Source organism: Podarcis raffonei, chromosome 9, assembly GCF_027172205.1.
Source record: "Podarcis raffonei isolate rPodRaf1 chromosome 9, rPodRaf1.pri, whole genome shotgun sequence".
NCBI classification, from domain to species: Eukaryota; Metazoa; Chordata; class Lepidosauria; order Squamata; family Lacertidae; genus Podarcis; species Podarcis raffonei.
This window is the reverse complement of record NC_070610.1, coordinates 6,002,574-6,072,377: the sequence shown is the minus strand read 5'-3', so window position 1 is coordinate 6,072,377 and position 69,804 is coordinate 6,002,574. Positions and strand designations below refer to the sequence as shown.

Below are 69,804 nucleotides of genomic sequence, written 5' to 3'. Positions count from 1 at the left end.
AGGAAACAAACTTGCAAGACGTTTCCATCTTGCGAAGCAAGCCCATAGGGAAAATTGTCTTGCGAAGCAGCTCAAAAAACCCTTTCGTCTAGCAAGTTTTTTGTCTTGCGAGGCATTCATCTTGCGAGGTACCACTGTAAATGCCTCCAAGTTAGCAAGTCAGACACACTTACTAGGGAAGGGCTTCTTCTTTGCCGGCAAGGATCCTCAGTTGTTGAAGCCCCCAAGTAGGAAGGGCTGGGCCGCTGGGATGAAGCAGTTGTTGCAATTGTGTCAGGTGGCACTGCTGCAAAACAACCTTGTCTTGAATAAGCTGGTTTTATAGCCAGTGTGGCAAACCTGTGGTTCTCCAAGTGTTCTGGACTCCCAAGTCCCACCAGTCACAGCCAGCATGGCCAAACAGTCAGGGATGATGGGAGTTGCAATCTAGCATGCTTGGACATCTGCAGGTTCCCCATTCCTGCTCAAGTGATGCATTCTCCCCCAGCACTACAGTGTTTTTTCTTTTTCCTTGTTGAAACTTTGGGATCAGAGGTAAATATATGAAACTCATGGGCACTGCTCTCTTTTCAGCTTTCAGGGGAATGAATCTCCCTAGGAGCTTTTCTGTTCCCAGAGTGTCACTCATATTTTACTAAACAACATTGGCAGTGCTGGCCATCTCTGAATCATGCCTTTGTTTATCAAAGGAGTTGGCAGATGGCTCCCGATCCAGCGTTTTAATCTTGGAGACCTGGGTGTGGGTGTGCAGAGCAGTGTGCAGATCAAGCTATTCAGGTAGCTGCAGTTCTGAACTCCCATGTGGGAACCAAGCTTGCTTTGTGGCAATCAGCTGTTGAAGCCTTCAAGTTTAAAGGGCCGGCAAACTGCAGCAAAGCTAACAATAGCATAGAGACCTTTCCTGTTGTTCTAGTTACTAAAAGGTGTTTTTCAACATTCTTTTCCTTGGACTGTGTATGGTATTGAGCCTTTTATACGTAAGTTGTGTATGTGCTTTCTAAGGCTGTAATTTTTAATTGATTAAAACCTTTTAAATTTAGTAAAAAGACAATTGATCAACATATTTTCAATAAACGTATTTAGTACTGTACTTTTGTTTAAAGTAAAAACCACAGATAGGAGGCAGTGTTTTGGAAGAGGCACTTCCCACTTCAGTGCCTCTTCTAGGATGGTGCCTGCATTCACCACAGAAAACAAAGACTGTATGTGTTTTAACTCTTCAAAATGTAATAGGGACACTTGCACAGATTTTATCCAATTAAATTGCATAGATACTGAGCTAGCACTGATCTAATAAAACATGTTTATTTGCCTTTCTCTCCTTCGATCAATACTCCCCCCCCATCAAGTCCCCCCTTTTTTCTTCTGTTGTTGTATCTATTTTCATTATAAATACTTGCCATTTTAAAAAAAGAGGGGAAAAATGAATGTTGATCATCACCATGTGACAACCCTGGGGTCTTTTCTTTTTCTTCATTTACACATAAATCTGAAAACAAATGAAAATTATGGGGAAAAAATAAGATGGTGGGGCGAGGGAATAAAATGATAGAAATAAAAGAGCAGGGATGGTTTTTCCATAGTACCACCTATGATCTGAGCAGCCTGGAGGTGGTGAGTGATGCCCCGGTTTAACTGTGTGTCTCTGTGAAGGTGGACCAGGTGTCGTGGTCCGGGTGCTGGTGTTTTACATAGCACTACTTTGTGTGTGAAAACAGCTGATAGGCTTTTCTACCCAGGAGTCATCCATGGTACTGCACTTCCTTTTGATTCTACTTCTTGAGAACAAGTCATTCTGCCATGGGGGCAACTCACAAGAAGCATTCAAGGGACAGCATCTGCCTTCCCATAGTGGTGCTTAAGGAGATTTTCCCAGCCCTAAATTGCCAGAAAGGGGTCACCTCTAGAAAGCTTCCTTTCGCTGTGTTTGTTGGTATTTCATTGGATCAGCTCTTCTTCCCTTCCTGTAATTGCTTCAATGAAGAATAAATCTGAACTCAAATGAAACCCATGTTTTCATGTTATCTTGGAATTAGATCCTTTTTAAAGTCTAGCAGTGAGTCTTGCACAGGCTTCCTCAAGCTTGGCCCTCCAGATGTTTTTGGCCTACAACTCCCATGATCCCTAGCTAGCAGGACCAGTGGTCAGGGATGCTGGGAGTTGTAGTCTCAAAATATCTGGAGGGCTGAGGTTGAGGAAGCCTGGTCTTGCATAATTACCGTATTTTTTGCACCATAACACTCACTTTTTTCCTCCTAGAGAGTAAGGGGAAATGTCTGTGCGTGTTATGGAGCGAATGCCTACGGATGGCGGGGGGATCTGCTGCAGTCGTGAGCAGAGGATCCATGGTTCCCCTTCCTTCCCTCCTCCATGGCTTGCTTTGAAATAGCAAAGCGGGAGAAGACCCGCTGAGTGGGGAGGAGAGAGGGACAGAGAGCCTGCTTGCTTTAAAGGAGCAAAGCGGGAGAGGAGAGGAGCCTTCTCCTCTTATACCCCTCTTCTGCATTATTAACAGCATCCTTCTCCACCCACCCCACGCGTGTTCCTTGTCCCTTGAGTGCTTTTCCTTCCCTCCCCACTTAAAACATGGTTACAAAGCACGGATCCACATGGATCCTCAGGATTTTTGCACTGGGTCACCCCAAATTCACCATCAGATCACATAGCATGTCCATGGCTACAGCTTGCACCAAAAAAATCACGCACCCACTGTTGCCTGGGGCCGCAGTGGTGCAAAAACGTGGTTACAAAGCATGGATCCACATGGATCCTCAGGATTTTTGCATTGGGCTACCCCAAACTCACCGTCAGATCACATGTCTGTGGCCACAGCATGAACCCCAAAAATCATACATCCGCTGTATTTTTTTCTTGTTTTCCTCCTCAAAAACTATGTGCGTGTTATGGTCGGGTGCGTGCTATAGAGCGAAAAATACGGTAAATTGGAAGCTTCTGTAGTAACCCACTTACTGCTTTTAACAGAAGCATTGTTGCCTCACTTTCCTGAAGGTGGTTATGTTAGCCTCTTGCAGGGAAGACAGCAAAAGGTCTTGTGGTGCCTTAAATACTCTACAATGTTCCAGGGACATTGATTACCCTTTGCTTCTGCCATTGTTTTTCTCCCCCTCCAAAAAGCAAATCATTTGTCATTTAGCTTAGAGAAACATAATCAAAAGAATTTTTTAAACAAAAACCTGTTTTTGAATACTCTCTGGTAGCTAATTGACTGAATTGGCCTTAAATCGAGCTGTTTACTCCCCATCTTCCCCCCCCCTCCCGTAGACTAGCCATCTGGCATCAACTTTTTGAGCCCTGAGGATTCATCTCTTTCTAGCCAGCCTGCCTCTGTCTCCTATTCTTGCATGTTAGCATCTAAGAGACTCCTATCACATTAAGCTAAAACCTGCTATGGCTTATCAGCTGTGATTTTTGGCTTCCCTACCTTGATTGTGATAGACCATGTGCAAATCATTTTACTGAGCAGAAGGCACTGTAGTCTTTTCCTGATTTTGTTTCTGCAATGGGGGGGGAATACAGGTGTACAGTTTGCTTAAGGGTGAGCTAGATCAGTGTCTGAGCATGTCTACCTTCTTAAATTAAACTTGCCTTCTCACATCTCTTGTACTTCCTGCAAATTCTAAAGAATAATTTATATCTAGCGTGAAAACCACTTCTATGATCCCTGCTCCTGATTTCCAGATATGTCTCTGCTCTGTGTCTATAATCTTTAGACTGGCATAACTTCGCAGGGAGATCTTGTGACTTTTAAATGGATACTTCCTTGTATTTTGCTTCACTTTTAAGAGCTAAAAGTCTAGATTAAGACAAGCAGTGTGCTCACAACAGCTTCACAAGAACACAGTTATCCAGAGGGAAGATATCACTAGACGTAGGAAGAATTGGGGTGGGGAGATTTCTAAATGCAAGCAAGAGGTCGTATTTTAGTGGTTATGTGCATTATATATGGAATATCCAGGTTAAATTCACTTGGTGTGGGTGCGCAAGTCCTCAGTCTGAGGCCTTCAGTGGCCCCTGCAAGTCAGGTTGGAGAAGACTGAGTTGGGGGCACAAGTGGCCTGAGTCTGAAAAAAGCAGCTTCTTATGTTCCACGCTAGGCAAGATTTGGAAAGCTAAACTGCTGGTGACCCCAGTGACACTGCAACTTGCTTCCAGAAGTTTTGCAATAGGAAATACAACCATCCATTTTGCATCACAGCCAGAGCTTTGAACGTCTGTCTTCGTCTTCTTTCCATCAAGCCAAAGTCTCCCCTCTGCCTGGTGTTGTGCTCTGGCATTGGTGCAGCTTGATCACTCAGAAATATTTGTAATGTCTGCAGTCTGCCTTACTGCTCTCTCAGCTCCCATCAGTTCAATGCTCTGGTCAGCAGTTGAAACTAACCAGTTGTCAGTCTTTTTTGGGGGGGGGGGCGGACTCAGGAGTGCCACCTAGCAAGCAAGTTGAGCTTTCCAATCAAGTGGTTTGCAAATGATATCTCAGCAGGAGAGCTGAGGGCAACTTCTGTTCCCTTTCAGGAAGGCTTTTGATGTGCTGAGAAGAGGAAACCTTTCCATTGTTGTACAGTTGTCATAAGTAAGCAAACTGGGAAGAAGCTCTTTCACACAGTTGCAGGGGAGGGGAGATCTGGTTGATTTTATTCCCCCCTCCTTCAGTCATTTGCTAAGACGTGCTGTGGTTTGCAAACAAGCAAGCAAGCTGCAAATACTTAATGGATTGTTTCTCTCTTTTGAAGGTGGGGGAAGCAGGAGGGCTGGCTGATTAAGGGATCTCTCTTGGTGATCTTGCTTCTCAAAAGTGAAATGGTTCTAGCAGTAAAACAGTGCTTCCTTTCTTGTTTGCCTTTCATTTCTTCTCCTAATAATATTTTTGCTGGCTGGCTTGGAAGAATAAAGGTTTACCCCCTTTATTTGGATTCTACTGCATTATTATTTTTTAGGAATGCAGGTTGAGCGTGGGGGTGGAGAGAGCATGCTGCAAATTATGACAAAAAGCAGTATTTTTTGGGGGGTGGGGTGTCTGTTCCTGTGTACCTGGCCACTCTGAAGTTTGCTTTTGTGCATCTGATGGCGTGTTTGGTATGGAGGGAGGAGTGTAAGTAGAATAGATATTCTTATATCTTGAAATATATAAGAAAACCATTCTGATCTAGTCCTTGGTTCCAGTCCTGCATATTTGTGACTGCCAGTGAGATTTACTGGATGTGTGTTGTCTGCTTTTTGAACCTGTCTGCAGCAGGAGACAGAGCATCTTTCTAGCTCTTCCTGGAGTTGAGTTAGCAAAGATGACTGATGACACCAAGTTGTTCAGCGTAGTTTTCAACTACAAGAGGATGTGAGGCACTCCAAAAGGATCTCTTTGAACTGGGTGAATGAGCATTAAAATGATAAATCTGATTCAGTGTGAGCAAGTTTTAAGTGATGCATGCTGGGGCAAAATATCCTAGCATTGCATATATGCTATTGAGGTCTGAGGTGGTAGGACTGAACAAGAACCGAGATCTTAGGGTCATAGTGGATAACTCAATTAAGATGTTGACCCAGGTTGTGGCAGTGATAAAAAGAGGTTAACTATATTTTAGAGATCATTAGGAAAAGGCTTGAAAGTAGAGCTGGAAATATAATGGCCTTATACAAGTCTATGGTGCAGCTGCACTTGGATGCTGTGTACAATTCTGCTCACCACATCTCTTAAAGGATTTTATCATGCTGGAAATATTGTTTTTAGAAATGGTGGAGTATCACCTAACTGTAAAGGAAGTGCTTTCCTTTACATAAATTAGAACTTTGAAAATAATCGCGTTATGTGGGCCGGATGGAGAACTCCACCCATCACAGAAGCTGTGACTTTGCAAACTGAAAGAAAAAGACTCCACCCAGTGAGAGCCAGTGCGGTCTAGTGGATAGAGTGTCAGTAGGACTAGGACCTGGGAGACCAGGGTTCAAATCCCCACTCAGCCATGAAGTTCACTAGGTGTTACTGTCCTATACATGCCTAAATTTAAGTCCTGCTGTGCTCTCTGTATGACCTGTTTTGCTATAGCTGGTTACAATCCTCCAAATACAGTACCACAAATCGCAAAAAGAACCAAATAAATTCTCTATGAAAAAGTAAATGGAAAGTGCTGCTGCATTTCTGCAACTAGCCACTTGGTTTTTGTGCCCTTAACCCAGGTTCCAGGAGCCATGTGGCAAATAGCTTTTCTATTCCAGTTTCTAACACTGGCTCTGTTTCATCATTTTTCTGATGTGATGGCTACCTCCTTAAGTAAGTGCAAAAACCTTACAGGGTTCCTTAGTTTTTCCCTCTTGAGTCTGCACCTATTAGAGTGCAAGGCAAAGGAATGTGCAACCCAGCCCTGTGGATGTTTACTTAGGAGTAGAGGGAGCCTCTTTATACCATTGGTCCATCTAGCTCTTTACTGCCTGCACTGACTGGCAGCATCTTGTCAGTGTTTCAGGCAAGGGACATTCCCAGTCCTACCTGGAGATGTGGGGGATTGAACCTGGCATATTCTGCTTGCAAAACAGATGCTCTGCTATGTGTAGGTCCCTCTGGCCAACAGGAGCATCCTCCCTGGTACACTTGTATCAGACCACAGCCTTCGTCACTGGTTGGCTTCCACCTGTTTCTTCTTCCTGGTGTGATTCATGAGGTTGTGCAACAACATGCTTATGCAAGGAGTGTCAGGGCTCAGGCTGTTTGCCTGCAGTTATTCATTAAACGAGAGCTTGCAGCGTGCAGATGAAAGCTGGGATGAGACTAGATTTTTGCCCAGCACCACAGGCCTCCTCTCTCTGGACTGATTTGCAGCACACGCTCTCCTCTCCCCGTTGTTGCTTACAGTCTGATTCTCACTGCTTGGTCATGTGTGAGCAGTTTAATCTGATTCATTATTTGTTTGGAGGCAAGGCCAGCCACTTCCATTTTTGCATGTTTGGATTTATATGGCTATTTCTAAAATAGGCTGTACAGCTGTAAATAAAGCAGTTAGGAGTGAACTTTCCCCTGGGCACTCAAGGGATGCTTCATCTAGGCATTTGTGTGGAACTTTGTCACTCAGTCTGCCCAGCCCACAAGGTGGGAAAAGTTGTTGTGATCCCATGGCAAAAGGGGTCCTGCACCACTAAATGGAAAGGGACACCACTTTCTTTATCTTAGTTCTCTTTAGGCAAAAACTCTGCTCCAGGAATCCTGCATTTCTTCTCTCTCCAGATCCCTTCATTGGCTTTCCATTCTCTCCTGTATCCAGCATAAACCACTTTCAGAGTGAGTCAGAGGGTTCCTGCAACTTATCATTTGACTGTTGTTTCTTGTTCTGTTCCCATTTGTGACCTCTGCCCCTCTAATACAGTCACCCTCACTTGATCATCTCCTGCTTCCTGAAACAATGCTTTACAGCTACAACCCCATGTCAGTTTCCTCCTCGAAACCTTGGTTTACTTTAAACTTCATTCTCTGCCCAGTTAAGCTTTAAATTAGTGTAATGACAGTCAGCCACATTCTCCTCTTTCTATTCCTTACTATCTCTATTCTGGACAGTAAGCTCTTTGGGAGCAGTGGCCTGTCTGTTCCTTGTATAACTCTTGTAAAATCCTATGCATTTAAAATTAATAATAATGAAGTACGGTCAAGAGGGCGTGTGGATTTTGTGTTTTTCTTTCACATTAAGCGCCAGTGAAGCCATTCTAGCTGGCTGAGGAGGAGGGCAAATCCCACTGTGTTTGGGATAGGAGCGAGCAAAGAGAAAGGAAGTTCACAGGCAATTTTTACACATAAAGTGCAGCATGCATGCATGCCCTGTCTACCGGTGTGAACACCCAACTGCACATACTTATCAGGAGTTGCCATGTGTTAAATAGCATTTCCCCCTCTTCTCTTCCAGGATCCTTCAGTCACGCAACTGGCGCATGCTAACCAGGGTGGCCTGGATGAATTCAACCCCTTCTCTGAGAGCTCCCGGCTGGTAAGTGCAGCATGGGGTCAGGCCCTGGGCCAGCTAGCAAGGCTGCCTTCATGGAGGGATCTATTTGAAACTCCCAAGGATCAGCATGCTTCACTTTCTGGGCCTACAAAGCACCTCTCCCTTTCACAACTCCCTCCTTTCAGTGCCTCTTGGTACAGGGAGAGGCTCAGTTCAGCATTTGTTTTATTATTTCACATTGACCGCGTGCTGTCACAGAAATGCAGAAAATACAACTCAGAGTATATTTGGAATTTTGTATGAATTGGTTTCTAATAGTAAGTTAACCAATGTTTGTTGTCATCACAGTGGTCTTGGGGACAGTTCACAAAGATTTCATACAAGTAGCACAAAACGGAGATAATGTTAAGGTGTAAGTTGCAGGCTTGAGTCATAATCCTTGGCTTCAGTTTGCCAGTAAGTCAGTCTTGCTAATAAAAGTTCGCCTAAATTGACAGTAGCTTGGAAAAAGATTTGTTTCTAACTGATTCTCTTTGAAAAGGTAATACATAACACCCCTGGATTCTCCTGGGCCACGGAAACATAGATGGGCGTCATATGGAAGTCAGACAAATCTCCTTTCCAAAACAGCCGTTGGCATCAGATTAAACCCAGCTTTCATTCAACAGCAGTGCACCTGGTAGCCCCCTTCAGGCTACCACATCCCCACATGCAGAGGGGAGGTGGATTGCCCCGTTCTTCCTCCATGGCCTGCATGGAAACTAAGCAGGTTGGCAGAAGAGAGACAGGACACACTTCCCCTCCTCCAGCAGTACATTTGACAGAAGACACTTCTTTAGCTTGTGTTTCATGGCTGGCAGCAGAGCCAAGAGCTTCCCAGGCAGCATGACTAGCAGGCTAGTAAAACAACAACAACAATATGTTCATGGTAGTATCTTTTGTGGTCATGGTAATAAGGTTGGACTGAACTTTGGAGTAAGTGCCTTTCTGGGGCACATTTGAACTATACAAGCAGTATCATACTACTTTAAACGATCATGGCATCTCTCAAGTCATCCTGGGGTGCTGAGATTTGTTAGGGGACCCCCACATTCCCTGGGAAGAGGGGTGGGCTGTCTGCCCAGTGCTTCCACAACAGTAAAGCCAGAAGCCCTTCCAGCTCGTCCCTCACAGCCTTCTGATGTTTTCCTTTCTCTTGACTCAGACGAATGTGGCTCAGACAGTTCCAGCTGCTCAGCCCACTGGGCCTTCGCAACCTGCTGTGCTGCAGCCTTCGGTGGAACCCAGCCCACAGGTAAAGACCTCCCACCACACCTGGGTGGTGCCCTGAGGGCTGGTTGATCACTAGGAAATGTATTGCTTAAGCTCTCCTCTTATTGGGGTGCACCCATCTCCCTCTTGGCAAGGACTGGGGTGGAGTGTGCTTTACAAACATGTTCCCTGTGACCCAAGATCCAAATTCAAGACTTCTAAATTCCTATCATCCTGTGACACCCCCTTGACTAGAATGGCCCAGACTTTAAAGCTGCCCTGCTGCCCCATGCTTTTCTGCTAGTGGCACACTGATCAGGGTTTATGTAGTCCAGATGAGCACTAGGAGAGCCACAGGGTCACTAACCCTGGCCCTTGTGACTCTTTGTGTGTGTCTTTGTGCATGTGTGAGAGAGCGCACACATGGCGGCTCTCCTTCTGCCCCCATCCCACCTGTCCTTCCATTTTTGTGTGTCTCATAATCTAACTTGTTCAAGAGCCTTAGTGCCTTAGTTCCAGTGAGTGATCAGGCCAGACCCACCCAGTGAGTTTAGACCCAGCCTAGTTGTGTGTTGCAGCTGCTGCTTAGACAGGCCAGCAAGTACCTGACTCCTAAGTTCATCTCGGCAAGCTCAGAAGGCTCAGAGAGGCAGAGGTTGCTTGGAGAAGACGGCAGCTCTCAGGGTAAACATCAGGTAAAAAGGGAGGGCAGGGAAACCCACAGGAAGGTGAGATGTCTCCCCAATATATCAATCCTTTTCTGATCACAGAGTCCACATCCACACATTTAAAGCACTTTAAAAGTCATGGGTTTTTCCTAAAGAATCCTAGGAACTAGTATTCTCTGGGTGAAGCCGTGTGCTTTACATGTGCACAGTGAGTGTGGCCAAAATCATACAGAGTTGGAAGAGACCTCAGGTGTCATCTAGTCCATCCCTCTGTGGAAGAAGGGAATGGAAGCTGGAACTGCTCCGCACCTACTTACTTGCCTCTGACTTCACCCACAAGGAAAGCAGTGCCCAACCTGGTGATAACAGAATAAATGATGCAAGGAGGGAGCTGCAGCCCAGCATAGAAAGAGAGGTAGTAAGGGAACACCCAGCTACTTTAAATGAACTCACATCTCTAGGGCCTGGTGAGCTGCATCAAAGGGTACTAAAGGAGCTTGCAGATGTAATCTCAGAGCCTTTCTGTTGAATCTTTGAGAATGATTGGAGAACAGGTGAGGTCCCTTGAGTCTGGAGTCGGGCAGATGTCCCCATCTTCAAAGGAGTGGGGGGAGAAAACCCAGGTAACGACTGACTGGTGAGCTTGATGTTACCAGGAAAGGTCCTAAAACAGATAATTAAACAGTCAGTCTGTGAGCACTTAGAAAGGGTTACTGTGATTACTAAGACATGGGTTTCTCAAAAACAAGTTGTGCCAGACAAATCTCATTTCTTTTTTTGATAGAGTTACAAGCTTAATGGATCAGGGGAATGCTATGAATGTACTTTATCTTGATTTCAGAAGGGCTTTTGCCAAATTGCCCTAGATTTCCTTGTGGAGTAACTGGCAAAACGTGGCCTGAACAAGCTAACAGTTAGGTGGCTTTGTAGCTGGTTCACTAATGTTTCTTCATCATCCTTGAAACAAGGGACAAGTGGGGTGCTGCAGGGTTCTGTCCTGGGCCGGTTGTTACTCAACATCTTTATAAATGACTTGGGTGAAGGAATTGAGGGGATGCTCATCCATTTTGCAAATGACACCAAGCTTGAGGGAGTAGCTAATGCTGTAGAAGACAGAATTGTGATTCAAGATGACACCTGGGACACCTGGTTTGCCAGTAGTATGTGTGAAAAGGCTCTAGGGGTCTTAGTAGACCACAAGCTGAAGATGAGTCAACAGGGTGATGCAGCAGGGAAAAACGCTAATGCTGTTCTAGGCTGCATCAACAGCAGTCTAGTGTCCAGATCAAGAGAAGTAATAGTCATGCTCTATTCTGCCATAGTTAGCCCATGCCTAGAATACTGTGTCCAGTTCTGGACAGCACAATTTAAGAAGGATATTCACAAGCTAGAACATGTGCAGAGGACGGCAACAAAGATGATCAAGGGTTTGGAAACCAAGCCTTATGAGGAATGGTTGAAGGAGTTAGGTGTGTTTAGCCTAGGAAAGAGGAAACTGAGAGGAGATATGATAACCATCTTCAGATATCTAAAGGGCTTTCACATGGAGGATAGAGCACTTTTGGTTTCCTTCTCTGGAGGGTGGGATTCAAACCAATGGCTTCAAGTTACAAGGAAGGAGATTTGGACTAAATATCAGGAATAATTTTCTGACAGCAAGAGCTGTTCAACACTGGAACGGACTCCCACGAGAGGGTGTGAACTCTCATTCCTTGGAGGTTGTAAAGCAGAAATTGAAGGGCCATCTGTCACGTATGTTTTAGTTATGATTCCTTCATCACGGGGGTAGCCTAGATGACCCTTGGGGTCCCTTCCAACTCTACAATTTTGTGAGTAAGCAGAAAAACATAATTAAGGGAGATATTTTGCAGGGCATGGGGAATGGCATGTTTTCCAACAGAGGGTAAAATGTTGATGAAAGCTCTCATTTATGCAGTTCTAATATGTTTTGTTGCATCCATAAGCTGATGGTTCTTAGAAGGAACCTGGGTGCAGTGTCATCAAAAATCATCCATCCATCCTTGAATAAACTCACTGCACTCAGAGATAGTGAACTTTATTGGTTTCTAGGAAAATTCAGAAAACCTATGATCAGAAAATTAAAAACCAGGAAGGGTTTAACTCTGCTACTTCAGACCACTCTGCAGAGCGAAAGTGCAGGATCTGCATAACCAGCCACTGTGCATGGCTTTGGGGGGCTGGTTTTTTTGGTCATGTAGTGAGACTTCCCAAGCATTGCTTACATTTCGTATGACACCCCCTCTCGATGTCATTATGTTTGGAGCCTCCGTTTTCTTTTTAGAGACTCTCACTGTCTTTGCTTTGAACCCTGTGGTCTTCATTTCCCCTGATGATTGTTACTGTTCTTGTTTCCTTCCACTCAGGCTGTGGCCTCAGCAGCTCAGGCTGGGCTCCTTCAACAGCAGGAGGAGCTGGAGAGGAAAGCAGCAGAGTTGGACAGGAAGGAGCGTGAGCTGCAGAACAGTGCAGCAGGATTCAATCGTGAGTCTTCATTTAACATTTTCTTAAAACTCTTCTGTGCCTCCCTTCTGTTGTTGTTTCACCTGGAGTCAGGATTCTTCCAAGCAGTATAGATGTGCAAATCCAGCAGGCTGCCAAGCAGCAGAGGCAGCTGCCTTATTCCAGGTCATAAGAACATAAGCAGAGCCGGTTGGATCAGGTCTTTTCATGTCCATGTCTTGTCGTGTTTTGTAACCCACAGAACTCCTTGAAACAAGTCAAACATGTTGGAGTAACTGGACACCAGAAGGGGTTGATTTCCTTCATGAGTGTAAATTACTCTGTGGCTGAGCTAATCGTAGGTGCAATGTCAGCCAAGCCAGTTGCTATGGCAACGGTCCAATGCCCTGATATCAGTGATTAATGCATGTAGGCTCCGTCGTTCGTGTCTGTTAGTCTGCAGTTTGTCTGTCTGTCTGGTAGTCAGTTAACCAGTTGGTGTTAATTGTCCGGTCTTGAATGGCTGAACTTATTTAGAGCAACGGAGATACTTGGTATTTGTAGGTATCTGTATATATAAGTATTTGTAAAAGCCTCAAAGCTAATATATAGTACCTACGTCCAGAACTATTTTACCGAGCCTTATCTTCTGCAATAGTAAAATATCAGAACCTTTCTCTGCTTCCATGTGGTGACTGGTACTAGGAGCAACTTCTACGGTGTGGGTATCTCACCTGAGATTCCCATCAAACACCTGAAATTCCTTTTTTAAAGAAATATTCCAAATAAGAAATAATCAATGCAAAATTAAGTTCAGTGTGTTTAGTGTTTGCTTTTCTTCTTTTCTTGGCAGCAGAATTAGCTCCCTGTAGAATCATATAACTGTGTTATTACAGGCGGCGACCATTTTGTGTGGGGGTTCCATTCCTTGGCAGAGGGCGCATAAGCCCGTTGCGCTCCCTCTTCCATGTCCGAAAGGACCTGTGCGTCAGCAGTTGCGCATCATTTGCTGTAAAATGGTTGCCTACATAATTTGAACCCTCCACTTTCCCCATATCACTGTGCAAAACCTCCCTCTGCCCTTGCAGCGAAACAGAACAACTGGCCTCCACTTCCCAAAAGCTGCCCTGTCAAGCCATGTTTCTACCAAGACTTCTCTGCAGATATCCCAGCCGACTACCAGCGGACTTGCAAGATGCTATATTACCTGTGGATGTGTGAGTAAAACTGGCGATGGCGGCTGGGAAGCTCTGCTCAGGAGAGTGGGCGATTGTCACAGCATAGCCTTTTGACTCTGGAAGTGCTACAGGAATTAGAATGGGTCCCAGTGCCCAGAATGGCACGTCCTTCTAAGCTAGACATGATGTTGTTCATGTCTTTAGTCATCTGTGGCTGTTGTGCTTTGTTTTTAAACCTGAAACAGTAACATAGTTTCCCAGTGCGGACATAATGAAGAAACCTTGGTTATCTAAAGGTTTCCTGGCTTATCACAGCATGCAGAAGAGTGGAAGGGGTTTCTGAAGGACAGAGCATGCCAAGAAGCGATGGTGGGGATGGGAAACTGCATGTACGCAAAGCCAAGATTGGGTTGTCTGAACCAGACTCCAGGCTGTTGGAATGAACAGTGCCAAGGAAGTGAATCAGTCTTGTTTGGCACAATGAGTGCCGAACTGGGAGGTTGGTGCAGTTGGTTTTGGTACAGGGTGAGCGCGCACACGCATACACAATGTCCTGGATCTGCTTTCATAGACACCTCACTCTTTACAAAGATTGCTTACTTACTGATCAACTTTGCTGGTTTTTTTTTATCCCGGACAGTCCACTCAGTTACACTGCTGCTGAACCTGCTGGCCTGCCTGGCATGGTTCACAGACAGAAGCGAAAGAGGGGTAGACTTCGGCCTTTCCATCCTGTGGTTTGTCATATTCACCCCCTGTGCTTTCCTCTGTTGGTATCGGCCAGCCTACAAGGCTTTCAGGCAAGTACCACATCCCAGAATGGGAAATTGATCTTCACTGTACGTGGTTGATCATAATTTTCCTTGGGAGAACTTTGCATGTTTGTAATTTTATTGATGAAAGTATTTCTGTACTTCAGTATCAGGGTGATGCATTCTGGAAGCTTAGGATCCACTTCTGAATGTGTGTGTCAGACATATTTCAAAGCAAGTTGTCTTGAAAACTTTGGAATTACATTTTTTGTTGAATATTATATACACTAAAGGTTGAGGAGAAATTTTAGCAGTCACATGCTTATCTGAGTTGTCTCTCACTCTTTGGCCAAGGATTTCAGAGTATGGTAGTCCCTCAGCCGCAGCGACCTTGTGAGGTTGGTTAGGGTAAGGCATCTTTCCACAACCTGATTCCCTCCGTATGTTTTGGACTAGAGCCAGAAGTAGAACACAGACAATCTGGCAAAGCCCTGGATGCAGGTGTCTACCCCTTGCCTTAGTGGCACAGCTGGCCAGAGGCTTCTTCACTGGCACAGATAATGGGCAAGTTGCCCCCTTCCATCAATAAGCTTTGCGACACCATGAATCTATAGGGCCAGTCTTGGTGAGTAAACTGGTAGGTTGGGTGGGGCATGTAGAAAGGGAGGTGATGTTTGGCGTGCATAAGAAGGGTTGGCCTCTTGCCCCACTGCCAGGCTCTAGGTTGGCTAAGCTGAGACACTCTCACAGCTAGCAGAAACAGTTTCCTTCAGTGACAGAATCTCTGTGTCTCTTCCAGTCACTATACAGGATCTGGAGGTTTGCAACAGCTTGGCTCAGCACCCTAGCTAAGAAACATCCCATAGTTCCTCTTGTGCACCTCAGATGATATATTTGGCTTGACATTGCCTGTTCTTTCTCTTTGCAGGTCTGACAGTTCCTTCAGTTTCTTTGTCTTCTTCTTCGTATTTTTTTGCCAGATTGCCATCTACATCATCCAGACCGTTGGCATTCCTAACTGGGGCGTCAGGTAGGTCTGAATTGCTGCCACCCTGGATGAGAGGCAGTCCTGGGCAGCAAAGGGCCTCTTTGGATCCGGGCACACAGTTGCCTGCGAGGCCTCTGTAGCTGTGCTCTTCTAAAGCTTCTCTCTTCTATTCTGCGGCTTCCACAGATCCCAGCTGAAGCGCCTCTAACTCCAATGCTTCCTGCTCTTAAGTCCTTCGCCTGAAAGGCACGTATCTCCTCTAACCTTTCCTAATGCATCCTCGTCTTGCCGTCATTTCCCTTGCATGCTCTCCCATGCCTGCCTGCCTTCAGCAGTCCCTCTTCCCTGTTACCTTGCCTGGCAGAGATCTCTCTCCCCACCCTTCACCACCTTACCTGCTCTCACTTGTTCAGCCCAGCACCACGTTGGTGAGATGCAACAGCAGTATCTACCTCCTCAAGTGATGCACAATCAAAGTGAACTCTGCTGGTGGGGAAGGAGAGAGAAAAGATGGGCATGTAGGCTGTGAAGGAGAGGAGGCTAACACACGTTCCGTCCCAGATGTTGCCAAAGAGCAGCTCCCATCAGCCCCAGCCACATGGCCTGGGAGGAGGGGGAACTAAATCAGGAGGGCCACAGGTTCCCTACTTGCCAGTCTATGGGGTGTCTTTCTGGGCTCAAAGAAGGGACCGCATGCAAAGGGAGGAAACTTTGTCCATATATCGGCATGGCTACACCATTGCCCTCTGCTATTCCCAGATGTTGCTGGACTACAACACTCCACTCACCCCAGACTACCGGCCATGCTGGCTGGGGCTTATGGGAGTTGTAGTTTAGCAAGATCTGAAGAGCCACAGATGGAAAATAGGCCAGTGGGAAGTGACAAGGGACTTGCAGAGGTGGCAAGTGAAATACAGGCGGCAGCTATTTTGCGCAGGGATTCCCTGCCTGGCTTCCACACACGTTGGTGGAGCATGCATAAGCCTGCCCCACTCTGCCCCTGTTCTGCCCTCTTCTGGGTCCAAAAGGACCTGTGCGTCGGCAGTTGCACATCAACTGGATGTGTGCAAAATGGTCCCCGCCTCTTCTTAAGAGAGGCGTTGTGACTTCAGCTCTTGTTGCTTAGAGCCCACTTCATCAAATGCTCAGGTATTTACAAGTGAGGTGGGATCTCTTTCATTTCATGGTCTTCTGTTTCCTTTATTTACTACTTTCTCTCCCACATGTGTGGGTGTATTTGAATGGGAGAGAGTGATCTCAGCTGAATGCAACATTTCATGCATCTGATGACATGGGCTCTTTTCTACATGAGCTTCTGCCACAGTAAATTGCACTTCATTAAGAGGCCACAGGACTCCATGTTGTTTCTGTTGCAACAGAATGACCCAGCTTCCCCTCTGAAAGTTGCCTTAAAATATATATATTTTATATATCTAAAAATTGACGTATCTGTGAATAATCTTCAGTATTGTATGTGGCAGTTTTAGCTTCAGGGGTCCTTTCAGGTCAGACTTGGTGTTTATTTTTCTGTGTAGCCTAGAGAAGAAAGTCCTCTGGGCTTTGCCATATTCCAACCATCCCTGACTATCACATTTAGTCATGCTCAAAACTTTCTTTCTTTCTCTTTCTTTCTTTCTTTGTTTCTGCTTGACTTTAGAGAGTTGGTTGCTTTTATGATTTTAACCAAATCCGATCCTGAATAGCAAATAATTTTCCCTGTTGGCCTAGTCTCATGATTTCCTCATGGCTAATGAAACAAGAGAAGGTCTTCATCTCCTTCAGTTGTAGCCCAAATTATGAAATTCGGATTAACTACTAAACGTTTGTGGTTGCTTGTAGGCTTTATCAGCTGGCTTGGGTTTCCAAAAGGCAGTGACAGGGTATTTGTATAAATAAAATATAATTTTGGCATTACATTTTAGTCTACAGTCTTATAGGGACATTTTTTGCACATACATTCACTCTTTCCTGGAAGTAAGTTGGAAGCAATAGGATTCTTACTTCTGGGTAAACATACATCAGTGCACATCCATGTAAATTGGTGATTTCACATCTGTACAGGAGAGTACCATATTTTTCGCTCTATAACACGCACCCGACCATAACACGCACGTAGTTTTTAGAGGAGGAAAATCCGTAGGCATGCCACCCGTAGGCATTTCCTCCATAACACGCACAGACATTTCCCCTTACTTTCTAGGAGGAAAAAAGTGAGTGTTATGGTGCAAAAAATGCGGTATTTGTACTTTTTTATATATAAAAAAGTCCTTAATAGACGGTGTGTATTCTAGCAAAGCTTGGTTAGTCTCGAACTCTGTATGATATTGGCATTGGGCACAATGGAAAGGCAAAATCTATGTGAATGTTTGTAGATAGCTGCTGCCTCCAAGAAGCTTGGATTCAGGGGACGGCCATAGCTCAGTGGTCAGCTCATTGGGTTTGCATGGTAAAGGTTCTGGGTTCAGTGCTCCAGTGTCTGCAGTGCTGAGCCAGATGAGCCCCATGGCCTGATTTTGTATAAAGCAGCTGCCTATGATATTTTCCCTTCTCTTTGTCTTTGGTCATTGCAGACAATGATAGACATCCAGGACTTTCCAAAATTCAAGGTTCAGAGAAGCTAAAGCAAAACACATTGATGTGCAGAATATGGGCTCCCTCACAGAATTTCCTTTCCTTAGAAAATAAATTTGGTTTATTTCAGACACGGTTTCTCGATTAAAATCAGTTCAATATATTTCCTCATATCTGGGTAAAGTAATGTACTTTTAAAGGACTGAACTGCAAACAAAGTATTTGTGGCTAAGGCTGAAAAATAATAAAATTTATTAACTAAAGTGTGCAGCTGAGTTTATAAAAGCATAAAGATCGTGGCTATGGAATTTGTGGGGCAGCAGAAAGTTTCCAGCTGGGTCCCATCTGGAACTGCCCAGCCATAATAGAAACTCCCTACTCAAGACGCAGCATATTCAGACATATGAGTTGCTGGGGGCAATGGCTGGAAAGGACCATCCTGCCCCTGACTGCTTCTGGGTTTCCCATCAACATGGTCAGTCACCCAGGTGAGCAGAATGCTGGACGAGGTGGGCCTTTGGTCTGATTTAGAAGGGCTCTTTTCCAATTTACGCCCGTAGAGTTTGTCCCCCTAACCACCACCCACAGTCTTCTTGCTCCTTGCCTTGCTCATCCGGGTTTTTATCTCACTCACTCTGTTCCAGCGGCTGGATTGCAGCTCTCTCGGAGACTGGGCATAACTTGGCAGTGGCAATCATCATGCTGGTGGTGGCTGTGTTCTTCACCGTCTGTTCCGTTCTCTCTCTCTTCCTCTTGAAGCAGGTGAGTTGGGGACTGGATGGAAATGCTGCTCGCTGAGTCCAGGGCTGCAGCCCTTGCCATTCTGCTTTACAGAAGGGAACCAAGAGCAGGAGTTTTGTCCTCGCTCATGCATCCTGTCTCTCCTCAGTGTCTTCAGTGCCTACTGCTGATGGGGCTGATTAGCAGCTTCCGCAGTGGATCAGTAACATATTATAACCTGACATTTCAGAATTGCTATTTAGAACCTCAGAGATTGCATCAACACCTTGAACTTGGTCTGGAGACAAATTGGTGGCCTGTGCAGATGTTTCAAAATATATGCTATGGGAGAGAGTGACTATTGGACAACTAAGCCTTCCCTGACCCTGGCGCTCTCCAGATGTTGTTAGATTCCAACCCTCATCAGCCCTAGCCAGCATAACCAGTGGTCGGGGGGTGGGAACTGTAGGGCTGTCAGTTCACTCCCTTCAGTGTCACCAGGAGTTGCTGCCTGGACCCTGTGGCGAGGAAAATGTGCCGCACTCAACACTGATATTGCTGGACCACAGTTGCCACATCCCTGACCGTTGGCCATGCTGGCTGGGGCTGGTGGGATTTGGAGGACCACAGGTTCCCTGTCCCTGCCCTAAACGAATTCCAGTTGCTCTGCCAAGGCATCTATTTAATTCAGGCTTGGAGACCTGCAACCTAGAATACCTTCCATGTAAATGTTGTGTGACACCCTGCAAAAGAGTCAGTTCGAAACATTCTGGAAATGCATCTGACACAGAAGAGCCACTGTGAGGTGCGATTTGGGTGTTGGATCAGGAAACCCAGATTTAAATCCCTGCTCATTCACAAAGCTGACTAGAGGACCTTGGGCCTCACCAGCTTCCCCCATGGGTGGTTCTAAGTATAAAGGGCTGGGGGTGACCCTGTATGCTGTGAGCTATTTTGAGGAAAGGGGGGGATAACCCCCACAAGTGTAGTGTAAGCTCTCTTGGGAGAGTCCCACCTCAAATTGGGGGTGGCATATTCAAATGTTTTCCCAAGGAAAACAGTGGCCTGCGTAAGTTAAACTAGCACCCTGAGAAGTAGATCATTTTCTCACCTGGTCACCTCACTGAAATGCTAGTTTCTTACATGTGTTGTGCTGTTTTGCTTTTTGATTTGATTCAGACATGATCCTTCACCTGCCTTTTGTGTGTGTGTGTGTGTACACACACACACACACACACACACACACATACATACTGCCCCTTTGGTGTTCCAAATAGGTAACAAGATACCCATGGACTGTGGCTCTCACTGCTCCTGGCCTTTGGTCTCTGGGTGGCAGGTGGGAGGTGTGGCAAGTAGTGCTGCACACCGGCTGCAGAAGCAGGGAAGTGGCCCTGCTGACGCCTTGTCTCTTCTGCTCCTCAGGTCCACTCTCAGTATCGCCGGACGGGCGCCAGCTTCCAGAGGGCCCAGGAGGAGTTCTCGCAAGGCATCCTCACCAACCGGACCGTCCAGAATGCTGCTGCCGGGGCCGCCTCAACTGCTGCCCAGAGCGCTTTCCGGGGGAACTGAAGCCCCCCAGACAGGGCCAGCGTCTTGCTCTCTTCCACACTTGCTCTCACCACTCTCTGGTCTTCCACAGTTCAGGAGGCTCTCTCCATGGGTACCAGTCTTGGCACCAAGATACTTGCTGGAAGAGGCGTATCTTGAGCTTTGTCCTGCCTGCCACTGTGTCTCTTTGGTGGGAAGGGCCAGGGCAGTGTATGGTGTTCTCTTCCCCACCCCCAATCTCATAAATCAAATATATTTCCCCATTTAGACCTGGGTGTGTACATTTCCTTCACTCCTTCCTTCTATTGCAGGGGTTTGGGGGAAGCCAGATTTGCACTTTTTAATTTCTCTTCCACTAGACGCCGCCACGAGGAATGGACTTTTTCCTTCTTAACATCAGCCCTTGGGGTGCTATCAGAAGTCGCTGCACTTCTTGCTTTTGGGTTTTAATTAGTTGCCGATCTTTCACCGCCATGGTAAGGGGATGTCCGGGGCAAGTTTTGGTGTACGCGTCTACTCTGTGATCCAAGGGAGTGCAAGTGGAGAAACCACCTGCCTTCTTGGTTAATTCTGCCCTGCTGCCCCGTTAAATGTAACTTGACTGGTAGAGCATAAAATCCCTTCAGCCCCACCCTCAGCAAAAGGTGGCTTCCTGTGGATTCTTGTGGGCGCATCCTTCACCCTAGCCTTAATTTTTTGGGTGTTGGGGACTCTTGACCCACTCCATGGCCACCCTGGAGGTTCCTTGCTTGCAATACTGGTTTTTGGATCCAGGGATGGAATCTTGAGTCATCAAATCAGCTTTGAGGGGAAGGGGCAATCATCTCTCAGCGGTTTATTCACTATTTACTGTGATCCTGTCCTGATCTCAGTTGATATCCCAACTTCTGCCCCAAGGTGTTCTCCTCTTCTCCAGCCAGCCGCTCTCTCAGCACTCCAGGGAATGAGGAACTGCAGGAGGCAAACAAGAGTTGTCAAGAGAAAGGGCAAGAGTAGCTGAAGAGCCTGTTTGCTTAAGGGGGGACCTAACATAACCATTGCCTGGCTGGATGTGTGACATGGCTCCTAGTTGTGATCCATGCGAAGAGCCTTCATTGGCAGTGATTTTGGTATAGCAAATGAATGGCTATTTTCACCATACTTCCATGTTTTTCTACCCCAGGGGAAGAACCCCATTATCCTGAGACGCTTCTCTCTCTCTCTCTCTCTCTCTCTCTCTCTCTCTCTCTCTCTCTCCTCCCTCCCTCTCTCTCTCTCTCTTTCTCTCTCTTACACACACACACACACACACACACACTAAGGGAATCCCTAGATTTTGTTTGCTTGTCTCCTTGAGCACAAGCTGTGAAGAATATTCATTCCCTTAAGCTTCACTTGAGTGAATTGGAACTGCAGGTTATGCCTTGGAGTCTGTTTGAATGGGTGGTGCAAACTGTGAACCTCGTAACTCCCATGGACTGAAAGGGGCAGGATTGCGAGGGGGGGAGGCAGTAATTTGACCAGGGGCAGAGAAAGGAGCACGTGTGAGACTCAGGAACTGAACTTGGGCTTCAGAAATGCCTTGAGATACGCTGGGTGTGTAACTGGAAGCACCATTTTAGCCTGTGTGAACAAAGGGGTGTAGAAGCAAGAACCAGCCACGCCTACCACCACCTAAACTGCATGCTTGCTTGCTTTGACTCTTGTCTCCAAGAGGTGTGCTTTGTCTTGGGGAAATGTAGATGACCAGGAATAGTGCTCTTAAGTCACTAAAAGATCTGTCACTCATGGCTATTTCTCTTAACACTTTGGCTTAGCTGATCTGAAATATGGGGCTCCATGAGCTGAGCTGCCTGCAGGCTGCTTTCAGTGGAAGCACAAGGGAATGTTCAGAGGAGTAAGACACTGGAAGTCTTGCTGATGGTTTTTCTTTGCTTTTGCTTGTTTTCACGATCTCAGTGTCTTTTCCAAAATAGTTCCTTTGATTGTTTCCAAACCTCTCTCCTGAAGTGTTAACGTAGCCCATCACATCCCAGAAAAGTATCTGCTGATGTCTGTCTTTTTCTCTTTCCCTCCCCACCTCCCCCTTTTGAGTAAAAGTAATGATGGCAGAAATGAGATTTTTAAAATGTCTTCCCTTCCTGGGTGTATTTTCCAGCTCTCTGATCTTTTTCATGTAAAAATGTATATGTCGAAACTTTTTGTGCTCAGATACAAAAATAAAAATGTCAAGACTGTTAGTACATGCTTGTGAATCAGACTGCTTTTGAAGATCCATGTGTCTGCCATTTAAGCCAAAGGGTCGGCAGCCAGTGAGTATCCAGATGTTGGACCCCAGCCAACCCCATTTTATTGCTTTCTCTCTTTTAGGGGCAAGGGCTACAGGTTGCACATGTCTGCTGTAGGAGCTGACACTTGTCGGATTAAACAATACGGAGCTAGATGCACCAAGTACCTCAAGTTATGTTTAATGCAGGTCTAGCCAAGGAGCCTTTCAACATCTGGAAGAGACCACAACTCCCATCAGCCTGGCACACTGGTCAGGGGTAGGGAGAGGACCCGGGTCAAACACTTCAGCTGACCAGCAGTTTCATGCATTACTCAGCAGCAGCTGGGCACCCTGAGAGCAAGTGAGAATACAGGGAATGGCCATTGCTCAGTCCCAGCAGCTTCTGCCTGAAGCTCCCGCCAGCCAGCAGTGGGTAGATGGTCCAGGGACTGGATGTGGCCCAAACAATGCAATAGATAGAAGAGGATTTTGTATTTTTAATGAAGTATTTACTGTATTTAATGCAACACAAGTTAGTTACGCAATTGAGCCTTTTGCAGAGAGATGGGTGTCCCCAAAGGGGGGGGGGTTGGTGGTGCTGCATTAAGTCTTCCTTGCTTTCAGCATTAAAAAGGTATTGCTTTCCAAATGAATTTTTTGTTTTGTGATTATTGTAAGTTGCCTGGAAATGCATGTGCAAAGCTAATGCCCTGTTAATATTTGGGAATTTCAAAGGATGAAGCAGGTTTTGGCCAATGCAGTTTTATTGCAACAACTGTGGCAAACCCACCTTTCTGCTTGTTCTTCCGACAACTTCTAGAAGCCCAGCACTTTTCAACATTTATTTTATTTAAAAACGTGTTGAATACAGTTACCCACAGGGACATGCTAAAAAACACGGATCAAGAGCCACTCTCAAAATTAAAAGTTTAGTACCAAAGACAACCGATCACAGCAGAAGACGGGAGCCTGAAGCCGCGTCGAGATCGAGGGCGACGGACTTTCTTGCCATCACGCGCGGGGCTGAGCTTGCGTCCAGTCCTCTTCCATTTTTTTACTAAAGGGGCGCGCTTTCCAAAAGGGGGAGTTCAGCATTTCGCAGCGAGGCTTATTCGGGCCAGAGCGGCTCAGCTTCTGCTGATGCTTCTATCCTCCGCCGACCAGATGCGAATCGGGGGACGATCCAGGGCTCGCTTCTCCTCTTCCCCGCCCCGCTTTGCAGAGGCGGAGTTCCCACGAGCGCCGCCCCGCCTCGCCTCTGCCGCGGGTCGCCGCGAGGGGGCGCCCGAAGGTGCGCTTCTGCCGGCGCTGCTGCCCCTCCCGCGCCGCCGTTCCGGGAAGCCCGGCGCCCCCGCGGGGTCCCAGAGAGGGCCGGGTTCCGCTCGCCAGCCTCCGGGGGCCGCATGGGGTGGTCGCCGGGATGGCCGGCTGGGCGCCGCCGCAGCTGGAGGACTTCATCCTGACCGAGAGGCTGGGCAGCGGCACCTACGCCACTGTCTTCAAAGCCTACAGGAAGGTAGGGAGGGGAAGGGCCTGGGTTGGGGGGCGGGCGCGAGCTCCGGGGGTGCAAATGCACGAGGTGCAGGGAGTCCCCCCCGCCTGACCCAGAGGCCGCGGCGCGGAGCCTCCACGCCCGGGAGCAGCCTACCTGGAAGCAGCCGCGGCGGGGAGAGGACTTTCCCGGAAGCAGTTTGGCTGTCCGCTGTCGGAGGCAGGACGCAGGGGGGTTGATATTGGGTGTGGGAGTCAGGGGTCGGGAGAACCTCTGGCGCTCAGGATGTTGCTGAACTTCGGCTCCCAGCGTCCCTGGCCCTTGGCCGTGCTTGCTGGGGCTGATGGGAGTTGGAGTCCAACAGCAGCAGGAGGGCCAAAGCGTCCCCCATCGCTGCCCCGCATGGTTTGGGTCCCAGGTGTAACTTGACTGGTAGAGCATAAAATCCCTTCAGCCCCACCCTCAGCAAAAGGGGGATTCTTGTGAGTGCATCCTTCACCCGAGACTTAATTTTTTGGGCGTTGGGGCCACCCTGGAGGTTCCTTGCTTGCAACACTGGTTTTTGGGTCCAGGGATGGAGGCTGAGCCATCAAATCAGCTTTGAGGGGAAGGGGCAATCATCTCAGCAGTCTTTTAAGTATTTGCTGTGATCCTGCCCTGATCCCAGTTGATATCCCAACTTCTGGCCCAATATATTCTCCTCTTCTCCAGCCTGTTGCGCTCTCAGCACTCAGATATGGCCCTTCAGGCTTAAGGGCTGCCCCCAGTCCTCAGTGACCCTCCTTAGCCCCCTCCTTAAATGTTTTCACCTGCCTGGAGAGAGCGTCCTTGTACCTCTTGCTCCCTTGGGTGGAGGGTGAAGATCAAGGGAATGTAGAAACTGCCCTGTCACACAAACCTGTGTTTGTTGCTCTGCCCGCTTTGGCCTCTGGCCTTGCCCATCAGTGGCCTGTGGCCTCCAGAAGCCTCTTCAGAAGGCAAGGCGGCCCCTGATGTGGAAAAGACATTCCCTCTCCTGATCTGAAGGAATGCCCATCTCCATAGCAACTTCCCTGGACCTCGCAAGACCTTCCCTGAGATTTCCACCGTCAGGACTGAAGGTGCTTGTGTTGCTGACGTTCGTTTGCGTGGTGTCTCGTGTTCTTTTCCTGGCTAGAAGGACGTCCGGGAGGTCGTGGCCATCAAGTGCGTCAGCAAGAAGAGCTTGAACAAGGCGTCTGTGGAGAACCTCTTGACAGAAATCGAGATCCTCAAGACTATCCGCCATCCGCACATTGTGGAGCTGAAGGACTTCCAGGTGGGGAGACCAAGCTGGGCTGGGGTGTCAGCCAGGAGGACTCTGGAGCCTCCAGCTGGAAAACTGGGGAGCTTTTATTCCTCAGGTGTGTGACTCATCCAATAAGGTGGGCAACCTTTGGCGCTCGGGATGTTGCTGAGATTTATGTACCACTATATCATACAGAAAACAATACCAAAGCAGTTTACAATAATCTCACTATATATAAAAAAACACATTAAAAATATGAAATCGGAGACTGTCAAATAACTATTATGGAAAGATGTATTCTAAATTTCATGCATGAGACTGGCAGAATAGCAAAGATTTCAGCAGGTGCTTAAAGGCTGAAACAGAAGGCAGTCCTTATCTTGGTTTAACAACCGACCTCTGGGAATTGTAGCTCCAAGAGAGGAATAGGGGTCTCTTAACAACAGGGTGCAGGTGGCGCTGTGGTCTAAACCACTGAGCCTAGGGCTTGCCGATCAGAAGGTCAGCAGTTCGAATCCCCGCGATGGGGTGAGCTCCCGTTGCTCGGTCCCTGCTCCTGCCCACCTAGCAGTCTGAAAGCACGTCAAAGTGCAATTAGATAAATAGGTACCACTCCGGCAGGAAGGTAACTTTAACTTTAATTTATTTACGGCTATTAGCCCATAAAATATGTACAAACATAAAAGCACAGAGACATAAAAACCGATATATCCGACAACAGAAGGTGAACACCACGATGCAAGGGTGGGTCATTGAGCAGAGCCAAATGACAGCTTGGGGCCAGGAGAGCTCCAAGGGACGGATCACAGAAAAAGGAAAACTGAAGACGAAATCCGACATGCACTCTCATCATAACAGTCCAATTAGTTTTGATGTTGTTGTTGTTGTTTTCTGGTGGTTTTTGAGTGTGAGATAACCGCATTCAGGAATCTCGCCACCTGCAGAGTTACAGAAGGATCTGTATCCTGCAAAAGCAGTGCGGCGTGTGACTCAACAGGCCTGCCAACCAAGCGCAGTAAAGCAGGACCCAGGAATTTAGTCCTGGCTATGCTATGTAGGGGGCAGTTGAACATTATATGTGAAAGAGATTCAACAGTTTCCCCGTCACACACGCATAGCGGAGACACCAAACCCTTGGAAAATCTGTGGCTCAGCAGGTTCGATGGAAGGACATTGAACCTTGCACGAATAAATGCAAGTCGGTGTGGTACTGATGAAAGAGATGACATGTATGATGGAAGGCCAAGTGGTGGGGTTATTCCGTGATACCTGGGGGAGCAGACACCCCCACCCCTGGCGAGGTTGTGTTGATTTTCAATGTCCGCTAATCTTTGCTCAATAAGGCTTTTGGCTGAGCGTAAGTTCATCTTTAAGGAGTCCGCTGGGGAAATTCCGATGCTCAGAAGTTTGGCATGGATTTTTCCTACCCACGGGTTGACAAAGACGTCCCGCCAGAGGCACTGAAAAAGGTAATGGTCGGGAAGCCTATGCCAGCTGGACAGCCAATAGCCAAAGACTCGCTTCCAGATGACAGTCTCCAATGATGCAATCCTTAACTCCAGACGTATGGCTGCGTTGCTCACACACATGGGGAGTTTCAGAAGGCGACGGAGAAACTGATTCTGCAATGTCCCCAGCGATGTTAAATTGGACTCTGGGGCCCAGAGCGGGGCAGCATAACAGAGGGTGGAGACCACTTTTGCGTGGTATACCTTCAATGCAGAAGGGATGTGAGAGGCTCCGTCGGCCGCAAAAAATTGGAGTAGAGTATAAAGTATTGTTTTCCCTTTGTTTAGTAAATACTGTATCTGTGGCTTCCAGCTTAGATTGTAATGAAAAAAGACTCCCAGGTATTTAAATTTGAAAACCTGTTCTAATTGGACTCCATCTAACTTCCAGCTGTAAGTTTTCCGAGACCTGGAAAAGACCAGGACTTTAGATTTCCCATGATTAATTGTCAGATGGTTAAGTTTGCAATAAGCCGCAAAAATCTTTAGAGCTCTGCATAAACCAACTCTAGAGTAGGAAAGGATCGCTGCATCATCGGCATATAGGAGCAGAGGGCAGCGAAAATCAGCTAGGCGGGGGGCATGAATGTTGGCTTGAGACTCATTCAGAAAGAGCTTCATATCGCTAATAAACAAGTTGAAGAGGAGTGGGGCCAAAATGCAGCCTTGGCGCACACCTCTATTTATTGGGACCTCGTTGGATAGGTTTCCCGCCGGTGTGAGTCTCACTCTAGCCGACGACCCATGGTGTAATTGGGTTATAAGCCATAACAGCCTTCTATCTATGCCCCATCTCTCTAATTTCTTCCATAGGCAGTTTCTTGGGATACTGTCGAAGGCAGCCTTTAGGTCTATAAAAGCGACACATAGGCGTCCCCGACTCGGGGCAGGAAGGTAAATGGCGTTTCCATGGGCTGCTCTGGTTTGCCACAAGTGGCTTAGTCATACTGGCCACATGACCTGGAAGCTGTCTGCGGACAAATGCCAGCTCCCTTGGCTAGTAAAACAAGATGAGCATGCAACCCCAGAGTCGTCCACGACTGGACCTAACGGTCAGGGGTACCTTTACCTTTTTAACAACACCTAGCGCCCCTTAAACTACAGATCCCAGGATTGCAGGGGTGGGTGGGAGAGGGAAACCACGACTGTTTAAAGTGGTAGGATATTGCTTCAAATGCAGAGTGCAAAGCCGCCCCGGTGAAGCTAACTTAGCAAAAGTTATTACCTTTAATACCACCTCCAAAAGTCAATTCCAGTTATGATCCTCACACCTGGAAAATAAAAATGTCTCTGCCCTTTGTTTGCATGTGTCTACTATGGGGGTAAACTGAATGTCTCCTGGTGGGGGAGTTCCATGAGCCACAAGAATCCTTGCTTTGTGTCGCCTCCTTCCTGAGGATTGCAGTAGACGAGACACGTAGCAAGGGTGATAGATGCTCTGAACAAGTAAAGCCATTTATGTGTTAATACTGGTTTGAGGCACCCACTTTCCTGACTCTTGAGATTGACAGTGCAATTCTATTCATGCTTACTCAAAAGTAAATTCCTGAGTTTTCAATACGGCGTATTCCCAGGTTGCTGTGCATAGGATTGCACTTAATGGCATCACCAAGCTGCTTCCACATTTGTGTTTTCATTCATAAGGACTAGGAACCTGCAGACAGAGGAATGAACTTGATGGAGATAGGACAGGGTTTGTCTTTCTAGAAGCCTGATAGCGCCTGTCTGCCTTTTAGTGGAACAAGGACTACATCTACCTGATCATGGAATTTTGTGCGGGGGGTGACCTGTCTCGCTTTATCCACGCACGGAGGATCCTGCCGGAAAAGGTGGCTCGCATTTTCCTACAGCAATTGGGTAAGGAGTTGGAGGGGAAAGGAAAATAATTTGGGGATGGAGCTCATAGGTAGAGCGTACTGTTTGTGCGCAGGAAGTCCCAGGGTTAATTCCTGGCATCTCCACTTTAAAAAATCTCAGCCATGGGGTTTGGATTCAAACTGTGCTCACAAACAGAGCTATTTCATCTGCAGAACGGCAAAACCATTTCCAAAGAGAAAACATCCATTTGTGGGTGCGGCTCAAACTGTGCCTGCAAACTTTATTTGGTTGGAGAACCATGTTGCAAAATGCAGAGAAGTGTGGATTTTCAAAGGATCGCTGTGTTTCCCTTTACATCTTGGCTCGAGATGTGTGGCAGGAGGGAGCTGCATTTTCTCCCCTATCTCTGTGCCAGAGAAAGGAAAGGAAATCTTGGAGGCAGAGGAGTCTGTTTTTTTTGGGAAGGAGACTGTTGGCTGGAGAGGGATGCCTTGACAGTCCCCTGCCACCTGCAACAATCGGTGCTCTCTCCTCTTTGTCCCAACAGCCTGTGCCTTAAAGTTCCTCCATGACAAGAATATTTCCCACTTGGATCTGAAGCCTCAGAACATCTTGCTGAGCTCCTTAGATAAGCCTCACCTCAAGCTGGCAGGTTGGTGTGGGGCAGGGCTTGGCCCCCAGGCTCAGGGGGGCTTCTTTCGGGCTTTCAGGCCAGCAGGCTCAGGTGCTCCTCTCCCCCCACATTATTTTTCTCGTTCATGTGCCGGTCTTATATTTCAACCAGTCAATCCCAATGGCTAGTATTATAGCCACACAGTGGGTCAGAGGTTCCCCGTGCCTGCTTTAGCTATTTCTGTACACCTTTTAGAGATACTTTTAATGTATAGAAATAGTTAGGATAAATCATAATAGATAATGATAAAAAAATTAAAAATACCAAATGCAACAAAGTAGAAAGCTATAGCAATACAGTCACTGATAACTGTACAGTGGAACCTCGGGTTACAGACGCTTCAGGTTACAGACTCCGCTAACCAAGAAATGGTACCTCAGGTTAAGAACTTGGCTTCAGGATGAGAACAGAAATTGTGCAGTGGCGGCGTGGCGGCAGCAGGAGGCCCCATTAGCTAAAATGGTGCTTCAGGTTAAGAACAGTTTCAGGTTAAGAACGGACCTTTGGAACGAATTAAATACTTAACCCGAGGTACCACTGTAATGTACAATGGGCCTGAGTAGGGCTAGCTTTCCTCACTTTCCTCACACAGCTGAAAATCCTAGGGAGATCCGCTTTCTTTCACCAGTGTGGGATTTCTGGTTGCCTGTGGATTCCAGGCCAGTTGATAACTGCAAGGTTACAATGTCATGCCCGATGACAGTTTTTCTGGGTCACCTTCCCCCTACCCCCCCATGCCAGATTTTGGATTTGCCCAGCACATGTCCCCAAGGGATGAGAAGCACGTGCTGAGGGGCTCTCCACTCTACATGGCTCCCGAGATGGTGTGCAACCGGCAATACGATGCCCGCGTGGATTTGTGGTCCGTGGGGGTGATTCTCTACGGTAAGTCCATCCTTTGGTTTTGAGGGGAGGTTGGGGCTCTGTCTTGACTTCCCAGGCGCTGGCTAAGCTCCATGCTGGAGCTGAGAGACTGTGCAAAATGAATTGGGAGGATTGAATAATAGAATCACAGAATTATGGAGCTAGAAGGGACCCCGAGGGTCATCTAGCACAACCCCCTGTAGTGCAGGAATCACAGAATCCCTGACAGGTGGCCATCCAACCTCTGCTTTAAAACCTCCAAAGGAGATTGAAATACCTATGCAAAAAAACACACACATTGCATGTTATTATGTTCTGGAGAAGGTGTAGTGGGAATAAAATGGCAGAAAGTGCTGCGTGTAGCTGTGATCTCCGATGGGCTGGAATTTCAATTGCTCTTTTGAAGTCCAGAGTATACAAAGCCCTGCCTGTATCAGGGTTCTTTATTCCCCCTTTGCCAGCATTGAGGGCTAGAAACTTAGCTCATTTTTAAAAGGGAGAGAAGCAAGTGTAGTTCTGCCTGCAGTTGCTCTTGCCTAATCCTACATCCGCCTCCCTGCCCACTTTCTGACTATGCCCCTTCCTGCCTTCACTGGCCCCAATCGCTTCCATTTTTGTGGATGCTGGTGTCAATAACTATAAAGCTGACTCTGGTATCCGTGGCTACTCGTCACAATGGCCTTTTTCCTCTCCTCCTTCGGAGGCTATCTTGGGTTCTTGTGGCAGTTGATCACTGCTGAGCATTGGGGCTGGGTGGTGGTAATTCAGCCTAGCGGGACGCGGGTGGCGCTGTGGGTAAAACCTCAGCGCCTAGGACTTGCCGATCGCATGGTCGGCGGTTCGAATCCCCGCGGCGGGGTGCGCTCCCGTCGTTCGGTCCCAGCGCCTGCCAACCTAGCAGTTCGAAAGCACCCCCGGGTGCAAGTAGATAAATAGGGACCGCTTACCAGCGGGAAGGTAAACGGCGTTCCGTGTGCTGCGCTGGCTCGCCAGATGCAGCTTGTCACGCTGGCCACGTAACCCGGAAGTGTCTGCGGACAGCGCTGGCTCCCGGCCTATAGAGTGAGATGAGCGCACAACCCTAGAGTCTGGCAAGACTGGCCCGAACGGGCAGGGGTACCTTTACCTTTACCTTTTTAATTCAGCCTAGCATGTGACACACATGTGGCTCCCTGTCTTATTTGGGGATGGGGGCTTCTTTCCCTTCTCAGAGGCTGTGTTTGGCCGGCCACCTTTTGCCTCCAAGTCCTTCACTGAGCTGGAGGAGAAGATCCGCAGCAACCAACCCATCGAGGTAACCTCGTGGCTCCTGGGGGTGTTGGTATTTGTGCAGTCCTGGGGAGGGACTGAAAGGAGGTTCCTTGGCCTCCCCTGCCATCCTGACCCCAACTCCACCACCACCTGCCACCAGCTATTTAAAGATTCCCATCACAGTTCTTCCAACGTCCTGCCAAGATCGGTCCAACTTGACACACCTGTAGGGTTCAGTTTGCAGGCAGAGATGAATGTGACTTGGTCTGATCATCTCAAAAACGTCATTCAGCAGCTTGGCCTGGTTCAATCCAGACCCGAGGGGGGGGGACGAGTGCTGTCAGGCAGGGTGTGGCGGATTCTGCCTCCCCCTGCCCCTAATTGGTCCTCAGACTTTTTGAGACCACTCCCTCCCCCCTTGGTTTCACAGACTCACCCCCAGTGCCCCCGACCCTATAAAAAGCAGAATTCAGAATAGCCGTTTGCATGACCCACTAAGGAACGCAATAATACAAGAAAATTCAAAACAGCAATCATTAATTGCACATCTATCTAAAATCCAATTAAAACAGTTTAGTTGAATTAATTCAACAAATCTGACAGTCATTTGCACCTCCAGGGTCCCCCTAGGGAATCCCACTGCCCACTGCCTGGATTAGACTGTAAGCTCCTTGGGGCAAGCACCTTCCTTTTCTCCTTTTGAAAATACATGTTACTCTCTTTTGAGCCTCGTGGCCACCGTGGGCCAGTGGGCCCACAAGCCTTTGCGTGGCACTCCTGCGTCCATGAAGGGATTGCTTCCCCCGTCCCGTTTCCACCTCAGCGCTGCCGGTGCCCAGAGGTGAGGTGAGGTTGGGAGCTTCTCTACCTGTGCCTCAGCCTTCTGCCTTGCCCCCCACAGCTCCCCAGCCGCCCCCGCCTCTCGCTGGAGTGCCGGGACCTCCTCCAGCGCCTACTGAAGAGGGACCCCCAGCAGCGCCTCTCTTTCCAGGAGTTCTTTGCCCACCCCTTTGTGGACATGGAGCACATGCCCGGCTTGGAGAGCCTGGGCAAAGCGGTGAGTGGGAAGAGGGCTAGAGAGAGCCTGGGGGGCGGGATTTGCAGGATGTGGGTCTGGGTTACCAGCTGGGCACTGGAGCTGGTGAGGTGGGGGGCTGCCCACCCCTCTGTAGGCATGAGGGCAGCCATCTGGCAACATGGAGGGGAACCATCTTCTGAATGTGGGCATAGAAATGGGTCCATTTCCCCATCACCCCAAACATTGCTTCCTGTCTCTCTTTGGGGGCAAGATCTCGCTGAAAATGCTGGTTCTCAGAGGCAACCGTTCCTGAACACAGAGAGACGCAGCTGCGCAATTCCCTCCTCCAGACACTTAACCCAGAGGAAGGGGGCCCGAGGGCCATATTGCCTTCTGGGCAGCTTTCCAGGGGCCGCATGCTGGCGGTAGGCAGCAGGTGTGACCCTCGGCCTTGGCTCACACCTGAATTCAGCTGTTATTTTACACACACCTCTATCCAGGCAAGCAAGATTCATCAGCTCCAAGTCCAAGGACGTTTTCCAGCCAAACAGAAGCATGGGGAGAGTGTGGGGCAGGACCAGGGAGCGGGGTGGCCTGGAGAGGGCCCTGAGAGCCTGATGGAGAGGCTTGGAGGTCCACATGTGGCCCCCAGGCCTAATGTTGCCCATCTTCCGCTTGGCCCAAGCTGAGCCTGCGCTTGGTCCATGAACCAATTCCCCTCTTCCATTCCTCCTCTCCCTCTTTTCTCCTTCCTGTGTTTCTTCCCTTTGCAGTCATCTCTCGTGACGGAAGCGATAAAGAAGGACCAGGAAGGCGACGCTGCCGCTGCCCTCTCCCTCTACAGCAGGGCCCTGGAGTACTTCGTCCCCGCCTTGCGCTGTGAGTGGCCCAGAGGCTTTTATTGTTCCCCTCTTTGCGAAACTGCCTTGCCCCACTAGTGCCGCTCGGCTGCTTAGATTGGCAGAAGCAGCTTTGTTACGGGGCCAACAAAATTCCCGTTCCGTATTTGTAATAAATTGAACTTTTTATGGTGGCAACTCCTGCACTTTGGAACTCCCTGCCTGTTGACGTCAGGCAGGCACCTTCAGTGTACTCTTTTCGGCACCTGCTAAAAACATTCTTCTTTAGACAAGGCTGCCCAGATGCTTAGAAAGGTGGTGCAAGTAAATCTGCGTTTAGTTTATTGCTGATTTTAATTTTTTGAAAGTTTTAAATTATTGTTGTTAAATCTTCTTATTGGTCATTTTATCACCTTTTTTGTAAACTCCTTTGAGTTTGGTTTTTGGTTTTTGGTTTTTTTAACAATCAAGTGGTACAGTGGTACCTCTGGTTACGTACTTAATTCGTTCCGGAGTTCCGTTCTTAACCTGAAACTGTTCTTAACCTGAAGCACCACTTTAGCTAATGGGGCCTCTGCTGCTGCCAAGCCACCAGAGCACGATTTCTGTTCTCATCCTGAAGCAAAGTTCTTAACCCAAGCTACTATTTCTGGGTTAGCGGAGTCTGTAACCTGAAGGGTATGTAACCTGAAGCGTATGTAACCCGAGGTACCACTGTATATACATTTTATGAAATAAATGAGAACAGCATATCTGTTTTCATATCCGGAGCTGCGTGCGTCGCCTGTCCCAAAGTCCACTTCTAAGAGGGGCAAGTTCTTGCCCACAGCAGGTTGCATTCCTGGCCCTGCCTTGATCTTTTTCTGTCCTTGGTAGGCAAGCAGGACGCATCACAGACCTCCCTCCGTCTTAATCCCGTTAGGACCTGAAATGATTTCAGAGGGGAAGAAGACAGGTGTGGTCTTATGCCCCATCCTTGACCATTTCCATGGGGCAGAACCCATGACATAGGATCGTGGCTCAATTGGCAGTGGGTCCATCACCTGGTGAGACTGAAGGCAGCTGCCCCACAGTGCATGGGCTTCGTGGATCGCAGGGGAGATGGGCACATGCCCAAGGCAAGGGGCTGACCTGGCATTTCAGCTGGCCCGGCTGGCTCGCCAGAAGTGGGCTGTCTCCAAGAATTCCCCGCAGGAGTGCACATGTCCAGAGTGTTGAGGCGTTCCCAAAGCAAAGGAAGGATTAGACTCTGATAATGAAAATACACACAGAGGTTTGAGCCAGCAAGACTCTGGGAAGAGTGCGTATAATAAGAATTCCTGTCCACCCTCCGGCCCAGGTCGTTTTATTCACAAAAGAACTTTTTTACACAGTGTTCGTAAGAACCCATCAGATTTCCTCTGAGCATTTCAAAAAACCCCACGTGGGACAAAGTTAGATCAGAAGAAATTCTTTTAACTACAAAGAAACTATTTCCTACTTGAGCATGCATAGTGGCCCAGAGTAAATAAAATAGGAAGCGAAGAGGAATGCTTTAAGGAAGGTCATAAACAGGAGTAAAGAGTATTTACCATCTCCTTGTGAACTCTCTTCCTGGCCCTAAGATTAACAAAACTAACAATATCTACATCAAAGAAACTGTCTACTATCTCTTATGGCTCAGGATGCCTGATGAAGCAACTGGCAACTGGGCTGTGTACATGACCTGTCAATCAGAGAGAAATGGACAGTAGAGGAAATGGCCAGAGATGGAGAGGGTTGTGGGATTTGATCATAAATTATTGTCAATGAATCAAACCCAGTCATCACCATGCTTTCATAGCAGACACAATTGTTTGATGCATATTTTATAATTCCTCATAGTAATCCCATCTGATCCCCACACTCTGGGCATGTATACTCCTACAGTTCCCCTGCCCAGGATCTTTGCAAGGCCTCTGAAACATGGGGGAGTCTCTCCATCTCTGAGTCTGGGAGGAGGGACTCTGCTCTGAGCAGGAGGCGGGGGGGGGGGACGACTTCTGCTTGCTTTGCCTACTCCAACCCCCTCCAGACACAGAGGCTGGTTGATGTCCGTCCGTCTCCCTGATGCAGCTCAGAGCTGGCGATGGGAGACAGGGAGTTGTACTGGGACAGTTTCCCATTTTCTTCGCTCACTCCATGGACTTTCCCCTTCTCCCTAACCTGCCTCTGTCTTGCCACCCTCAGACGAGGTCGATGTCCGCAGGAAGGAGGCGATCCGATCCAAGGTCAGTTGACGGTCCTCGTTTTCAACCAGTGGGAAAGCTGTGAATTGGGGCGCCTTTGGGCCGAACTGTAAATATTGGGTGGGTGCATGAGGTCATGGTCAGGGTTCAGCCAATGAGGGAGCAGAGCAGTGGTGGCTGGTGCTCACTGGGCAGAAGGCTGGGCAGTCAACGGTAGGCAGAGTCCATGACAGGTAGAGATTTGTTCTCGTTTTGACCGACTTAGCCCAAGGGCTGCTCAGAAGAGCCGGAATCTAGTCTGATGCCTTGGAATCCATGTCAAGGCCCAGGCTTGCAGGCCTTCCTGAGATGTCACACCACCAGAACGTAAGCAGATCCCTTATGCTGGATCCGGCCTGTGGTCCATCTAGTCCAGAATCATCTTCTTGCAGTGACCTGCCAGAAGCTCTCAAGCCGGACCTGAGCCCAGCAGCACCTCTCCCTGCTTGTGGCTCCCAGCAACTGGCCCCCAGGAGCAGGCTGCCTTGGGCAGTGAAGGTAGAAGATAACCTTCGTGGCTGGGAGCCGCAGGGCTGGTGCCACAAGCAAGAAGGCCCTGGAGGTGCCTGCTTTTCTCTTGCACCCCTGAGAATGAAATTTCGTGACTGTGTCGTGTTGTTTCCTTGTGCTTAGGTGAGCGAATACATTTCCCGAGCGGAGCAGCTCAAAGCACTGGTTGCTTCCAACAACAAGGCCCTCCTTCAGCAGGGCTGCCCTGCCAGGGACATCTTGAAAGGTAATTTCCAGAGCAGAGGGCCAAGTGGGGCACAGGGGGCGGGGGGCAGGGGTCTTGTTTTTGAGAACAGCAGCCAAGAGCACTCTGCACTTTGCAAGGTGTTTTTGTTAGGAAATAGGAGTCAAACCAAAAGGCCCGATAGCTCCTTCCCTTCAGGAATATATGAATATATGAAAAAATATGGTTCCCGAACTGGAATATTAATAGATAACGTGTAAAACGTGAGGGGTAAGCAAGGAAATAATAAAAGAATCAGCTGAACAATGATTAAATTATAACAACAAGACAAGACAGAAGAAGAAGAAGAAAGAGATCACACATGGGTGAAGGGGAACGGGGTGCATAGGGGAATTTGAAATATTATTTATAATATATAAGCTTTAATATAAAATTTCTAACTGTGTTGTATTTGTTTCCAGCAAAGAGAAGTTTAGAGTAATTAGCTATATTTTAATTTAGTTAATTATGTAATAGGCTTATGTTAGAAAATGAATATGTATGTTGAATTTGATGTTTGTAATTTTTCTTTTTTGGAAATAAAAAATTAACGTCAAAAAATAAAAAAAAGGCCTGATAGCTCAATGGCAAGTCAGTGCCTGAAATCCTGGAGAGTCATTGCTGCCAGTCAGTGTAGAGCCAGCTTCCTGGTTCCTAAAATGTTGCACTGCAGAGTGTTCCTGTTCCCGATCCTCAGCCTTGTACTCCAGTCTGTTCTTCCTGCAGCCAAGTTTTCTCTCCTCCACCCCAAGTCAATATTTTGTGTCCACTAAATGAATTCGGTTCCTGCTGGGTTGTTAATGGGGTTTCCTTTTCACAAAGGTTTATTTTCTATACTCCTGCAGGAACCTGAGGATTCGCACCAGCCTGCCGGTTCTCCCTCCTTGGCACAGCTGCTGTTGTTTCAGCTGATAAGAACTGGCAGTGAAAAAATTGAGGTCGCTATCAGTAGATATCAGGTGCAGGGAACCTTTGGCCTTGCAAATGTGGCTGAGCTGCAACTCCCGTCAGCTGCAGGCAGGCAAGCCAACGGCCAGGGATGATTATAGAGTTATAGCTCAACAACATCTGGAAGGCCAAAGGTTCCCTCACCTGGTACATGTGACGATAATGCCACACGTGTGCATCACATGTAAAAGAAGAAGAAGAGCAAAGTCCCTTCCCCCCGGGGAGCTTGCAGTTTAAAATTTGGCATGGGGAAGACAACCAAAGTTGTGGGGAGCGAGATGGAGGCGAGGTTAAGCGGAAATAAGTAGTAAATTCAGCAGTAGGTAGCTGGGCTTCCTTTCAGTCAGGGATTGGGGCTAAGGGAAGGAAGAGGCTTCCAGATATGTTTCTAGACTCCAACTCCCATCATCCCTGATCATTGTTCATGCTGGCGGGGCTGATGGGAGTTTGGGAGGGCGTAGTTCTCCCATTCCTGTGCTCTCTTCTCTGAAAGTTTTATGGGCTACTAGGGAATGCTGTCCAAAGTCAGTCTGTGAATGCCTTTTGTCTTTAAATATATGCTGTAGTAGCAGAGCCCCACCTATGCTACGGCCATCAGCAATTTCCTATGGCTACAGCCATCAGCAATATTTTGCTGCTGTTTCTAACAGCTAAGAAGCCTTCTCTTTCCAGTCTCTTAACTGCATGTGCTCATTGAGTTGTTTGCTTACCTCGTCTTGTTGCACTCTCACTTGCAGGCACTTCCAACCCTGGTCTCATCCTTCCTGTAGGACACGCAGCTGCTGGTCTCATTTTACAGATGGGCAAGTTGAGGCAACCTGTGGCTTAACCGTGTTGCAAACTACTTAGAGGTTTTCTTTGAAATATGAAGTAGTATAGTGAACCAGGACCACACCAGTGAGCAGGCACCTGGACTGGAACCTCTTCCTGTTAGGTTTTTTACTTGCAGGCGGGTGTGTTTGAGGGGCTTGCAGAAGTTTTGAAAGTGCTGCCCTCTCCTCTGCTTGCAGCCCAAAGTGGTACAGCCCACTCTGTCCTCACAGGACTCTACCACTTTGCTTTGTTGCATCTGGATACCACTTGGCCTTGCACATGCTGGGTCGCACCCCTTTTAATTTAATTTATTTTTTCTGCAGAGATGTCCAGGGATAAGCCTCGCCTCTACGCTGCACTGGAAGTGGCGTCGGCCGCTGTTGCTAAGGTCAGTCACCAGAGGGGAGCAGAGAGTTGCTGATTTGCCAATGGGAGAGCCATTGACTCCCAACCTCTGTCCTGAAATGAAAACTGGAGCCTTAACATTTCATTGCCTCCCCTGTCCCTGGAGGCAAGGGATAGACCTGTCTTTGGGGAGGGGCAGCATGGAGGAGAGGGGCTATTGATGGCTTCTAGCCACAGTGGCTCTGCATGGTCAAAGACAGCGATGCTTCTGAATCTCAGTGGCTGGAACCCACAGGAGGGGAGAGGGCTGCTCTTGTGCATGATTCCTGCTTGCGCATTTCCCACAGACATCTGGCTGACCATGGCGAGAGAAGGGTGCTGGAATAGATGGGCCCCCACTGACCTGATCCAGTTCTTGCATTACGTTTGTTAGGGCGAAGGCAGCTGTTTGCTCCTTTTTGAGCACTGAGGCCTGACGGAGCTGCTCTGTGTTTCTCTTCCAGGAGGAGGAGGGCAAAGATGACAGCGAAACCCTTGATCTCTACCAGCAGAGCCTGGGGGAGCTGCTGCTCATGTTAGCTGGTAAGGGGGGCAGCTTGTGATGGGTGGGGGCTTAATGGGGGGACGCGGGTGGCGCTGTGGGTTAAACCAGGGCTTGCCGATCAGAAGGTCGGCAGTTCGAATCCCCGCAACAAGGTGAGCTCCCGTTCCTTGGTCCCTGCTCCTGCCAACCTAGCAGTTCGAAAGCACGTCCAAGTGCAAGTAGATAAATAGGTACCGCTCTGGCGGGAAGGTAAACGGCATTTCCGTGTGCTGCTCTGGTTCGCCAGAAGCGGCTTAGTCATGCTGGCCACATGACCTGGAAGCTGTACGCCGGCTCCCTCGGCCAATAAAGCGAGATGAGCGCCGCAACCCCAGAGTCGGCCATGACTGGACCTAATGGTCAGGGGTCCCTTTACCTTTAATACAGATAGGAAAAACAACCCTGCTCTAGTAAAAGCCCTTTCCTTTAAATAAGGATTCCGTTCCCCAAAGCCTGCAGGAATAAAACTATTTTCAGCTGCTGGCGGGAGGACATCAAGGAGGGAGCCAGTCCGGCTCCTCTAGGGAGGGAGTTCCAATGTTGTCTGGCAGCAGCCACCACCAAGAAGGCCCTTTCCCACATCCCCACCAAGTGTGCCGGGGGACGATGACGAGAGAAGGGCCTCTGCTTGAGATCTCTGGGCGAGGCTACATGTGGGAGAAGACAGTCCTTTGGAGAGCCTGGGCCTAATCCAGATAGGGCTGTGTAAGGTCTCCTGTGCAGTCTAACCCCATCTTCCAGGATTGATTGATCGATTGCACTTCTGTGCCACTTTCCATTCAGTCATATCCCAAAGTAGCTTACCATGTACACCGTAAGTCATATTAAAGACTTAACAAATCATTAGCAAAGCAACTACAATCCATAAAACATCATGAGCAAAAACATGCTAAACATCACAGTTACAGCACAAATCATATTATATGGTTTTCTTTCCTTCCTGCCTCCAGCTGAGCCTGCGGGAAGGAGACGGGAGTTGCTGCATGCTGAGGTCTGTATCCACCTGGTCCCTGGAGCTGTGCTTGGTCCCTTTGCTGCTGCTGTTGTTTAGAAGGTGGGGGGGGGGAGCCCTGCAGGATGCATTTGGGGAGCCAGGGTGCCCAGCAGGGGGCACTAAAGGGTGCAGGCGGCAGAATGGACGTGGCTCAGCTGCTGTGGACCTGCAGTAAAATGTTGCAGCATGGGACACTCCCGGTCCAAGATTCTAACTGCTCCATTCTACCCCCTGCAAACTTCAGTCAGCAATCTGTCACTTCTGAGCCCCCTGTTGAGCTATTTTGGGGTTCCCCACCATCAGGGCATTTTTGCCCCACTTTTGTACTTCTGCAAGCCTTGGGCAAGCCTGCTGCCACAGCTCCTTGCGATTAGTGCCCGTTTGGCTATGTAAATGATTGGCACTTACAGCGTGGACATTGGAAATAGAGGGGATTGTTATATGTATAGTGCCCTACCTTTTCTTCCGTGGGATTTGAGGTGCCGTGCAGGAGGGTTTCCATGTGGTTTGCCATCCTGCATGACCCTGCTTTGAACTGGGGCTCCTTCTTCTTCTTTCCTCCTAATCTGACCGAGTCTGTTTGCAGATCCAGACACTGATGGGCCGAGCGGAATACCTGAAAGAGCAGATCAAGGTACAGGAGGGCACTGTGCGTTCTGTGGGGGCTGCAGTGAGGGCACGCCTGGGCATCAAGGGGCTGGCAGAGGAGGCTTGGCTGGGGCAGGACATGGAAAAATAGATTTGGGTGGTTTATTGTTTCTTAAGATTTATACACTGCTTAATTGATTTAAAAAACTGCTTAATTGATTTAAAAAACAACACAAACCCAGACTCAAAGCAAAGATAATGTTTTCTGAAGATGGGCTGTGTCATTGTAGGCTCTTACGTGCCATAGAATCTCAAGTAAAGCATCTTTTGCAGAATCCGTGCTGTGGGAGCGAGGTGGCCTTTGGGCCTCCGTTCCTGCCTGGCGTGTGCTTGGTCCCTGGGCTCGCTTCCCAGAGAAGCTCATTGCCTTTGGCAGATGGGCCTCCTTGGAAGCCACTCTTGGCCTGGCGCAGGGGGAGGGGGCTGTGGGGCCCTCCAGGCAATGCCAGACTCCCACAACCCCTGACATTCGCCTTGTAAGCTAGGGCTGGTGGGAGTTGGGTGTCTCCAGAGGGCCACCTACGCCCTACCTGTCCCCTTCTGGAGATTCAATTCCAGAGCCCATTCCTTTGCGTTTTCAGAGGCAGCAGGCCATTGGCTGACAGCTCTGGAGGGAGGAAGGAGGCAGGGATTAGGAGCAGGAAAGCACTGTTGCCTTCACATCCTTCTTCAGAGAGCCAGTGTGGTGTAATGGTTAAGAGCGGTGGACTCGCAATCTGGTGAACCGGGTTCGATTCCCCGCTCCTCCACATGCAGCTGCCGGGTGACCTTGGGCCAGTCACACTTCTCTGAAGTCTCTCAGCCCCACTCACCTCACAGAGTGTTTGTTGTGGGGGAGGAAGGGAAAGGAGAATGTTAGCCGCTTGGAGACTCCTTCGGGGAGTGATAAAGCGGGATATCAAATCCAAATTCTTCTTCAAGAACATGCAGGTCCTTTTGAAATACTTTAAATAAATAAAATCTTGCCGGCTTCCTGGCTCATTGGGCCGGCTGCTGCATGTGGGGCAGAATAGTGGCCCCTGTGGACTTTGGGGTCTCAGCCAGCAGGATTCTTCCTCTAGCCCTGCTGTCTAAGTGGAGTTTCCATATGCAGGAGCAGCCTACCTCTGAATGTTAGTTGCTCTCTCTGTGTTTGTATGGTACTCCAGTGGGGGGGAGCTGTTGCCTCCCTGTTCTCCTCTTGGGCACCCCAGAGGCCGCCATGGAAACATGACCCCGGTCTTAGATGGGCCCCTCTCGCGCCCTCATGGAGATCAGAGGAGATGACCCACCTCACTCCTCTCCCTCTATTCCTTCTCCTTTTCCTCCAGATGAAGGAGTCGCAGTGGGAAGCCGAAGCCATTGGCAAGGAGGGGATGCTGGACTCTGTGAGAAGCTGTGAGTGCCCCTTCTCTTCCTTACCAAGTCTTGGCTGGCTTCTGTTGGCGTTCTTTCTTCATAGACTCATAGAACTGTGGGTCCCCCAAGCGGCATCTAGTCCAACCCCTGCAGTGCAGGAGTCTCAGCTAAGCAATGGTGGATCACTTACTGTATTTCATAGAATCCTAGAATGGTAGAGTTGGAAGGGAGCACAAGGGTCATCTAGTCCAACCCCTTGCAGTGCAGGAATCTTTCACTCAACGTGGGGCTCAAATCCATGACCCTGGGGTTAGAAGTCTCATGCTTTACCGTCTGAACTATTTCTCAGGGTTATAAAATTCTAGCCTCCCAAAGCATTTCACAGCAGATATTTATACTGTGGTACCTTGGGTTGCATACGCTTCAGGTTACATACGCTTCAGGTTACAGATTCCGCTAACCCAGAAATAGTACCTCGGGTTAAGAACTTTGCTTCAGGGTGAGAACAGAAATTGTACGGCGGCAGCAGGAGGCCCCATTAGCTAAAGTGGTGCTTCAGGTTAAGAACAGTTTCAGGTTAAGAACGGACCTCCAGAACGAATTAAGTACGTAACCCGAGGTACCACTGTACTTTAAAAACAGAAAGTGACCATCCATGGCTACGAACCCTGACAGCTTTGTTCTGCCTCCTGCTGGCTACCTTTTACCTCCACACCCAGAGGCAGGAAACGCTTCTGGATCCTAATTGTTGGAAACCGCAGGAGAGGAAAGTTGCCCTTGTGCTCAGATCCTTCTCGTGGGCTCCCCACGGGAATCTGGCTGACCCCTGTGAGAGCAGGGTGCTGGGCTCGGTGATGGGACACGGGCCAGATCCAGATGCAGGTCTCTTCTTGCATTCTTTAATCAGGACAAATTTTCATTTTTGTATAGCTGTTCCTGAAAAAAAGCCAGAACGAAGGCTCAGTAAAGGCCAGGCATCGTCTCGCCTCCCTGGGAGATTTGTTGCAAGCAAATCGGGGCGAATGCTGGACTGAGCAGGCCTGGCGCCCGCTGGGGCTTTCTGGGCAAAAGGCAGGGAGGCAGCCAGAGATCATGAGAGGTGGAGCTGGCTAACTCTAGCCTTGAGTCTACAAGGGGCAGCACTCATAGAGTTGTAGCATTGTAGCTGTAGCACCATAAGTGAAACAGCCTGGATAGCAGGCCACTGAGACTAAGGAGGAGGCTGACCGCCGTGGCCACGTACCTGGGCTAGTTGGAAAGTAAGAAGAGAGGCAGGTGTGGGCTGACCGAGAGTGGCGAGGCAGTGTGCCCTTTGCCCAAATGGCCTCCGCTGAGCAGGTGAGCCCTGAGAGACACAAAGCTGCAATCCTGCAGCTCAGCCCAGTCTCCCCACTTCCGGGTTCTGGCCCTGCCTGCCACCTGGTGCCTGCGACCCCCGATGCCTGCCCTCCCAAGCGAATCTGCAGGCCGCTTTCGAAAAACCAAGTTTCCCCATCCCTGCTGCAGGTCATCTAGGGTGAACAGCTTGCACATGCGCACATGTGCTCTTTTGAGTGGAAGGGAATGGGGTCAAGCGCCTCGTGCAGGTGTGCAAGCGATACTTTTATTTTGCTTAACGTCTCAGTTGAGGGTTGAGTCTGCAGACTTCATAAGATGAAAGCGAGGGTTGCCCAGCCCTCCCCCAGTAAGCAGGACTAATTGCTTCATTGCAGGGGGGCTGTGTGTGTGGAGAGGGAGAGTAGGGTGGGCGGTGGGGGGGGGAGGTGTACGTGTGTTACTATATAGACAAAAACTATAGGAATGGCAGAGCCCCCATTTCAGTGCTCTGCTGTGCTAAGTGGAGTGGAACAAAATCCTCATGGGGGGGGGATCAGACACAGCAGGGCTGTCTGTGAGGTTTCTAGTGGGGGGGGGAGGTGGCCACATAGTTCCTCCTTCCCAGGGAGGAAGGAGATCTTTGTGTCCGTCTCCTTCCAGTTTGGGAGGGGTCTGCAAGTCGCCCCTCCCCTTTTGAGCTTGGCTGGTTAATTGGAATTAACTGCCCTGTTGGTCCTCTCCCCCCACACTTTCTTTCCGGGAGCTGGGCCTCAGGAGCACTGGTCTTCCCCAGGGGAGAAAGGGGCAAAGAGACCTTTTCTTTTCCCTGCCAAATGGCCTGGAAACCATAAAGCCTGGGAGCAGGGGCCATGTCTGTCCACCCAGGCATTTGCATGCTTATTGAATGGGGGGGGGGGAGTCCTCACTCTGTTTTGCCCAGGGGGGTGGGGGGTGGGGGGCAAGCAGGTGTCCAGAAGGACCCAGAGAGACAATCCTTTGAAGTGGGGGGAGGGGTAGAGGGAAAATGCTTTGCCCAGGAGCAGCCACCTTCCTGGGCAAGCGGCAGTAGTGGAGATTTGCTTTTTTATTATTTTTATCAAAGCAAAATGCATTTTAGTTTGGGGGTGGGGGCAGAAACACTCAGGCTCACGTTTGACACGGAAATCTCCCCAGAGGCTCAGAGGGCGCGTTTTATGATGATGATGATGGGGATGGTTTATCGTTTTAATCCTTCATCTTTGCTTGCCGTAAGCTCCTGAGCCTGGGAGAAGTCAAATGAGGTAGAGGGGAGGTCCCAGCAGGTGGCAGGACCTTCATCTGGCCAGAGTCCCGGCCTGAGCTTGTGAATGGGCTTCCTGGGCTTCGTTGTGTCCCCTCGCAAAGTGGCTGTGTGTCAGTTTCACAAAAACACCCCAGGCTGACTTCTCTGACATTCCCTAATCCAACAAGGCGCAACAGTTAATCACATAAAGACATTGGCATCCTGTATCGCAGGGGGTTGGACTAAATGACTCTTGGTGTCCCTTCCACCTCTGCCATTGCTACTTTCCTCTTCCTCTACAGCAGCCTTCCCTGTCTATTTGTTTTTAGTTTGGTCACCATGGGAAGTATCCAGTGCCAGTCCTACTCAGAGTGGACTCACCAAAGTTAATGAGGAGGGCTAACTTAGGACCATTGATTTCAGTGGGTCAACACTGAGAAGGGGGACGCAGGTGGTGCTGTGGGTTAAACCACAGAGCCTAGGACTTGCCAATCAGAAGGTCAGCGGTTCGAATCCCCGCGACAGGGTGAGCTACCATTGCTTGGTCCCTGCTCCTGCCAACCTAGCAGTTCGAAAGCATATCAAAGTGCTGGTGTTGACCTTTAAAGCCCTAAACGGCCTCGGCCCAGTATACCTGAAGGAGCGCCTCCACCCCCATCGTTCTGCCCGGACGCTGAGGTCCAGTGCCGAGGGCCTTCTGGCGGTTCCCTCATTGCGAGAAGCAAAGCTACAGGGAACCAGGCAGAGGGCCTTTTCGGTAGTGGCGCCCGCCCTGTGGAACGCCCTCCCATCAGATGTCAAAACGATAAACAACTACCTGACATTCAGAAGACATCTGAAGGCAGCCCTGTTCAGGGAAGTTTTTAATGTATGGTATTTTAGTGTTTTTTGGTTTCTATGGAAGCCGCCCAGAGTGGCTGGGGAAACCCAGCCAAATGGCCGGGGTACAAATAATAAATTATTATTATTATCATCATCATCATCATCATCAAAGTGCAAGGAGATAAATAGGTACTGCTCTGGCGGGAAGGTAAACGGTGTTTCCGTGCGCTGCTCTGGTTCGCCAGAAGCGGCTTAGTCCTGCTGGCCACATGACCCGGAAGCTGTACGCCGGCTCCCTCGGCCAATAAAGCGAGATGAGCGCCGCAACCCCAGAGTCGGCCACGACTGGACCTAATGGCCAGGGGTCCCTTTACCTTTACACTGAGCAGGGCTTACGGTCCCATTGATTTCTTGGCCGGGGTGGTGGTGGTAGGTAGCTAATACAGACTTACAAGGGAAGCCTGCTTCAAAATATTGTTGCGTCGAGTGCTTATGGTGAGAGTCATCCATGCCCTTGCGCATGACACTCCGTTCCGTACCCATGCCTCCCTCAGTGTTCCCACCTTCTGTGAGTTGCAGCCAGGCTCCGCCAGATGTGCTGTGTTTCAAGGAGGGAATAAAGGAAGGAGGAGAAAAAACCTTGCAGGAAAGCAAGTATGTCAGGGAGTTCCCTTTGGCCCTGAGCAGAGCTGCTTTCCATGTACAGAGCTGTTCTTGAAATAACGATTTATCACTTATTAAACTAATGATTATAAAATAATAGTTAAAATTTTGCCTCAAATTTTACTGCCCACTTCTTGAGCAACAGCGGGGAGCCTCAGGCCCAGGAGTTGGATCTGGCCCTCCAAGCCTCCCCGTCTGGCCCTCAGGGACTCTCCCAAGCCACGGCCTCCCTGGCCCTGCTTTGTACCTGGCTAGAATGTGCCCCTGAGCTCAGAGCCCCTTCCTTCTCTGGGGAAACTTGCATTAACTGCTGGGCCTGCTCCGCCCGCCACTGACATGTGACCTGTAAAAGGTTGCCCAGAAGGGAGTGTGGCCCTCAAGCTAAAGAAGAGTCCCCTGAGATTGCTGCGTCTGATTTGAAAGTAGGGATTTTTGTTTTCAAACAAAGGTGTGGATTTATTTGGGTGCTAGTCTTTGTGTTTTCTCTTCTGCAGCCTGTACCTTGCAGTAGTTGCCTGGATGGTGCCCAATGGATTCAGCCCCTCGACCCCCATGAACAACCGACAGTCCTCTTGCCAGGACACAGTTTATGCATTGAAGATTCGCCTTGGCTGTTGGCATGGAATTGGGTTTGGGTTTTGAACACACACACACACAAGGGGGGAGCATTCTTTGTTAAGTGTGAGGTTATTTAAACGGTCGTTGCTTGTATAGTGTAATTAATTTATATACTGCAAATTGTAATTTTGTTGAGCAGCGTTAAGTCTAAGCGGGGGCTCCTCTAAGCGTTTTAATGTACAGGAATTAAGCTCAGGGCAGCTACATGCCCCTCTCGGGAGATGCAAAGCATGGAATCAAGAGGGGGGCTTTCGAAGGTCTGATTGTATGGGGAGGGTCTTTGCTATAACGATTGGGGTTTTAGGTTCTCTGGTAGGGGGAAGAGCAGGGCTCACACTGAGCACTTTACTGTCTTCACCTATAAACTGCTTTCTACTTCATGCCCTCGAGAGAGATGTGCTTATTCCACCAGTTTTGTTAAGCACAGGTCATGGGAGGGGAGGGACTTGTTCTGTTCAGTGAAAGAGCTTGATTAGACTTTTCCCCCCAAGAGGAAGGAAACTGCTGTGGTTACATTATCCACGTAACTGGGACGCCCCACAGTGTTTTATTGCTGGTGGGGAGAAAGGGAGGGGGCTTGTGTAAGAAACTCAGCATAGGAAGCTGCCTTCATGTAGTCAGACAATGAGACTAATGTCTAGGTTAGTATTGCCTGCACTGACCGGCAGCTGCTGCCCAGTATTCTAGGCGGCGGAGTGGAGGGTGTGTGTGTCTCACCTCACCCTCCCTGGAGATGAACCCAGGGACCTTCTTACACGCAGAACGCCTGCTCAGCTGTGAGGCCCTTTCCCCACACGGGGCAGCGGGGAGAGACAGAAAGGCCTTTGTTTTGCCTTGGCTGGGCCACAAAGGCTGCTGTAGCAAAGAGGCAGCCAGGCCCATCTGCCTTCTGTGCTCCCAGGGCGGTTGCAGGAGGTTATTAATAGAGCTCTGGGAGAACCTTGCCAAGACCCGGCTCGTCTTAGCCACAGATGATGGAGCCCCCCCCCCCACCACCACTCCGCCTCTGTCATGGTTTGGGTCGGAGAAGCTTTTGATTTGTCTCCCTTCCACTCTCCTCCTCTTTCCCCACCCCCCTTGAAGGCGAGGATGGGCAGTTCCCCTCCCCCTTAACATCTGGCTTCTGCCGCTTTCCAAGACCCTCCAGGTCTCCAGCGAGGCTGCGCTCTGGAGTCGCAGCGCTGCCAGACGAAGCCTCGCTCAAAGGAAGCAGAGCGACAGCAAAGATGATCCTGTATGAAATCCTCTCTGCAAAAATCTCTCCCAGAGTTGCAGCCGGCGTGAAGGGGGGCTTGTCAAGGTGTCCCTACCTGAGTTCAACACCGTCGTAAAGCATCATTTCAGTGGCACTAACCAATGAGCAGTTTACACCTTTCGTCCGGCGCAATTAGTCCCCTTGGCTGCTACCTTATTTTACACCATCAGCGAGGCAGAAGTGCTACACCTGCAGTTCTCTCTGAAGCTTCTGCAGCAGGAACTCCTGCGGTCTCCAAAATGCTTCTTTATCTGTGACAAAGCTTGCTCACTCCCTTTCTATCACGCAACATATGGCCTTGTTCTCTTCCCACCCAGCAGTTTCCCTTCAAGAACACTCTACGATTTAACCATTTCAGTTTTCAATTATGCATGGAAATGTGCAGAACTTAGGGCAGCAGGAAGATGGATCAGGATTCACAGATTCACTCATCCCTTCCCCTGTGCTAGTGCTCAGCCGCCCACTGCACCAACAAGCTGACCTGGTGACCGATGCCCATTGCAGGCCAGTGGGGGGCAGACAAGAGAGGCAGCGGGTGGTCGAGCGAGCAAATTCTAGTTTTGTCCCATTCTGCTCCCTCCTGAGCCTCACCAGGGTCAGTGCTGAGCCTAAGGAAGAGGAGAAGGCTGGCAGACAGGGCCACCCTAAGGGGCGCACCATGGCTGGTGGCAGCACAGACACTGTTCTGGATTCCCACAATGCCCTGAGCTTGGTCTCTTTCCTAGCTGCCTGCCTGATGGGCACTTGTGAGACTTCAGCCCTCATGATCCATGGCCATCTTTGCTGGGGCTGATGTTAGTTTCTGATTTGATCCTGGAATGTCCAGCTTTCCCTAAGGATGTCCCTATTTTCATTGGTACAGGATGCGGGTGGCCTAAACCACTGAGCCTCTTGGGTTTGCCAATCAGAACATCAGTGGTTCAAATCCCCGCAACAGGGTGAGCTCCCGTGGCTCTTATCCCAGCTCCTGACCACCTAGCAGTTCGAAAGCATGCCAAAAAGTGCAAGTAGATAAATAGGTACCGCTCCGGCGGGAAGGTAATCTGCTTTCTGTGAACTGCTCTGGTTTCGGTGTTCCGTTGCGCCAGAAGCGGCTTGGTCATGCTGGCCACATGACCCAGAAAAAAGTGTCTGTGGGCAAACGTCTGCTCCCTCGGCCTGTAAAGCGAGATAATAATAATAATAATAATAATAATAATAATAATAATAATAATAATAATTTATTATTTATACCCCACCCATCTGGCTGGGCTTCCCCAGCCACTCTGGGCGGCTTCCAAAAAAATATTAAAATACTGTAATACATCAAACATTAAAAGCTTCCCTGAACAGGGCTGCCTTCAGATGTCTTGTAAAAGTCTGGTAGTTGTTCTTCTCTTTGACATCTGGTGGGAGGGCGTTCCACAGGGCAGGCCCTCTGCCTGGTTCCCTGTAACTTGGCTTTTCGCAGCTAGGGAACTGCCAGAAGGCCCTCGGTGCTGGACCTCAGTGTCCGGGCTGGATGATGGGGGTGGAGACGCTCCTCCAGATATACTGGGCTGAGATGAGCGCCGCAACCCCAGAGTCGTCTGCGACTGGACTTAACTCTCAGGGGTCCTTTACTTTTACCTTTTTTATTTTCATTGGTGCATAAATCTTACGAAAATTAAAAACAGTGAGCACCAGAATCTTAGTTTATTTTTAAGGGAAGGACCACAGCGTACTGGTTAGAGCCACTGCTTTGCATGCAGAAGGTCCTGGGTTCATAGAATCAGAATGGTAGAGCTGGAAGGGACCCCAGGGTCATCTAGTCCAACCCCCTGCAATAAGGGGTTCAGTAACCTCTCATCCTATCTCTCCATGTCCTACATTAACTTTACAAACTTCTATCATGTCACCTTTTTCTTGCCTTTTCTCCAAACTAAAATTTCCCAAATGCTGCAGCATTCCTTCCCTTGGATTGTTTGTCCTTTTCTGAACTTTTTCCAACTGTACGGTATCCTTTTTGTTTTGTTTTTTAAAGATTTTTATTGGAGTTTTACAGAAAAGAAAGATAAAAGTTCACAGAATAAAAAAAAACCCTAAATTACAGAAAAAAGAAAGAAACACCAAAAATACAAAAAGAAAGCACCACTAATTAAGAAAAATTAAATTTAAACATAAAAAGTTAAAACCAATCCATTTTTCAAATAACCTCAATTTCATATGCTTATGTTCTTGACCTCCTCCCGCCTCCCCCCTTTTGTATTCCCATTCAAATATTTAGTTCAGCAAATTCTTACCCTTTTTCAAATGTTAAACTTTATACCATAACATTTACTATATCCATATTTTCAAGCATATCAATACCTATTTTTTTGCATAATCTTATTAACTTTTATCACTAATTACCACTTATTGCCAATCCAAGCACAGTTTTAGCATTCATTAATTTTATAATATTTCTGAAGATAGTCTTTGAATTTCTTCCAGTCTTCTTCCACCAACTCTTCTCCCAGGTCTCGGATTCTGCCAGTCATTTCCGCCAGTTCCATATACTCTATCAACTTCATCTGCCACTCTTCCAGGGTGGGTAGCTCTTGTGTCTTCCAATACTTTGCGATGAGAATTCTTGCCGCTGTTGTTGCGTACATAAAGAAATTTCTGTCTTTCTTTGGCACCAATTGGCCCACCATGCCCTTTTTGAGGTGAGGCAATAACAAATCTATGTGCTTTGACTGTGTGAACTCAAGCCCAGATGTTTCTGGTTTTTGTCTAAGACAAAACAGCTTTTGGGGCTCCTATTAAATAATCCCTTTCTTTGCCACCATGAGAACTGAAATAGAGTAGACCTATTGAAATTAACATGCAATTTCAATGGATCTGCTCTGATTAAGACTAGCACCGAGTGCAGTCCCTTCTTTCTTCACGTATGGAAAGCACTAATAGGTCCCCCAAAGTGCAGGATAGCAAGGCTTTCTGTGTCTGGATCACAACCGCAAGGTGCATTGTGCACAGCCCACAATTTGCTGCCCCTGCTATGCTGGCAGGTGGAAGATCCTGGCAAAGCACATGCAGTCTGTCAGTTCTCAGGCTGCTCCCAGGATTCCAGGGCAGCAGAAACCGCCTGCAGATCCCACTTCAGGTGTCTGGCCTATAAAGGCTGTGAACAGGTGAGCAATGCCTGGAAGCGATTTCCTGCTCACTGGACAAGTCACTGGATATTTTAATGGCAGCTGCTACTCTTGAACTGCTAACCTGCTGAGTCTTAGCTGCGCTCCAAGAGCTCTGGGGCCCGGAAATGTCCTTGGTCTTAAGTAAAGTTTCTTGGCTTTAAATTCATTTATGGGTTGGCAAGTGAAGCCTCCCTGTTGCATCTGGGAGTTCTTTGGAAGGTCGTCAAGAGAAGATGTCAACCATCTCTTTATTAACTCATCTGCTGCCACCGCCACTCTGGCCAGCATTTGGGACCTTGTCTTTCTAAATTTAGGGACGCGGGTGGCGCTGTGGGTAAAACCTCAGCACCTAGGACTTGCCGATCGCATGGTCAGCGGTTCGAATCCCCGCGGTGGGGTGAGCTCCCGTCGTTCGGTCCCAGCTCCTGCCCACCTAGCAGTTCGAAAGCACCCTTAAGTGCAAGTAGATAAATAGGTACCGCTTTATAGCGGGAAGGTAAACGGCGTTTCCATGTGCTGCTCTGGTGCTGGTTCGCGTGACCCGGAAGTGTCTCCGGACAGCGCTGGCTCCCAGCCTCTTAAGTGAGATGGGCGCACAACCCTAGAGTCTGTCAAGACTGGCCCCTACGGGCAGGGGTACCTTTACCTTTACCTTCTAAATTTGCATCGCTGCAGACCTCAGATGCATGTACAGAAAAACATTTTAATATGCATATTTTTGTATATAGAATGGCCTCAAAGGCATGAACATTTTGTTGCTGCTAAGAGTGAAGTAGCATTAAGGCTGCATGCGGATATCATTAAGGATATCATTTAACATTCCACGTGTCTTTGGAAAATTGTTTATGGGTAGCAGCTGTTTGCTCATATGGTTATTGGGACACCAGGGGGTGGGAGGAATTTTGCCCTTTCCTCCCATGCTACAGTCCCAGCAGACATTCACACCCACCCACAGCTCAGAACTGCTGCTCATCCCAGGTGAGAAACTTCCATCAGCACCAGCCTTATATATATATATTCTCCAGTTGGTGCTAGCAGTTGACTACAAGGGAGAAGGAGGGAAAGATCAGCCCCCGTGTCATCACTCATTGGTTCTTGCCATGCTGACCACTGTTGAGGCAACATGGAGTCCTGCCTGCCATAACCTCCCTGCTCCTCCACAAGAATCTTGGCTGGGTGTGCAAGACCACCCCTCTCCCCGCAGTTGCCTGCAGGGTGAGCAATGCGCTCTCACTTCACCTTAGAGCTGTGGCAGGATATTGGAGATTTTTAAGCATGCTTTAGTTGAGATTCCTGATTTGCAGGGGGTTTCACTAGATGACCCCCAGGATCCACCACAACTGTACAATTCTATTATTCTATGGCAGTTGAAGGTATCAATGCAGATGCAAAGTCAAAGCACTCTGCACATGCACAGATACTCAGGGGCTCTCCTCTCCCCCCGCAGAAGTTAATGTAGGGGCTGGGTGGGTTGAGGAAAATACTGAACTGCACTTCGCAGGAAGAAAAGGTTGGTTGGAAATTGCTTATTGTTGCCTTGGGTAAGGCAAAAAGTGATTAACAAATTTTAATAATAATAGTTATAATACTAATGGGCACATCTGCTTATCTTGCATTGTGTCATGCAAGGCTTTAGCTGCTAGAGCCCTGCTGCTCTCGTTCTGATCTGACTCAGCCCAGCCTTGTTCCACAGCTTCTGAAAGTTCACTGGGCATTTGCTCTATCTTTCAAGCCTCTTTTAACAATCACAGGGGCTAGGAGCTTGATTTCTAAGGATGCCAGTGTTTCTGCAATCAGCACCAAATGTCAGAATGTAAACTTTGCCCAAGACAGAGGTAGCTGACATGGTGTTGGGCAGATGTCTTTGACATCCCTGACCACACTGGCCACACTGGCGGAAATGATAGTACAGTCATACCCCGGGTTGAAGTAGCTTCAGGTTGAGCATTTCCGGGTTGCGCTCCGCAGCGACCCGGAAGTAACGGAACGTGTTACTTCTGGGTTTTGCCGTTCGCACATGCGCAGAGGCTCAAAATGACGTCACACGCATGCGCGGAAGCGGCAAATCGCGACATGCGCAGATGCAGGTTGTGTTCGCTTCAGGATGCGAACGGGGCTCCGGAACGGATCCCGTTCACATCCAGAGGTACCACTATACAACAATCTCCAGAGGACACCTTGTTAAATATCTCAGGTCTATGAACCTGAGGCACATGTTAACAAGAGAAACACAGACAGCGGCGATGTCACTTTTGTCAAAAAATTTATAGAAGTTGCACCGAAACATTTCCCCTAAAATTCTGCATCTTCTCTCCTGCACAGATGGTAAGTCAAAATGCATTAACATTATTTGGTTACCATTCAGTTCTACAGGTCTCCTAACTTTCCACATACATGTCCAAGTTTGTACATCGTACATACTGTATGCCCAAAAGGACAGCAGCTGATGCAGACTTAGGTCTACACACGACAACTGAGCAACACGTAGCCCAGCTGATTGTGCTCAAAGCTGTCAAGGAGGAGTCCAGCCTGGCAAAACTCAGCCACTGGCCATAAGTACCACCTTTTATTACCACCACAGCCACCACCTCAGAGGTTGCAGACAGGGTGAAGGCAACGCCATCTGCTGGCTTCCCCATTCCTTAAAAAGGTAAAGGGACCCCTGACCATTAGGTCCAGTCGTGACCGACTCTGGGGTTGCAGCGCTCATCTCGCTTTATTGGCCAAGGGAGCCGGCGTACAGCTTCCAGGTCATGTGGCCAGCATGGCTAAGCCGCTTCTGGTGAACCAGAGCAGTGCACGGAAATGCCATTTACCTTCCCGCTGGAGCGGTACCTATTTATCTACTTGCACTTTGACGTGCTTTTGAACTGCTAGGTTGGCGGGAGCAGGGACTGATGGGAGCTCACCCTGCCGTGGGGATTCGAAATGCTAGGCTCTGTGGTTTAACCCACAGCACCACCTGCGTCCCTCTCCATTCCTTAAAGGTAAAGGGACCCCTGACCATTAGGTCCAGTCGTGACCTACTCTGGGGTTGCGGCGCTCATCTTGCTTTATTGGCTGAGGGAGCCGGCGTACAGCTTCCGGGTCATGTGGCCCGCATGACTAAGCCACTTCTGACGAACCAGAGCAGCGCATGGAAACGCCGTTTACCTGCTGGAGTGGTACCTATTTATCTACTTGCACTTTGACATGCTTTTGAACTGCTAGCTCACCCCATCGTGGGGATTCGAACCGCTGACCTTCTGATTGGCAAGCCCAAGAGGCTCAGTGGTTTAACCCACAGCGCCACCCGCGTCCCATTCCTTAGGCACAGGTAAAAAGCCTCCATCGGGAAGAAGGTGGCTCCACTGCGCCTAAGGGAAGCTGGGCCGGTTTGATGTGTCTAAAAATACTGATGCAGCTCCTTAGTGGGAACCATCTGTGGAAGGTAACAAAATGAATCTGTGGGAGGTAACTTTGCAGAAGTGTCGTGTAAATGCACTCTCTTGCAAGGTACTTAATTCTTCCTTTAGAAAACCGAAATCAGATAATTCTTATCGTTTACATTCACAACTGCGTTGAGGCCATTCACACGTTCACGGGGAAGCTGGGGGGGGGGTCATGGCCATTCAGATGGTGGAACGTTCTGGCCCTGGATCCGTGTCGCCAAGGAAAACACGCGCCACCCTGCAGCCGCCAGCAACTCGAGGGGCGGGTGGGTCCTGTGAAGCGCCCGCTGCCCTCGTCCCATTTTGAGCAGAGCCCATGGGGTGAAGGGCAGCGGTGCAGAGGGAAGGCTCTTCGGGTCGTAGGCTCACAGGGCAGAGTTGGGAGAGACCCAAAGGCCATCTAGTCCAACCCACGCAATGCAGGAACCAGGGCCCATTCGCCTCTAGCAGGGCTCCTAAAGGAGCCCCAGGCCCAGAGCGCCAGCGCCAAGGCGCGCCACGCCACCGAGGAGAGCCGCGCCCGCGCTCCGGAGCTCCTCGCCCTCGTGCTGCTCTTGCTCCTCTCTCCCCGAAGCAGAGCCGGCCCACCTTGGCCTGGAGGACGACCTGGCAGAAGGATCGCTCGGCCGAGGTCCTGCCTGCCCGCCTTGCGCTCCAGGGCCGGCCAGCTCCGACTCAGGTTTCGCCAGGCCAGCGCCGCGGTGCACTGGCTGGGGCAAGCCGGGCCTCCGCTCCTCCCCGGCCTCGGCTGGCTGGCTGGCAGGCAGGCCGCCTGGGACTAGCTGTAGGCGGAGCCGCAGGCCGGCTTGCCGTACTCCGCAGCGCCTCCCATCCCGGCTCTCCGGCGAGGGGCTCCGCAGCGCGGGCGGCGGCCGGCTCGGGGCGCGTCTCCAGAGGGCTTCCCGCCGCCCTCTCGGGCCCCCTCGTCGGTTCCGGCGCGCCCGGAGGGAGCCCGCTTGGCGTTCCCCCGCCATTCGGAGCCGCTCTCGCGGCGCCGTTTCCCGTCTGGTGCACTTGCTTTGGGCTGCGGGGTCGCTTTCTTGCAGGGCTCCTCGGGGCCTCCGCCCGGCCGGCTTGCTCCTTCATTAGCAGCACTTCAGTTTAGTTCCGTCGGTCGGAGCTGGTTGCAAGTCTCCGGGCGCGTTGCTGGGCGAGGCGGGGACCGAGCGAGCGCTCCCCTCTCTCTCCCGGAGGCTCGGAGGAGCTCCTTCGGGCACGAACAGAGCGGAGGGAGGCGGGTTGGGGGCTCCTTCCCGTTCATCTTCCTTGCAGGCTCTTTGTTCCCTCGAATCCCGCTCCATCGCCCCTTCCCCTCCTCTTTCCCGGCCGGCCTCTCCGCCTCGACCCCTGCAGCTTCCAAGCGGAGAGCGGAGCTGGAGAGAGAAAGAGACACTGTTTTATTTGTTGTTTAGTCGTGTCCGACTCTTCGTGACCCCCTGGACCAGAGCATGCCAGGCACTCCTGTCTTCCACTGCCTCCCGCAGTTTGGTCAGACTCATGCTGGTAGCTTCGAGAACACTGGCCAACCATCTCGTCCTCTGTCGTCCCCTTCTCCTTGTGCCTTCCATCTTTCCCAACATCAGGGTCTTTTCCAGGGAGTCTTCTCTTCTCATGAGGTGGCCAAAGTACTGGAGCCTCAGCTTCAGGATCTGTCCTTCCAGTGAGCACTCAGGGCTGATTTCCTTCAGAATGGAGAGGTTTGATCTTCTTGCAGTCCATGGGACTCTCAAGAGTCTCCTCCAGCACCATAATTCAAAAGCATCAATTCTTTGGCGATCAGCCTTCTTTATGGTCCAGCTCTCACTTCCATACATCACTACTGGGAAAACCATAGCTTTAACTATACTGACCTTTGTTGGCAACACTGTTTTATAGGCTCCCCATTGGCAAGGCGAGCATCGCCTCTGCGCTTAGATGGTGCGCTCCTCCATCCAAACTGGAATAGTCACCTGTCTGAATTATAAACACTGCATTAAGCTCCCGAAATCTCGTGGGGTGGGATAGGGAACTGAGTGGGCTGGTGGGGGAAGCAGGGAGACCAACAGTAGGTGGCGCCAGAAAGCCAAGTGCAGGCAGAGCCCCCTAATCCTAGTCTGCCCCCCTTCCTGCTGAGTTGTGCGAGGGCAGCACTGAGACTAAGGAGGAAGAGGCAGCTGACAAGGGGTTGGCTTATAGAATTGCAGAGTTGGAAGGGACCCAAGGGTCATCTAGTCTAACCCCCTGCAATGCAGGAATGACGCCAAGGCATCCCTGAGAGATGCCCGTCCAACCACTTAAAAACCTCCAGTGCCCTCTGCCTTATGAGGGAGCCCCTTCCACTGGGTTGTGGGCAAGTGGCAGCTGGCCAAGGGCAGAGCAAGCTGGTGGTGCAGGGCTCCATTTGCTCCAATGAACCAACCTCCACTGGTGGAGGAGAGTTACTGATGTAGGATGGTGCCTTGTACCAAGTCAAGCCAGTGGTCCACCTGACTCAGTGATGTCTGCGCCATGGGTAGTCAACAGAGTGAACTCCAGATGCTGCTGGACTACAGTTCCTATCAGCCATCAGGGACAATGGGAGCTGTAGTCCATTGACATCTGGACAGCACCACTTTGGCCTACACAGACCGGCAGCAATGGCGCTCCAGGTTTTCGGACAGAGTGTCTTTCCCAAGCGCTACCTGGAGATGCCGCCAGGGTAACTTCTGCAGGCAAAGCAGGTTCTCTCCCAGTGCAGATGCCCCTGAACCTGCAGCCAGCTCTAAAACTGTCTGGAGTTCTTTGATAAATCAAAGTGCTGGACCAGCTTTCAGTCAGAGCCAGAGAGAAGGGAAATGAAGCTGGAGGTCCAGAAAATCCCACTGTCCCCCAAAAAGAAAAGAAAAGAAAATGGTGACAATCTGCCCAAAACTTGTCCTCCCTCCGCTATAGCCCCCACTCCGCCCCTGCAATACCTGGTTCCTATGATGGGAAGTGAATTGGATTGTGCTGAAATGTTGCAGGAAGTCATGGGCATAGCCAATGGGGGCAGGGGGCACCTCCCTCCCCCCATCAAGTAAATAAATAAAAATACTTAACTAACTGACCAATCGTGTTGCAGATAGCTCAGTCCCCCCCCAACATAAATGCTGGCTACGCCAATGCAACTAGTCCCTTTTGTGATCAGCTTTGCATGTCCAAAGGCGTGTGACACTCAATAGTTGTTTCTGTTGAGAACTCATGATAAATCTCTCCCCCCAAGTCAAGTCTAGGCAGTGGTGCAGTTTGGTCATTTTAGACTCTGGACTTCATGGTGTTATCAGAATGGGGGTGGGGCTCCTTTGACGGGATTGTGTGTTGCTTCACTTCAAAATGTGGCGAGACAGCCCTGTGGCATCATGCGCAGACATAGAGCCACAGCAGGCCTATGCTGCCTGCGAAGCCCAGCCACACCAAGAGGTGAGGCCAGATTCCAGATGACCTGGAAAAGCTGTGCTGGATGGTCACTTGGTATGCAGTATAGGCCATCAAATAAGCTGCTTTGCTGCCCTGTTGCCACCTGGTAGCTGTGCTTATGTGGTCTGTCTGGTGAGTTCTTTGCCATCGTCCAGCCTGTGTCATTGCATAGAGGTCCCTAGGACACCAGGGTTCAGGAGAGATTGTGTCAATAGTCCTCCACATCTAACCATTCCGCTGTGAGATGAAACCCGCCGCAGGATCCAGGTGATCTGCCCGGAGCATCCAGGAACCCATCAAGATCAATAGGCTTCTGGGGGCAGGCCATCTTAATCAGTCCCCCCACCCCTGCAGAGGGCAATGGCTGTTGTGAGACCAAACTTCACCAGAATGTCCCACTATGGCAACAGAATCACAGACAAATACCCCACATCCCATTTCCAAACTACTCCTCTCCACATCTGGAGCAAAAGTCACATCAAGGGTATGTCCTGATCTGGGCATCAGGCCAATGTAAACCTGAAACAGTCCCACAGTCTCCATGGACGCCAGACGATCCTGGGCTATTTCAACCGCAGCCTCAGTGTGGATGTAGAAGTCACCCAAAATTATTGCCCTGGATTCTTCCAACACCATGTTCGAGACTAGCTGGGTCAGGGAGGCTGCTGGGTAGCTGTTGGGTGGCACACCAAGAGCATCTCTAACCTGTCTCCAAGGCCCAGTGTCAGATGCAGGCTGCCTAGTCCCACTCCAAGGCAGCAACCTCAGCTCCCCGGCCTTGTAGCCTGGGTTGGTGCTGCACTGAGCATTCCGTGACTTGGCTTGGCAATAAGTGCCAAGGCAGAATCCTCACCCACGATTATATCATGAATGTCTGTGGTCTTATTACATGCTGGCCTGGCATTTAGCCCCACCACCAAGGGCACAGCAGTAGAGCACCCGAGGGACTGTGGGGAGTTGGATATAGGCACCAGCTGCAAGCATCTGCTACCCTGTCTGTTGCTTCTCTGCCCTCCCCACCCCAGGCATGTCTACCTCTCCTCTCCATTACTGAGATACAGGATGCCACTGCCTCAGTATCCAGGCCATGTGCGATGGCCCACTCTTCTCAATGCATGTTATTAAAGGCTCCCAACTATTCAGAACAGATCAAGCCTGCCATGTAGAGAGAAGGCTAAGTTCAAATGATGGCGGTGCATGGGCATGTGTACTTGCTTATAAATAAAAAACCTGCCCTAAACTACTACTTTAAATCCAGAACTTCGTGTAGAAGACATCTTGGAGAGAAACTGCTTTAAACCAATAGTGTATCTCTTCCACTGTAAGAGAAACCCTTGCTCAGTTTGACAGATCAGGTGCACTTTAGCAGTGCCTTTTTCCTGTGTTGTGATGGACTCATAACTTTCCACCTACCCGTGGGTCTCCGAGTCCATTCCTGAAGCCAATTGGAGAGCAGATTGTGCATCCACATTACAAAAGCACAGCTCCTTTTCATACTTAAATGAGTGACAGTCTGGTTCATTTTGGAGGTGTTTTATCACAAAAGGAAAATGAACCAGCCAGCTAGTGGAGCACCCCATCAGACTGGCTGGGCTCAAATTCTTTGGATGCAATCCTGCATTTCTTATTGTAGAGGGTTTTTTGGGGGGTGGGGTGGGAAGATAATTGGATTATTCTCCTTAAGCTACATAAGATGATGCATCCTTACAATGCATAATCCCTTCAGATTATTTTTTGTTGTTCTTGTTACATAACCCTTTGATCTAAGAATAATAAAATAGATGATGAGAGATTAAGTCTTTGTGAAAGCTGTCCTCTCTTTAGGGTTTTTTTTTTGTATCGAGGGAGGGGGCTCACAGTCTTTAGTGCCACTTTATTTCCTTCCTCCAGTTACATTCAGCCAAGAGATCTGACGCTTTGAGGGCAGTTCCCTGGCAAATCTGGCCATGGTGTGTACCCAGCCCAGTGGTGAAAAGGTTAACTTCAACAGGCAGCCGTTTCTGCGATTGCAGAACTGTCTGGCAGCTTGGTTGGAAGCTGATTCATGTGGTTCCTCGTCCATCTGGCCATGTATTGTGGGCTCATGCTGTGTGCCTCACGGCATAAGAGCCCTGCTGGGCCAGACCAAGAGCTCATGTAGTCCAGCTTCTTCTCCTTGCTGTGGCCAAGCAGATGCCTGCAAGCAGGACACGAGCAGAGCAGCAACTCTCCCCACTCACGTTCTTCAGCAACTGATATTTCAAGGTGCACCACCTCTAGTGCTGCCATCATGGTCAAATGAGAGTGTTCTGAATAATTTTCCTGGACCGCTTTTAACAACATCACAGATGACAAGGCTTTATCCATGGCTTCCATCACCCACCATGGCTGTTCTACCTCCACAGTTTGCCTTTAAACACCAGTTGCTGGGAACCACAAGTTCTGGGAAACACTCAAGTCCTGCATGCGACCTTCCTCTTGAGGCATCTTCTTGGCCACTGTGAGGACAGGATGCAGACTGTCTCGCCAGAGTGGTACATGCTCTGGTTATCTCCTGCTTGGACTACTGCAATGCGCTCTACGTGGGGCTACCTTTGAAGGTGACCCGGAAACTACAACTAATCCAGAATGCGGCAGCTAGACTGGTGACTGGGAGCGGCCGCCGAGACCATATAACACCGGTCTTGAAAGACCTACATTGGCTCCCAGTACGTTTCCGAGCACAATTCAAAGTGTTGGTGCTGACCTTTAAAGCCCTAAACGGCCTCGGTCCAGTATATCTGAAGGAGCGTCTCCTCCCCCATCGTTCTGCCCGGACACTGAGGTCCAGCTCCGAGGGCCTTCTGGCGGTTCCCTCACTGCGAGAGGCCAAGTTACAGGGAACCAGGCAGAGGGCCTTCTCGGTAGTGGCGCCCACCCTGTGGAACACCCTCCCATCAGATGTCAAAGCGATAAACATCTACCTGACATTCAGAAGACATCTGAAGGCAGCCCTGTTCAGGGAAGTTTTTAATATGTGACATTTTAGTGTATCTTTCATCTTTGTTGGAAGCCGCTCAGAGTGGCTGTGGAAACCCAGCCAGATGGGCGGGGTACAAATAATAAATTATTATTATTATTATTATATTATTATTATAACCAGATGGGCCTTTAGACCGATCCAACAGGGCTCTTTGTACACTTTTATGTTCACGGCAAAAGTCTTGCAATCAGTCAGACTACTACCTTCTGCCTGCACAAGTTTTCCTCCCTTGTGGAGTTGATAGCTGGACCCAAAGCATTAATCTGAACACTACACTGGAGAGATGTTCCATAGACCACCCTCTAGTCCCATCTCATCCTAGGAGCTTTTTATTTCTTAACTCCGAAAAGAATGCAGGTGGTATAATGCAACAGACCATCAGTGACAGGGAGATCTTCAACTCCCTCTTTGCTCCGACGATGCCCTTTTGGGATTTTAAAATAAAAATACTCTCCTTCTTCTGACTCTCCTGGGCTCTGGCAAGTAGAAAAGTCAGCTCTGCCCCCTGCGATGTGGCTGGCTTCTGTCCGAGTGAATCCTAGTCATTGTGCACTGGGGCCTGAATTTTTGTTTTTATTATTTTTTTAAAGCTTGCAAAATGTCACTGCACATACTGAAGCGCATGACGTGCCTTTTGCAGCAGCTGAGTGAGCATTCCACATCCAGCACTTGCCCTTACAGTGTGGAATCAGCCTGGGTTGCAGGCACCCAGGCCCCACACGGGGAAGTGGCTAGTCAGTACAATGTCCCTGCCGAAACATACCAAGAGACCCAGCATTTCTTCTTATCCTTCACGGAGCTCAGAGCAGCAAGTGCATTTCTCCATTTCATCCTCACAGAAACCCTGTGGGGTTGGTTAGGCTGAGACTTTATGACCCTTCCCCAAGTTCAGTGGTAGAGCATTTCTTCTGCATGCGGAAAGTCCCAGTTTACAATCCCTGGCATTTCCAGATAGGAGACCCCTGGCTGCAATGCTGGAGAGCTGCTGCCAGCTGGTGTGGGCAATGCTGAAGTACTATTCATTCATTCATTCCTTGCCTGCTCTTCAACTTAAAGTCCCAGTTTGATGGTCTGATGGTCTGATGCTGTATAAGCCAGCTTCCTATGTTCCTATGACTGACCTAAAATGGCACAGGGAGCTTTATGGCTGAATTAATAATGATGATGATGATGATAATAATTTGGGCGGCTTCCAACAAAGATTAACAATACATCAAAATGTCACACATTAAAAACTCCCCTGAACAAACTCGCCTTCAGATGTTTTCTAAATGTCAGGTAGTTGTTTATCTCCTTGACATCTGGTGGGAGGGCATTCCACAGGGCGGGTGCCACTACTGAGAAGGCCCTCTGCCTGGTTCCCTGTAGCTTTGCTTCTTGCAATGAGGGAACCGCCAGAAGGCCCTTGGCACTGGACCTCAGTGTCCGGGCAGAATGATGGGGGTGGAGACGCTCCTTCAGGTATACAGGACCGAGGCCCTTTAGGGCTTTAAAGGTCAACACCAACACTTTGAATTGGGCTCGGAAACGTTTGAACCTGTTTGTTCCTGGGCAAAATATGGCACTGCAACCATCGAATGCACGCAAACACCAGGCGCTCTCTTAACACTAGTTAGCTACAACCCCAACATTTTCACAAAAGTCACTTAACTCAAATTGATTGCACGTAGGATTGCCGTTTGATTCAAGGACTCTTAGCAGATGAAACTGTACGGTTTTAACTGATGGAAAGAAAGACATGCAGACACCCCGCAGGCAAACCAGGACATCATATAACTACCCTGCAAACAAACCAGGATCAATAACGACAGGACTGATCATAAGCACAGGATAAGCTCTGTGTAAGCAAATCAGGATGGATGCTGAATATTTTTGAAATATATAAATAAAAACTTATAACTTTTAATTTAATTTTATTTTTTAAGTATGGGTGCTGAATAAAAACAGGCTGCCTGGAGGAGCCCAGAGTATGGCCAAGTGTCAGAGGAAGACCAGAGAGATCCAGATTCAAATCCCTGCTCAGCCATGAAGCTCACTGGGTGACCTCTTGGGTCAGTTGCCTGACCTACCTTACAGGGTTCTGGTGAGGATAATTATATATTTCAAAAATATATGCCCCATCCCCAGCCACAGCCTGCCAAATTTGGTCCATAGGTATATCACATCCAACCGCCCTACATGTATAATATCAGGTGTGGAGCAGTCAAAAAGCGCTTGTCGTCCTCAAATTTGTTACTAGCTGTGAAAAAGGTGTTTGGGGACATGAACGGATCCCAGATTTGGAGCATGAGATACTCAGGTCTTTCTCTGCATCTGCCATTTGAACCCATGGCCACAGCAGGTCAGAAAGCCAACTTGCCACTGCTGGCTTTTCAAGGAAGTCCAACTCATCTCACCCCAGCTCCAGAAATATTTGGCGTCTCACCGACTTGGTTAATCCCAAATAATCCAAAAGGTTTTGTGGCCTGTATGAGCAGAACAGCTGTGGAGACAGCGATGGCTCTGGGCCAACATACAGGACGTGAGACTTTTTCTCTCTCGGATCGAATTGGATGGGGGACCTAGCATGCAGTGACTGAGCAGTCAGAACTATGATTTCTCCCCTAGAGATTTGTATGCAAGACTGCAGGCCAAGACTTCTTTTTCATCTTTTCCCTGGTGAGTGAGATGGCTCAGCTGTGCTCGGCTGTGCAAGGAACAGAGCTGTGTAGAATAATGTGAGATCACATAGCTCACCTGGGAAATTGTGCCTGCAGAGTGCCACAGGGTGGCGACCAAAAAACTGGCAATTCCTGTGCTTGCCCCTGTGCTGCGAATGCCCCCTCTTCCCTACGTGAAGCAGAAACCATCAGTGGATCTAGATGACTAGCAAAGATGTAATTTTCTGCCCAGGCTTTCCCTGGACCCTGATCCATATGATTGGTCCGTCTTACCCATAGGCACTGTGGGTGTGGGGCACTTGGGCGCTGGGCTCCCAGGGGCACCAGGCCAAGAGTCTGGGGCCCTAGAGTTGAGTCTGGGGAAGAGCCCGCCCATTGGTCGGAGCGCCACGGCGGGCTCTTCTGCTGCACCGAGAGTTTGGGGGCAACTGAGCCAGCGAGACACTGAGGTGGCCAACTGGCTCCGTCCTCCTGTGTGCCTGGGACTGGGCAACCAGGGTGGGCCTCCAGGCGGATCTTTGCACCCCAGCACCACATATGCTTAAGACAGCCCTGGGTCCCTGCTTTGTTTTGTGTGAACGCCTTGGGTGCCTGTTTTTATTTGTTTTTATACATTTTCATGCTACTGTTCTAATGTTACTTTCTTGTTTTAATGACTTTGCTTACTGTTTTTATGTTGTGAATGACTTACGAGATTTCTAAACTATTGAACAGTTTGTAAATGTTTTAAATAAATAAATTGTGGGCTAACCAGCCTCATATAAACAACATACTTAAGTCAAATGAATGCACGAAGGGGTTAAGACCACAGAGTAAGTTGTCTTACCAGGCTTAGCACACCTTGGGAGGGAATAGGTTATCAAGGCTTTGTCCCTCTAGTCTACCTGAGAGGCTCAGTGTTTAATGAGGTCTGAACTGGTTGCTCCAAACTGAGACCGCATGGCTCTTACAAGCCATTCTTTTGTTCCTATATCAATAATTTGGGAACTTTCACCACTGTAACTAAGCCAAGTTTTTCTGCCTCAGTTTTCTGTCTGATGTATGGGAAAAAACATGAATCTGACCTTTGAAGAGTTTGTAAGTAAACCATTTTTAACTTAATAAACGTGTGGTCTTTTCTATGCTAAGGGAAGGGTGAAGTTTTGGAACTCACAAGGACATATTTTAAAGGTCTAATAGCCTATATCTTCATATATTTTGTAGTTTTAAATCTCTACTGGGATTCTCTCCCCAAAGAGCACTTGCACCAAACTTGGATCTTGGCATCCAGGGAATTCTTTCTATAAACAAAAATACAAAAAAAGCAACCAAACACCTATTTCCCCTTGCCACCAACATAAATAAGGTGCTGCAGCACATCTAGCTTAAATAAGGGAATTTCAGCAGGTACAATTTAAGAAGAGCTATCCTGCAAAGTCACCTCAGTTCTTATCCCTCTGGATTATGAAGACTTTTTGAGTTGGAGTATTATTTAGGGGTTCATGTTGCTGTTATTGATATTTTCTTTTGTGTCTTTACTTTAGATCTTATTATGATTTATGTGAAAATTGTTCAATTTGGTTGTGTGTTTTTGCAGCTTTATTTCTTGTTTATTACTACTTTTGCTAAGTTGTAATTACCGTATTTATGTGAACCTAATGCAACATCAAATCTAATGTGCACCCAAATTTTCGCAATGTAAGTTGGTCCCAAATTTTTTTTATTTACATTCAAGTAAAAACAGTATTCCCCAGTCCCTTTTGTAAGGCACCTTGAGCATGGCTTGAACTGTGGGCATATAAATAAAATTATGTATGTTTGTACGTATGTATGTAGCAGCAATCTGGAGTCTGTGTCAGTTCCCTTTTGCTTTTGGGGCTTAGTTTATGGTGCAGATACTGATTTCCAAAGCCCTCAGCAGCCGAGGCCTCCAGCATTTCTGTGCTACAGCTGTGTCACATTTGGCCCCTTAGAGACCGACTACTGGAGATGCTCCCTCAGGGATGTGCACAGCTGAGTCAAAAAAATAATAGAACTGTAGAGGCGGAAGGGACTCTGAGGGTCATCTAGTCTGACCCCCTGCAATGCAGGAATCTCAACTAGAGCATCCAAGACAGATGGCCTTCCAACCTCTGATTAAAAACCTCCCAGGAAGGAGAGCTCACCTCTGCACACATTCCAGCTTGTCAGTTGGTATGAGCTTAGTGTGCATTCACATGAAAGCTCATACCAATAACAAACTTAGTTGGTCTCTAAGGTGCCACAGGATGTGGGTGGCGCTGTGGGTTAAACCACTGAGCCTAGGACTTGCCAATCAGAAGGTCGGCGGTTCAAATCCCTGTGACAGGGTGAGCTCCCGCTGCTCAGTCCCTGCTCCTGCCAACCTAGCAGTTCGAAAGCATGTCAAAGTGCAAGTAGATAAATAGGTACTGCTTTGGTGGGAAGGTAAATGGTGTTTCCGTGTGCTGCTCTGGTTCGCCAGAAGTGGCTTAGTCATGCTGGCCACATGACCCGGAAGCTGTACGCTGGCTCTCTCGGCCAGTAAAGCAAGATGAGCGCCACAACCCCAGAGTCAGTCATGACTGGACCTAATGGTCAGGGGTCCCTTTACCTCTACCTTTAAGGTGCTACTGGAAGGAATTTTTTTATTTTGTTTTGACTACGGCAGACCAAAATGGCTACCTACCTGTAACCACAGCTTGTCAATATCCTCCTTAAATTGTGATGCCCAGAACTGGACACAGTACTCCAGGTGCGGTCTGACCAAGACACGGAGTGGCTGCCCTCAAGCTCTGCAAGACTCAACTGAGCATCTTCTGTAACAGGCGTGAGATTTAAATTCAAGCTAACTTTGGGTGACAAGGGAGCAGGAAGAATGGGGAAGGGCAGGGGGGGGCAAATGACAAGCTTTTGTGGCAGAGGTGAGTCTCACATTGAGTCAAGAACCAGCATGATCTTCACCAGGCCACTCCCATCTGTTGAGTGGAGGGGGCTCAGATCCTGCCCTCCAAGCTGCAGTGTTGGTTGACATCTCCAGGGTGAGTCAATGCCTGCCCTAGAAAAAAGGCCACTGCAAAAGCCGTTGTGTGGCTGCCCTCTCACACTCTCTTGCTGCAAGCTGTGCATTAGGGAGGCCTGGGCAGGAAGGGACACATCTTCACGCTACAGGAAGCATCTGATCATCTTGCCTGGCCTGAAAGGGCTCAGATTAGATTATAGACGTTCCTGTGTGTAGCAGATTATTGCTCCAGACAGAATAAAATGCACTGTTTCCTTTTCTCACAACTGGAGGTCATATCGGCTCCTAAAATAAACCAGGGAAACATCACATGGTCTCATCAGAGATGAGGTTTCAGAGCTAGTTGTGAAAAGGGAAAAGGGAGAGAAACAGAGCCATGGTGCAGGGAACACAACTGTAGAGGAAAAACAAAAAGGCTGGAAAGAAGACAAGAATAATTATTTTTCATTTGCGGTGGTTGCAGAAAAACACTCCTGGGGCATGTATATAGGCTTGCTTTCATCAATAGATCAAGCCTGTGTGGTGTAGTGGTTAAGAGCGGATGTTTAGTCAGAATCTCCTTTCTTGTAACTTGAAGCCGTTGGTTTGAGTCCTACCCTCCAGAGCAGGAGAAAGCAAGCTTGCTTTATCTCCCATGTGACAGGCCTTGAGATATTTGGAGATGGCTATGATATTTCCTCTGTCTCCTCTCTTCCAGGCTAAACATACCCAGCGCATTCAACAATTCCTCATAAGGCTCAATTTCCAGACCCTTGATCATCTTGGTTGCCCTTCTCTGCACAAGTTCCAGCTACTCCACATCCTTCTTAAATTGTGGTGCCCAGAACTAGACACAGTATTGCAGGTGTGGCCTGGCAAAGACAGAATAGAGTGATACTATTACGGTACTTCCCTTGATCTGGACACTAGACTTATGTTGATGCAGTCTAGAATAGCATTAGCCTTTTTGCTGTTGACTCATGTTCAGCTTGTGGTCCACCAAGACCCGTAGATCCTTTTCACATGTGCTGCTAGTAAGCCAGGTGTTGCCCATCTTATATTTGTGCATCTCATTCTTCCTGCCTAAGTGCAGAACCTTACATTTGTCCCTATTGAAATTCATTTTGTTAGCTTGTGCCCAGTTCTCCAATCTGTTACGGTCACTTCAAATTTTGATTCTGTCTTCTGTGGCATCAGCTACCCCTCCCAGTTTTGTGTCATCTGCTAATTTGATGAGCATTTTCTCAATCCCTTCATCCAGGTCGTTTATAAAGATGTTGAACAGCAATGGGCCCAGGACAGAATCATGTGGCACCCCACTTGTCACTTTTTCCCAGGATGACAGGGAACCATTAATGAACACTCTTTGTGTTCGGTCAGTCAACCAGCTACAAATCCACCTACCAGTTAGCTCTTCCAGCCCACATTTTACCAGCTTCCTCACAAGAATGTCATGGGGGCCTTTGTAAAAAGCCTTATTGAAATCAAGATACACTATGTCCACAGCATTCCCCTGGTCCACCAAGCTTGTAACTCCATCAAAAAAAGAAATGAGATTCATCAGGCATGACTTGTTTTTGAGAAACCCCTGCTGGGTCTTGGTAATCACAGCATCATTTTCTAAATGCTCACAGACCAACTGTTGGATTTTCTGTTCTAGGACCTTTCCTGGTATCGATGTCAAGCTCAGCGCTGAGTAGTTACCCGTGTCTTCTTTTTTCCCCTTTTTGAAGAAGGGGACAACATTTGCCTGCTTCCAGTCTGCAAAGACGCCGTCTGTTCTCCAAGAATTCTCAAAGATTATAGACAGAGGCTCTGAGATTACATCTGCAAGCTCCTTCAGTACCCTTTGATGCAGCTCATCAGGCCCTGGAGATCTGAATTCATTTAAAGCGGCTAGGTGTTCCCTTACTACCTCTTTTTCTATATTGGGCTGCAGCTCCCTCCCTGCATCATTTATTCTGTTTTCACTAGGTTGGGCATCCTTTCCTTTTGGGTGAAGACAGAGACAAAGTAGGTGTTGAATAGTTCCGCCTTCTCTCTGTCACCCAATAGCATTTATTTGTCTTCTCCATGCAGAGGACATACCACTTGCTTGTTCTTCCCCTTGCTTCAGACATAACTGAAGAACTACAGAGCTCATTAGCCGCAGCAAGCAGGGTCAATGGCTAGGGGTGGTGTGAGTTGCAGTTCATACCTTATGGGGCATGATGCAGGGAAAACCATCTCATGGGCCAAATTAAGGTCTCCGCTGGGGTTAATCAGGACTGCAGACTGGCGGTCCCTCACTGCTGCTCCACCCAACTCCTTTGGGGATTGTCCCCCCCCCACCCCACCCCCTCCTGAGCAGGGGACCCTGTGGCCTTCCAAATGTCATTGGACTTCAGCTGCCATCAGCCTCAACCACTTGGGCAATTGTCAAGGGTGATGGGTCCTGTAGCCCAATAACAGCAGGAGGGCCACAGATTCCTCATTCCTCCTCTAGAGCAGGGGTCCCCAAACTAAGGCCCGTGGGCCGGATAAGGCCCAAGGGACTCGTTTATCCGGCCTGTGGTGACCCCCGCTGCCCGCTCTTACCGGCGCTGCACTGCACGGCTTCCCACTTCCTGGTCAGAGGAGCACCGGAAATAGCTAGTGTGCATGCGCAAGCATTATTTGTGCATACACAAGCATTATTTGCACATGCGCAAGTGTTATTTCCAGTGCACATCCGGGTCGGAGAAGGCCCGTGAACATGCACACAAGCAATTTCCTCTGACCCGGTGCTCCTCTGACCCGGAAGTGCACCAGAAATAGCATGTGCACACGCTTATGGGCACGCACTTCCCCGTCCTCCAGCCTTCCGTGCAATCGGCACTGGAGACACTGGCCTGAGGCATAGTAGGTTTGTTGACCCCTGCTCTCGAGGCAGATCTTTAAAAACAGCAGAACCAAAAACAAACAAAACCACCTTTCTAGAATTCTTCAAGAAAGCGCATACTAGACTGTGGCCAACCCCTAGCCACATATCATCTCTGTTAAGTCGACATGGCTCTTTGGTCCCACAGCCTTCTTGTGCCTTGATGAGATGTGCACCCAAAAGTGTTCCCCATGTTGGAAAATGTGATGTCAAAAGGCACTCGTAGTTAGATAACTGGCCTGCTCAAAAGAGATGGATTTTGTTCTGATGCTTGTTTATGGAATGATTCATGTTCAGAAGTGGTGCCACTGCTATTTTTAGAGCAGACAGTTCTCCAGTTCCCCAAAGGCCACTTTGTGCTGCTTGCACTAAACCAGAAAAAGCTACTTGGCGGAGGATGGCAAAGTGAGCCTCTCTCTGCGCGGAGCAAAGAAGAGGCCCTTAGCCGCACCTCCTGCGTCAGGAGTGGGTAAGCTCAGGTCCCAGGGGCTAAAACTCTGTAAGGCCCTTGGGGCTCTCCCTAGACTACACCCCTGCCCCATACCCTCCTCAAGTGCTTTGACCTGCCTGGAAGGTGCCCTTGCAGCGTGGCCATGCCTCTCGCTTTTCTGGCGGAGGAGTGTGGGCATGTATGTACAGGTCTCTGG

At 48.9% G+C, this 69,804-nt stretch overlaps 2 protein-coding genes across 5 annotated transcripts in view; both read left to right on the top strand.

The window, feature by feature from the left end:
- SCAMP2 (secretory carrier membrane protein 2) overlaps positions 1 to 20,348 on the top strand; it is a 23,508-nt gene extending 3,160 nt beyond the window's left edge. The window contains exons 2-10 of one of the 2 annotated variants that reach the window (XM_053402913.1): positions 7,902 to 7,982; positions 9,145 to 9,234; positions 9,770 to 9,886; positions 12,244 to 12,361; positions 13,408 to 13,536; positions 14,138 to 14,297; positions 15,178 to 15,279; positions 18,453 to 18,570; positions 19,954 to 20,348. In XM_053402913.1, coding sequence (XP_053258888.1) covers positions 7,902 to 7,982; positions 9,145 to 9,234; positions 9,770 to 9,886; positions 12,244 to 12,361; positions 13,408 to 13,536; positions 14,138 to 14,297; positions 15,178 to 15,279; positions 18,453 to 18,570; positions 19,954 to 20,100 — 1,062 coding nt within the window. In that variant the 3' untranslated portion in view covers positions 20,101 to 20,348. The remainder of the gene's footprint in view (positions 1 to 7,901; positions 7,983 to 9,144; positions 9,235 to 9,769; positions 9,887 to 12,243; positions 12,362 to 13,407; positions 13,537 to 14,137; positions 14,298 to 15,177; positions 15,280 to 18,452; positions 18,571 to 19,953) is intronic. The other variant, XM_053402914.1, reaches the window with a different exon arrangement.
- Positions 20,349 to 23,632: 3,284 nt separating this feature from the next.
- ULK3 (unc-51 like kinase 3) lies at positions 23,633 to 46,766 on the top strand. Of its 3 annotated transcripts, XM_053402912.1 has the most exons (16): positions 23,633 to 23,843; positions 24,976 to 25,116; positions 28,331 to 28,451; positions 28,960 to 29,064; positions 29,827 to 29,970; positions 31,161 to 31,243; positions 32,102 to 32,257; positions 32,992 to 33,097; positions 35,266 to 35,306; positions 35,937 to 36,039; positions 38,121 to 38,185; positions 38,646 to 38,724; positions 39,676 to 39,716; positions 40,306 to 40,353; positions 41,678 to 41,744; positions 46,263 to 46,766. In XM_053402912.1, the coding sequence occupies exons 1-16, from the start codon at positions 23,748 to 23,750 to the stop codon at positions 46,277 to 46,279; spliced, it is 1,413 nt and encodes a 470-aa protein (XP_053258887.1). In that variant the 5' UTR covers positions 23,633 to 23,747; the 3' UTR covers positions 46,280 to 46,766. The 3 variants fall into 3 exon arrangements, 2 of the variants coding, with proteins under 2 accessions (XP_053258887.1, XP_053258886.1); XR_008332161.1 differs by lacking the exons at positions 35,937 to 36,039; positions 46,263 to 46,766 and having other exon boundaries at positions 23,642 to 23,843; positions 41,678 to 41,690; XM_053402911.1 differs by lacking the exons at positions 35,937 to 36,039; positions 40,306 to 40,353; positions 41,678 to 41,744; positions 46,263 to 46,766 and having other exon boundaries at positions 23,642 to 23,843; positions 39,676 to 39,719.
- The last annotated feature ends 23,038 nt before the right edge of the window (positions 46,767 to 69,804 follow it).

What these genes read in the sequence shown, in the direction of transcription:
- ULK3 (XM_053402912.1), top strand. Translation starts at nt 23,748, where the DNA reads ATGGCCGGCTGGGCGCCGCCGCAGCTGGAGGACTTCATCCTGACCGAG. An exon ending in TCTTCAAAGCCTACAGGAAG is followed by an intron (nt 23,844 to 24,975) that starts GTAGGGAGGGGA and finishes TTTCCTGGCTAG; the next exon opens with AAGGACGTCCGGGAGGTCGT. An exon ending in GCAGCAACCAACCCATCGAG is followed by an intron (nt 31,244 to 32,101) that starts GTAACCTCGTGG and finishes TGCCCCCCACAG; the next exon opens with CTCCCCAGCCGCCCCCGCCT.